The sequence below is a fragment of the Leiobunum rupestre genome, chromosome 7, assembly GCF_980474605.1.
Source record: "Leiobunum rupestre chromosome 7, qqLeiRupe1.1.hap1, whole genome shotgun sequence".
Lineage (NCBI taxonomy): Eukaryota > Metazoa > Arthropoda > Arachnida > Opiliones > Sclerosomatidae > Leiobunum > Leiobunum rupestre.
Genome location: NC_143390.1, coordinates 56,939,340 through 56,999,337, shown reverse-complemented (window position 1 = coordinate 56,999,337; position 59,998 = coordinate 56,939,340). Strand labels below are relative to the sequence as shown.

General features: G+C 34.0%; 1 protein-coding gene across 1 annotated transcript; it reads left to right on the top strand.

The window, feature by feature from the left end:
• The first annotated feature begins 5,354 nt into the window (after nucleotides 1–5,354).
• Nucleotides 5,355–56,963, top strand: LOC149937551 (uncharacterized). Its single transcript, XM_090153832.1, has 11 exons — nucleotides 5,355–5,420; nucleotides 6,562–6,745; nucleotides 6,872–7,105; nucleotides 7,581–7,703; nucleotides 7,780–8,000; nucleotides 8,116–8,206; nucleotides 10,787–10,933; nucleotides 38,273–38,368; nucleotides 52,508–52,827; nucleotides 53,751–53,931; nucleotides 55,397–56,963. The coding sequence occupies exons 1-11, from the start codon at nucleotides 5,355–5,357 to the stop codon at nucleotides 56,059–56,061; spliced, it is 2,328 nt and encodes a 775-aa protein (XP_090009958.1). The 3' UTR covers nucleotides 56,062–56,963.
• The last annotated feature ends 3,035 nt before the right edge of the window (nucleotides 56,964–59,998 follow it).

Here is a 59,998-nt window from a genome sequence, read left to right as displayed (position 1 = left end):
GGTCTTACGGTTAATCCTAGTAAAACGGTACTTGTTCCTTTTACTCGTAAAAGGCTGCAAAACTCTTTTAATGATATCTCCTTTTTTTGGGACTATTTTGAGGGAAAGCACGGAGGTGAAGTACCTTGGTGTTATTCTTGACAACAAACTAACGTGGAAGCCTCACCTTGACTGTGTAGTTAAGAAGGCCAAGATGTTACTTTGGAGGACTAGGAGTGCAGTTAGCAGGTCATAGGGGCTTAGCCCTAAAGTGGCCTTCTGGCTGTACACCATGATCATCAGACCACTGCTCTCTTATGCTGCAGTGGTCTGGTGGCCAAGAGTCCGAATTAAGACTGTGCAGAGCGATCTGCGCACCCTACAAAGGCTGGCTTGTGTCAGCATCACAGGAGCTATGAGAACAGCCCCAAGTGCTTCTCTAGAAATTCTCCTGAACATTCTTCCTCTTCATCTTTTTATAGAGGAAGCTGCTGCTATGGGAGCCTATGGGCTCAACCAGAATGGTTGGTGGAAGGCGAATACTTGGGATAATAGCCACACCAAGATCTTTCGGGAAATTTCATGTCAGTTACCTGTATATCTCATGGGTTCTGATTTGATGACTACGAAGCTGCATTTTAGTAAGTCCTTCAATACTTATTTTCCGAGCCGTACAGAGTGGGCCAATCATAGTACCCTCGGGGCCAGAGGAGAAATCGTCTGGTTTACCGATGGGTCTAAGACCCGCTCTGGCTCAGGTTCGGGGATGTATTGCCTTACTAGCAATCTCGGCTTCTTTGAAAGCCTTGGTGTCTATGCTAGTGTTTTCCAGGCGGAAATTGCCGCTATCTGCTTCTGTGTTGATTTTTGTCTTAAGAAGAAGCTTCATGGCAAGGTTATCCAAATTTATTCGGATGGTCAAGCAGCCCTCAAGGCTCTCAACCAGTTTCAGGTCTCTTCAAAACTGGTTTACAGCTGTTTGAACCTCCTCTCGGAGCTAGGCACCAATAATAAAGTTCAGCTCTATTGGGTTCCTGGCCATCGGGGGTACTATGGTAATGAGAGGGCCGATGTCTTAGCCAAGAAGGGGGCAGAGGCTGGGTTCTTTGGTCCTGAACCTGCCGTTCCTATCCCCTCTAGCATAGTTCGCGGCCTTATCTCTAACTCCATGACTGACCGTCAACTCAAGCTTTGGCTTGAGATGGATGGCCAAAGGCAGGCTAAAGAGTTTATCTCGGGCCCCTCTAGGCAGAGAGCTAAGGAGCTGCTCTCGCTTTCCAAATCTAATATCAGGTTGGTCATTGGCCTACTAACAGGTCACTGTCTCCTTAACAGACATCTTCACCTGATTGGAATCAGTGATGATCCAATCTGTAGGGCATGTCAGGCTGAGGAGGAAACCGCCTCTCATGTGCTTTGTAGGTGCGATTACTACGCGGCCCAAAGATTCGAGCATCTTGGTATGCATCAACTGGAAACTTCTGATTTCTATAATATGCCGGCCAAGAGGATTCTCCGTTTTGTGTCGGATATTGGACTTTTTAAGTCTTAAGGTTCGGGTTTTGCACAATGGACCTCTGGTCGACGTGCGCGAACGGGCATTTCCAAAGCCCTTCACCCCTTCATCAATAATAATAATAATAATAGCCCTCCCACTTACGAAAGCGATTATCTCGTTAACTGAGATGTCGCATTCGATATTAATGGTTTCGCATGACGTCGCATTGAGGTCGCATTCGAATAAGGGTGTTTCGATGCCTCGACTGATATAGGGGGGCTGGCATTAAGTTAGCCCCCCGCTTACGATAGTGATTATCTCGTTAACTAAGATGTCGCATTCGAAATTAATGGTGTCGCATGACGTCGCATTCGAATAAGGGTGTTTCGAGGCCTCGACTGATATAGGGGGGCTGGCATTAAGTTAGCCCACCCACTTACGATAGCGTTTGTCTCGTTAACTAAGATGTCGGATTCGAAAATAATGGTGTCGCATTCGAATATGGGTGTTTCGAGGCCTTGACTGATATAGGGGGGGGGGGGGTTGGCGTTAAGTTAGCCTTCCCACTTACGAGCGACTATCTCGTTAACTGAGATGGTTTCGCATGACGTCGCATTGAGGTCGCATTCGAATAAGGGTGTTTCGAGACCTCGACTGATAAAGGGGGGGCTGGCATTAAGTTTGCAAACCCACTTACGATAGCGATTATCTCGTTAACTAAGATGTCGCATTCGAAATTAATGATGTCGCATGACGTCGCATTGAGGTCGCATTATATTGGTTGTCTTTCCGCGTTGATAGTTGAAAGTGGGGGGCGGTCATTAAGTTATCCCCCCTTTGGTTTTAATTATTACAACTTAACAGTTATGTCGCAACTCATTTTGTTGGTTTCGCATATTGTCGCATCGAGGTCGCATTCGATCACAAATGAAATTTCTAAGTTTTATTAAGAGGGGGGCTAACTTAATGGAGCCGGCTAGGCTACTGGTCATTGCCGAGACAGACTATTATTAAAAATTTATCATTGGGAGAATATGAATTGTCATTCGTACAGGTATAATGTTACTTATGGTACAACTCATTGAAAATTAGTGAAGAATACTAACAGCTTAATAACGTTTTTATACGGAACTGATATTTTCCGTGAATAACCTTGAATTCAGAATTTCAAGGCTACTCACGCCATGTATATAAGCCGATAAAACCGCTCTTTAATTTGAACGGTGTTTGTTCGTTATTTCGTTCTGTGAAATTATCAGTAGTCTATTTTATATAAATTCCAGTTACGCAAATTCGAAAAAACCTAATGGAATATAAAGATTAAGATTGTTTAAGTTATGAAATCGAACTGTTTGGGAATTATTTAAAAAACCTCTGAGCCCAAAACACAAAATGAATGTTATCTTATCTATCCGTTCCTTTTTTAAACCAACAGTTAAAATTAATTTAAGGGTTATCATCTTTCAATATGTTTTTTATCGGTATCTCGAAAACTGTGTTAATGATCACGAGATGTTTGTTTTCTTTTAAAATAGAGCACTAGGTGGCATTTCACTTCTTGACTTCGGTTCTAAGATCTACGAGGGAACGGCTCTTCTCACGCTTATATCAGTGAAGGACGATCACTCTTACACGCTCGCCGTTATTTGTATAGTGATCATGCTCATTCACGGAATTATAGAGCTAGTCCAAATTAATTTCTGCTGTGATGTGAGTAATTGGTGTAAGGTGATTTTCACTCAAGCGAAGGAGTGAAACAGATACTGAAACTTCGCGAAACGCCCATCTATGAGACCCTTGATTCTTTTGAATGGAGGGATGGGGGCGGATAATTTTTGGAAATTTGTAAGACCTTATTCCTAGTTTATTAGAATAGCGTTTAGTGAATAGTAATTTACAACCTAAAAGTCTAAAAGAACTCCTATAAACCAACAAAATCGTTTTGGTGCAGTACTTAACATTGTAATATTTATTTTATTGCTTTAGTTGTTTAACATTAAATATTGAAATGAACTCACACAAGAGGCTTATAAGTAGAGAAAAAGATATTTTAGACAATATCAACTTTTCTGAAGTTATCCAGTGTTGGGCCAAATTAAAAAATCGACGCATACAAGTCAGCAACGTGTAATATTTTTTTGCATTGGACTGAAAATGTATCATGTATACACTCTCTTTTTAGGAATTTTGCTGCGCGTTCATGTTGAGTCTACCCCCCTTAACCCCCATTCTCCATATCTTGGGACCAAAGACCCGAGCCTAGACTCCCAAAAAGAGGGGTCGAAAAGACCGCGAAAAAAAGTGTATATATAACATGTAATAAAACTTTGACCTTACACTATTCACATACTTATAAACTAAGTTTAAAGTTGGCAAATTATTGGTAATGAGTTGGCTAGTTTCATAGACTTAGCCCCCCCCCCAATCCTAAGCCCTTTTCGCCAACGATCAATTTGTAACTTTTAGGTGTACCCATTGTAGGGGTATGGGGGGTCAAGGTTTCACCGATGAGTTCTGTTAGACCAACCGAATTAAACACGCCATTCACCGAAGGATTATATTATAAAAACTCTTTCTTTAGCCTGCCGATTAATACATGCACAGAGTAAACTCAGGAAATACGAGAGGTTAACATATCGTTGATCGGACTCCCGTTCCGCAATGACAATGACACTCGGCTTCCAGAGAACATCCCTTATATCATCTCAAAAGCCCGCCGTTGTCGACCCTTGAACTCGAGATAGGACACCCGCCGTAGCAATGGTGGCGCCATCTCTCCAACTATAATCATAAATAAACCCGCCGAGGCTTCACGACACAGCTCCCCGTTACACCATTTTATCTAATATCTTTTCAAACAGAACTAAGAATTCGTTTACCTTACTGCCACATCTATAGACTATAGCTATATAAACATTATCAACTTTAATTGTATGGATTTCGCATATATCGTTAGATATATTGGCCTCCGGTATAGTATCAAAAATCAAATCTTTTTTAAATAAAAACCTACACGACCGCCAATTTTTTCGTCGCGGCCTTGACCCTCAAAAGTAAGATTCGGGAAACACTGCGCAAATGAATTTTTGAACCAAATTTCTGATAAAGCAAAAATGTCCGTATTTTTATCGAGCGTTAAAGAGTGACTTAGAAGATGGGCGAAATTCGCCCTCGCACTTTGTATATTGCTAACGATAAGATAAAGCATAACTAATTGAGATTTTCAAACAAAAATAATTACAAGTCTCAAATTTGAGTTATAACATCTTTCGCAAAATCATATTTAACTGTATCAGTACCAATGGTTATCGAATTAACGGAAGTCCATTTATATTTACTCGGGAGCTTAGATTTATCGAATTGTCTCAGCCTGTATCTGGCCATTTTTTGGTTCGCAGTGAAGTCATGCTCTATATACATATTGGTTCCTTTTAATAAGGTATTTTTAGTTAGGATGGACATTTTTATGCCATATGATTTGGCCTTATATAACACTACTCTAGTTTTACCCCCACAAACGGGCCTTTACGAAATACTTAGGTAGGGGTTACTGGAACTTTAATTTGTAACTTTTGTAAGAACATATCTTGGATTGTTGTGAGTAGCCCCTACCTTCCGTGTCGGTATCCGCTACTCCCCTGATTGACAAATTATTACGTTTAATCAGTATTTCTAGATTGTCAATTATCATTCTGTTCTCCTCACTTCTTTGTTTAGCTTTCGAAAATATAAACTCTGTAATCTAGGAGACTAGATCTTTTAGTACGTCTTGAATGTCTGATATAGATTTTTCCATTTTTATCAATGACAGCTACTGTCACTAAGGCTTAGGGATACATTATCTAGCTTTTTGGAGATCACCTTCAATTCCGTGAAAATGTCAGCTATAGCTGGTCCGACAGGTACATCCGTCGTCGAGTTGGAACGTGTCGTCTTCCCCATGGTGAGTGGGTGCGCCGCGTGGTGCTGACGAGGCTCTCCGTAAGCTTATTTAACAACAGAGTATGGAGCAAAAAAATATGATACAGTTTACCAACCTATTTGAAGAGATAACGATATTAGAATCAGTCAGAACAAAGCGATACGTGCGAGCCCCGTCAACGGAGTGAGCGTAGAGTATCACTGCTGAGATTTTAGAAGATAGCGTTTTTTGGACGATGGACTGTGGACTCGGTTCGAGGCCAGCGTATCCCGTTGAGTTCTAGTTTCTTGTTTTCACGATGCAAAGTTCATTAAGTTAGCCAAAAAACGTAGTGCAGCTAGATGTCAAACATTATGAATCGTGGTAGAAAACAACATTGCACTAGAAAGTTGTAGCGGTAGAATCCTGAGTTGAATTTACACTGCGGTCTGGTGGACTAACATAAGGTTTGTCAGTCGGATCTGAACTCGATACGAGGTACGAAACAGCAGACCAACCAACCAGTGTCCTGTTATGACCTTCTCTTATTCGTTTATTCCAAATAGGATGTACCTTTTTCTCTATTTTTACGTTTCTGACCGCAAAGAATGTGGGAATACAATTTTATCAACAACACCGAACACTTCTAACCTAAAGTGTTTAGGATAAATTTAAAGGATAATAAATTTATCAAAAGATAAATATTACAGTAAAAGTAACCATTTAGGGTAATTTGCGATAAAACTGTTATTTTAAATGGAGTAGAAATTTGGTTCATGGGCCGGAACTAGGGGAAAATCTTTAAAAGAAAAATAAATAGTAAACCCTGTCAATTTTTTCACGTTTTAAAACAGTCGTTAGGGAGATAGAGAGTAGCCTGAAGAGGCTTTTAGCAAAGGTCTCTGCTACAAATTGAACTGATCGCTGCTCAGAGTGAGGACGTACAAGAAGCAGTAGCAGGAACGGTAAGTGTTCCATTCTTGAATTATGTAGCTAAATTTTGAAAGCTCAAATTGACGAATAAGTATATGTATTGAAATAGATTGATTTGCTCCAAGATAAATAAATTGCGCAGATTTTGCAATAATTTATTCAGCAACTCTAACGTTAGTAAACTTTATTTACACTCACAGCAAATAAATTAAATTATCCTTTTTGCAGAGGGTTCTACAAATGCTCTTAGCAGCGAGACGAAAGAGTTATTAGAAGAACTCCTGGATGGACAAAACCAATATCAGCAACGACATCAACCGCGGCAGCAGCAACAATAGCAACCACATCAGAAACAGCAGCAGCAACAACAGCTAATTCAAGAACTTCCGACACAGATCCAACAGATTGCCCCAAGCGTAACTCTAAAACAACAGGTAAAATGATAAATATAATTTAATGTGAAAATGTGGGCACACAATAAATATAAATTCCATATGTAAAAAAAACATGTAAAATGACTTTATTACCGTAAACGGCAAACTCAAACACACAATCAACAGGAACTGAATGTTTTTTCCATTCGGTCGCTGTTTTAATCACCAAACAGCAATCTGCAGGTCAGCAATCCGATTATGATGCTGTTCAAGGGCCCATCTACGTTCTGGGATCCGCATCACAGCTCTCCGCCCAAGTTGACCAAGAGCAAGGACAAGTTCAACAACAAAATATCCAACAAAAGCAACAGCAACTTCTACAACAACTTGGAAGCCAAGTTCAGCAACAACAAAGTCAAAGTCAATCACGCCAGACTCATTACGAACAACAGGTACTTCTGCATTATTAAATTATGTCAAAGAATTAAGAAACGATCAAGATGAAATGACGGTTGTGGTTATCTTCGAGGAGCTATTAGCTATTAGGACTCAGCAACAGTCTGGGTTGGACACCTCAAAGCCTGGATTTTCTGCTTAGCACCGTTTCTCAACTTTCTCAGCAAGTAATCCAACCACAAGATCAACAGGAACAGAACTCTCAAGGTCAACTTGCTCAGTGACTTAGTAGTTAACTACAAATCCAAATTTCTCAAAGCACTTATCTTCGAGGATAATACGCACAATTGTTAACACTCCGAAAATCTTAATCTAAAATGTGAAAACAACTAACCTTTATAAATTCTGAGTAGTTATCAGCTTTAAAAAAACAGCAGGACCTCAACAGGTAGAAAGTCAAATTTATGTTCTGGCTTCCGCTGCCCAGTTTTCACAACAGATCACCCAACAACAAGTCCAATCTCAGCACCAACTTCAACTTGTCCAACAACTCAGTGTCGAAGCTCAAAGCCTGATTCGACAGGTGCAAAAACAATTATCTCAAAGCAAGTACGCACAGCAGGTAAATATCACACCAGAACTTAAAAGTGGAGCAATTCAGACTATTACCCTCACTGAATATTCTAATCGGGAAACAGTTATCGGCATTGAGGGCTTAACAACAAGCTGCTACACAACAATCTGGAACTCCAGCCTTAAGAAGTCTTCTTTACCTTTGGGTTCAGCAAGTCAGATTTCTGCTCAAATCGCTCAACAGCAGCAGCAGCAACGTCAACAGCATCAATACTCTCAACAAATTCAACTGCAACATTTAATTATTGAACAGCTCAATTCTCAAATGGCTTTTCAGTTACCTCAAGTGCAGGCTCAAATTTATCAAAATTTGGCCCTGTAAACTCAGTATGGAGAACAAGTAGGTTATTTCAATGAGGTAAAAAAATTACTATAAAACATAATTTATCATGTCGCTATAGTTGTCAGATCTATTAGCGCAACAACAGTCGGCTGTTCAACAATCTGGAATCCAAGATGTGCAGAGTCTGATTTACCTTCAAAGCAGAGTTAGTATGCCCAAAATGTTATCTATATAAATAGTCAACAATCTAACCCAATTTTTTTAAAAAGTTCACGAAACAGCGTTGACGCAGAGATAAAAGCACCCATTTTGGGTTGATGAATTTAAATACTGATTTAAAATAAACTTTGTTTTCAATCTCACATTCCAATCAATTTTTAGCTTTTCGATCAGAAAAATGTTATATAAATAGTCAACACTCTAACCCAATTGCCTTAAAAAGTTCATGAAACAGCTTTGACGCAGAAATAAAAACACCCATTTTAGGTTGATGAATTTGTAACCGATCACTTAATTATTTATTAGCTTAACGTGATCCTCGGTTACATATATGGGTTTCACCCGAGATATCACTTAAGGCTTAATTAAAAAAAAACGACACGGATTTGGTTAACATTAACGAAATTTATTGAATAAAAAATAGATGAAAAGCACTCACAATATAGTCGAGACCATCAATCTCTAATTTGCTCAGTTCTTGGAATTCTCCCTTATTTTAAGAATAACAAAAAATAATGGAATGGCGAGAGGTCGAGATAACAAGTTACTGTCGTTCTAACCAAAGGAAAAAAACTTTGCGGAATGGTAGCTCGCACCCTGGGAAAGGTCATGAGTCTCCAGCCATACTAGTGTACACACTGGAAGCTCCATGTCCTCTCGTCGCTGATCATAATACTTCTTTTGATGTTCTTGTGCTTTTCTCATGTAAACTTTCATTATTTCAAGGTCATCAGAAAGTTGTTTGAACGAACGCTCATGGTGAATGACTTCTGGGGGATCCTCAGATTTGTCCAGGGAATTACACGGAAACCTCGGTTTACGGCCCATATTTAAATAAAAGGGTGAACGACCTGTCGTGTCTTGCGGTGCCGAATTTATGGCGAATTGCAAGAATTCCAATGTAAATAAACATTTCAATTTTTTTCAACATACATTCAGAAATCAAGATAATGAGGAACACCATTTTCATGGTGAACGCTAACCCACGAAGTCTTAGATATGGTAGCACAATTTCCCTTCGATTACAAGCACTTTGTTTGTTTAGGAGTTACCAGAAGGTTTCTCAAGACTTGGGTTTAAAAGGGAAAATTTATAGTTCGTCTAAGTACTAATCAGATAACAGAAATGTCTTCGAGGCTTATAAATTGTTCAAACCATATTCCTAGCGAATTGGCAAGAAAGCCTAGATCAATGAAGCACATAGATCGTTGGAAGGCAACTGAGTCCCGACAGTTCCTCCTCTATACCGGCCCTGTCGTGTGTAAGGGAATTGTAGCTAACGATGCTTTGGATCATTTTCGATTGCTTCAATGCTCAATCTACAAAGTCGCTTCCCCAATTTTAATCGTAACTCTTGTTGAATATGCTGAACAATTATTGGATTTATATGTTTCGCCTTGCCCAGATTTTTATGGCCAAACGTTTGTTAGCTTTAATGTTCATTCTTTAAAACATTTAGTGACAGATGTAAACGATTTGGCCCTTTAGATGTATTTGAAAAGCATCTGCAGCTTTTGAAAAAAAGTTGAGGTCTCTAAATAAACCTCTTCAACAATTGTGTAAGCGGTAAAATGAAGGTCATAGAGTCTGTGGTGAGAACAAAAAGATTACGGGTACTGTTCTTAAACAGCCATTTAAAGACCAGATTAGGATTGTACCACATGGGGCTGAGTCATTTAAGAAGCTTGAAACCCCTAAATATTGCATCTCCATTCATTCCGCCAATAACTGCGTAAAGTCAATTACAGGTGATGTTATTATAGTTAAACACATTTATCGGACAAGAGAAAAAGAAATAATGATAGCTGGGAACTTGTGTAAATATTATGACAATATTTTTAGTTATTCTCTAGATTCATCTGCTCTGTGAATGTTAATTGCCAGATTTTCAAAGACAGTTAAATCATATCCTTTAAGTCTGTTTGAACGCAATTGTGTCCTTCACTTAAACCGAAACGACTCTTTAGCTACAATAATTCCAGTTCTTCACAACTCTTAGGTTATTATTTTCATAAATATCAAATAACCATTATCTTAAAACATTTTTTTAAAAACCCACGACAAGTAAATTAACGATCTCTTTTAATTTTATACTTTTATAGATATTTTCAAATTAGATATATCCGAATACTTTCCAGAAACATATTTGAACTAAACTAATTCAATAAATAGTCAAGTGCTAATGCAAAAATATTAAACTTAATTCAGTTTACCGACATCCTTTATTCAAATTATTTAATCAAGGAGTTCAAAAAAAATAATGCTTGGCTTTTGTTTCTGGTTTTTGTGTCGTTTTGTTTATCTTTTAGATGTATGCAGTATTTTAGATGATAGTACAGTATCAGTTGTGCCTATATCTTGGTGCCTTACCGATAAAATAAATGTTATTGGCCACCAACTCGTAATGCCACAAAATAAAATAAAGACTTGACAAAATCAAAAGAAACTTTGAGTTTACACGATGGAAAAATTGTCTATAAGACAAGTATGATCAAGCTTTTATTTTGATTTAAACAATTTAAATCCGACAAAACTAGAAACTTTATTCTTTGTTTGTTTGCTTTGCTTAGCTGATTATGGTAAAGCTCGTCAGAAGCAAAACAAAGCAGAGGGCACCTCGGATTTGGCTAGCGGATTAGATGTAGGTATGGACAGGAAACGAAGGCGTTTTAAAACTAAGTGCAGTCCTTCAGCTACAATAACCAAAAGCTCCGATGGTTTATTTTCTTTTATACCAAAGAGCATTATATTTAGATTTCTAAGCTATTTTCATTAGCAAATTAGTAGAGCCGCAAGAGAAACCAAGTTACAATCCAAAAGCAAGCTATGGCAACGACTCCGAGCAGGAACGATTACTGCATCCAATTTTAAAAGCGCTTGTCATACTGACCCATCCATGCCTTCTTTATCATTACTAATTATATGCTATCCAGCCAATCATAGTTTTTCCACTTAAGCAACCAGGTGGGGTTTGGAGAATGAAGAAACGGCTAGAAAGGTTTATTTTCAGCAAATGAAAGATAACCATGTTAAATTTGTTGTGCAAGATTCAGGCCTAGTTTTGACCAAAGAATATCCATACAAAGAATATCCATTATGATGTGGCAAACGTGCCCTTGAAATTAAAGCTCCTTTAAGTTTAAAAAATAGCTCTCTAGACGAAATGTCTGCTAATTCATGTCTGGGATTAACTGAAAAAGGGTATAGATTTAATAAAATCAACTTTACTACTATCAAGTTCAAACACAAATATTTGTTACGGGAGCTGTTTATGGTGATTTTGGCGTTTGGACTCTCGTTGATTGCCATATAGAACCATAAGCCTATCAACCCTAATTTTGAATCGAAAGGCAGTGTTGGTTCAAGCTAACGACTGTTAAAAGTACAGCGCTAAATCCACCCGGTGGCGGAAAAGACAAACGTAACGCGTCTCGCAATGCATGATGCCAGCTGCTTTAGTAACAGAGAGGTGCGTAGAGAGAAAGGTTGAAGGAAGAAGCTTCAATTTATTTCTACCAGGTGCCGATACTATCACCTGATTTCTTCTTTTTCGCCCGTCCAGTGGTGATACAAAGGGCGCTATGCGCGCTTCAAACTTAGGGTTGATAGGCTTATGACAGAACGTATACTTCCTGGCATTGAATTTAAAAAAAACAACATTGCAAAGGCCGAAAAACTTTTTAAATGTGCCATACTATCTGAGTTGCTTGCCAAATTTTTCTCAAGAGAGCCTTGTCAGATTAGTATTCAAGACGACCTTCAGAGTTTACCAAAGTCACGACTTCCAAGTCTTTCCAAGAAATTTGAAATAACTAGTCAAAGTTGAATTCAAAGTCTATCATTGGCACTGGGAACAACTAGTCAAAGTAACCCGAACCCTTCGAAAACAAGTACAATTAAGTAGAGATGGATCATATTTGAACATGTAATCCAAGATAACCCCAATTTATTTTCCAAAAACCAGTTTTTGACCTTGGAAGAAGTCAACAAAATATTTTTGTTTTCAATCTCAAATTTGACCTTGAAGAACTGGCCGCCAAAATGACCACAATTTTTTTTCCAAAAACCAGTTTTTGACCCTGGAAAAAGTCAACAAAATATTTTTGTTTTCAATCTCAGATTTGACCTTGAAGATGACCTTTGACCTCGATGCTTGACCACTGTCCACAACCCCTAAGCCTCGGTCTATCACCCCAACAAGTTTGGACACGATCGAACAAGCTCGGACCGAGATATCGGGGGTAATGTTTGACTGCCCCGACTACTTCAACTTATTTACTTTTGACATCACTTTTTTTTTCGTTTTTTAGCCATTTAAAATGCTAATTAGTTAATTGCGAGAAAGGGAAACGAATTCGCGACCTTCGCTTTATAGCCTTGACAAGTTTGTCTGTCACGTGCTATCTAACATACCCCTGTCAAAATAAATTACATATTTTAAAACACAATAAATTGCAATAGGCCTGATTGGTCAATATCCGCCCAATAACTTATGTTTTACCCCTGTTGAAATGAAACTTCAATTTATTTACTTTTGGAGAAAAATAAATAATACAATAACGACATAATAAACAATCAATACATATTTTAAAATCACAACAAATTACAATGGCGCTAATTGGTCAATATCTGCCCGAGATATAGCCAATTATGTTTATAATAAATAAAATAAAATGTTTTTACTTTTGGAGATACAAAGTTTTTACATTTGCAATACAAAGGTACAATTTTACCCAAACAGGAAATTGGTTTTCAATAGTACACTAATACATTCTAAAGTAACATAATCAAATAAAACAATTTTTTTTAAATAATAAATCAATTACATAATAAACACATCAATACACAATTAATAAATATGTTTAAACCTTACAATGGGCTTGATTGGTCGATATCCGCTAAAGATTTAGTCGCTAACATATTATAAAAAATTCAGTTTATTTACTTTTAAAGATACAATGTTTTTTGTTTTAGCGATTCAAATCATACTACTTTATCAATATAAAATAATTTTTTGTTTATTTTTGAAGATACAATGTTGTTTTTATTGTTACTCTTGCTAGTGCTCGCAATTGTGTATTCATTATCCACAAATTTTCCGATTTATTTTAAAACGTTGGGAAAAAGAATATCATTTTAACTTATTTAATTATGTTTTTAAGTAACCAAGCATTTATTTGAATAAAAAGTGGTATTTATTTAAATAATTGTTTGTTTTATTTAAACATTTTACAATTTTTATTCAACTATTGGTTATTTAAATGAATATAATTTAAATTTAGCCGAGCTTATATAACTTTTGCAACCCAAAAGACTATAATTTTACCCAAACGAATGCCTGTTTGATTTTTAATAGTAAAATAATATATTCTAAAGTAGGAAAAACATTTTAAGTTACATTATCAATAAAAATTCCAAAACCATTATTTAAAATAAATAAAAAATAAAATTAACTTTTTTAAATTAAAAATAGCAATATTGTGAATATACGTAGATAGAATTTTCTCTGACTATACACAGTGAACGAACGGCCGTTAATTGGTGATTAAATTAAAACAAAATTAAGTTTATTAATTTTAATTGATATCAAATAACATATTACTTACTTTAATTGATTGATAATTTTAACTTTCTGCTGAACCTCGTTACGAGAAACACCCAAAGCAATCGTAGACGACGCGAGCTATAAAATTCTGCCAGATTGCGAGCTATATCTTTAAATTCATAAATTATAATTACTTCTGGGATAGAACTGGTTCAACATTCTATTGCATTAGCCTTGTAAAACTGATTTGATAACCACCCCCTTAATTATCTACACGCGTAGAATTTATCAACTACATTTCAACCTTGTAAAACTGGTTTGGATTTTTCAACAATTTACTAATGATATCACACTTTCAAACGCAAAAATGTTTATTAACATCTGGCATCATTGATCCTACTCTATTTTTTACTCACTTTCGCATAACCGCGCTAAAACGATAAAATTATAAACGCAGATCACGTTTCGCCAGGAGACATTCCACAGAGCCATTGAGAAGAAAAAACTGGTTTTTACAACTAAATGCCAGATATTAATAAAATATCAATTACTAAATCCTCTAATTTGAAAAAAATTGTAAATAAAAATAATTTCTTTTAAAACAAAGCTAAATAACAATTTACTTTTTGAAGATACAATCTTTTGTAATACTTAATAATAATAGTAATAATAATAATAATAATAATAATAATAATAATAATAATACTTTTTCGCAAAAAATAAATGTATTAGCTACCAGGATAGTGCAATAAATAAATAAGATTACATTTTTTACACCCATAAAATTATTTTTTCAAGAATTACAAGTTAAATTATATAAACAATAAAGATTAACAAAACAATTGCAAAAAAACTGTACAAAATATATTATACAATAAAGATAGAATTAAAAATTGAAAGGTTGTAAATATATAAATATAAAAAACAAATTAGAAGAAATACAAAGATATAATTAAAATTTATTTAATTCGCAGAATTTTTTCTTTACTACGAAATGAGGCACTAGGTTTGAAATTCGGGCTAAAAATTTGTAATAGTTAATTAGTATAATTAAATGAATATATTAATAAATATTAACCTAGCAAATTATTTGATTTTATGCTGATGTAATGTGTTTACGTAGGTAAAAGAGCAGCTTTTATCTTGAATTACCTTAAAACATTACATTTGAATAACAGCATCATTGCTAATAATGGTTTTGAATATAAACAACATGTTTTTTTTAATTTAATTAATAAAAAGGTAAAAATAAAACCAAAAGAATTGTCAATAAAACAATATCATTTCGTATTTTTATATTGTTCGCGTAGTTTCTATACATCAAATATCTGTAAAAGCTTTTATTATAATTTAATATAAGAATTATTATTAATAAATATCATTATTCGGAATGTCTCGCTAGAATAAAATTAATTTTCTCAAAAATAATTTTATCTTATATTAATAAATAATAAGTGTAACCTTGTACACTAATATCAAACGTTAATCATAAGACAATTTAATTTTATCGTATATACCCTTTTACATGGAGGGATTTATTTACATGTTTAAACAGGCTAAATCAGTTGTTTGACCTAGTGTGCTTTTTCGAACATACGCGCGCAACCGTTTTAGATTTGTTATTCTAATAAAAAGATAAAAACAAAATTTTATTTAACACAAAATTTTAATAGGTTTTCAATTCGAGGTATCAGATGAAAAACAATTTAGCTTTAATTATAATTTACTGATTATACAACATAATATTGTTTTACAACCTGTATTATATTAGCAATATTGATGGAAAATTACTCTTTCTTAAATAACACAACTTAGTGTTCTCTTCGGAAATGTGGTACCGTAGAACTAAGGATTAAACTTTTTTAAAGGTTTACACTACACTTATTTATTATTTATTTATTTATGTTTATTGCTTTAAAAAGCAAGTTTTCTAAAACCACCTCAATTTGTCTACCATTATATAAAATATTTATTTGAACCGTGTTGTATTTAATAACATTTTTACATAATTTCACCGCTAGGTTTAATTATGGATTCATATTTTACCCGATTAATGTTTTTATTGCATTTATCAGAATTACGTTAACATAACATGAAATATTTGACTTTCTTCCATATTGTCTTTACGCGTACGGATATTTTTTTAGTATAACAAATTTGTATTTGTATTATTTTTGTTTAAAACATTTGCAGTTTCACTTTCTCTTATAAAGTGAAGAATGCGAAGCGTTCGATTTCTTGGGTTGTTGGCGCTATTCAAAACCACCCCTTGAAAGTACGGTCATACGTTTTATAAATAACGTTAATTTTGAATATACGGAATCACGTGTACAATTACAATACTTGAGAAAGATACGTTTATCATACTAAAACTTGAGATATTTATTTAAACAAAATGCTTGTGATGTTGGATAAAGCACTACTTTGGTATAAAGGCACTTAATGATATTAATTGGAGTTTATAATTAATTTGATTCTCTTCAACAAAACACTTGTGACGTAGTAGAGAGAAGGGTATATCAGACGATCTAAATTTTAGCATTTCTGAACTTTTATATGAATTAGGTTTAATTACTTATAACTATATGGATTTCAATACATTTCAAGAAGCGAGTAAAATAGTGGAAGAGTATAATGTGACGTGGTTAGATTGCAAGAAATAAGAAAGCATTTGGAAGAAATGGAAAAGCATATTGAAGAGTGGAAATTTAAGCTAGAGGAAGCTAGTCAAAGAGAAATTTTACTGAGAAATAAAGTTAAAGATATAAAAACAGATTGAAAATATTGCAAGATAGTTAGAAGAGAGCAGAAAACTAGAAAGCGGGTTTACAAAAGGTTCTTTTAAACGTAACTTAGTACATTAATTAAGTATTTTTAAATATTTGTATATTGGAGTGTATTTTGATGCAATTAAAAGGGGATTTTAGTAGTATTTTTCTTTCTATATTTCCATATTTGAAATGTATTTTAAAGTATTAAAAGCAGAATAAAGTTGCATAAGAATTCATCTTACTGACAAGAGTCTTGCCAATCATACATACATCATCTAATCTGGAATTTATGTTTAACAAATGGATGAATTCGTGTTTACAAAAGGTTCTTTTAAACGTAACTTAGTGCATTAATTAAGTATTTTTTAAATTTGAATATCAGAGTTTTTTAACTTTAAAGTGTGATACCTAGAAGGATGTAAGACAATTTTTCCGAAAAAATAATAACAATTTTACATGTATATTTAATTTCAGGTTCCGAGTTGAAAATTATCTTATAACATTGTAGTATTCATTTTGAATTTTTGGTTAAAAAACAAAATTTGGAAAATAGTTATGTTATTAATTTTATTCAAATAAGCAACACTTGTTAGTTATAAACTAGATTAATTGTTAAAAACTAAATCACAAAATTTGATAGTAAACCATGATTTTCAAAAATTAACATATTAACCTCACAGAATGCAAAGCTTATCAGACAGTAAAGTGAGTCATAAAATCGATTGATTTAAAATAAATAAAAAATCAGACAAAACAACGGTGTTTCGGGTAGTGGATGTGTTCTCTTGGTATTTTGTATAATCGCTTAAATGTATCGGCTGCGTTTTTCAAATTTTAATTAATTTACTTTTGTATTGTCTTTAAAAATGTTAAGTTATATTTTAATAATTATATTTATAATATGTTGTATGGATGTATACAGGACTATAAATCGCTGGTTGACTTGGCCCTCTACCGCACTTTTATAAATTTACATAATAGTATTACATACTAAACGCTCAGATAAAACATCCCTCATCGAGGTGGAGTTTCCCCAACTGTCTTAGCCGGCGGGCTATCTTGGTGGAGGGAAAACGTTACGCGCACCAACAAAGTGCAGGGTATACCGGGAGAAGAAGCCTTACGATAAGGAAGGATGGTAAGAAACGCGCCGCGCTCTATTAAAATATTCCTGGACGTTTTTATTCGATCTAGCTAGAACTAAATTCACTGTGTTTTATAGCCGTTACGTTGAATTTCTAATTAAGTCGTAAAAAATGGTGTATTTTGATAACAAAAAAGTTGATTTTTGGTACTATTTATCTTGAAGAATTCATTAAATACACAATGGCCTTTAAAAAGGGTACGTTAAAACTTGTATTTCTTAAAATAACTTATATTGTTTTAAGCATTTATTTTTTAAATTTAGGTCAGACAGTCGACTGGTGGAAACCGTATCAATTTTTTTGTAAAGAGCCCGGAATTTACATTTCCAATGGAAACCAAAGCACTAGCATTTCCTTGCAAACATGGGACGCCCTCACAAAGGCATGGCCTTTAATCATTGAAAGTCTAAGCTCTATATCAATAAAAAAGGTTAACCTGCCAATTCCGATCGTTGAACCTTATTCCGATTGTACTTTTCATCACACTTTTGAGGTGTCTTCCGATGGCGTAAAATTTATGTGGTCATTATTACCTTTTACGCAAAAGTATCTTGAATACGAAATTAACTATTCAACCAGCATATTGCTTAGTCGAGAGCCAGTGTTAGCTTTAAACGAATTTAAAGTGTGTATAGATGGACAGTTAAATCTGTTAAGAAATAGCATGTTTGCTGTAAACCAAATGTTTTGTGTATTGGTTGATAATTTTTCGAAATTTCAAGAGATTTATAAACCATTGGAAAAGCGAGAAGCACTCTGTGATTTCGTAGTAATCTACGACGCCTTTCGTATTTCACAGGATAATCAAGTGGAAGAAGATTTTTTAAATCAATTTATAGGTTATTGCCCATTTGACGTAAGGGAATTAATTGATCATTGTTTAAACGACGTACAATATTTAAAAAGTGTTTTCAGCTTGTAAACAAATAATGTATTCTCTGTCATCATATTTATATAAATATTTATTAAACCAAAATTTGATAAATATACTATTTAACAAATTATATTATTTCGCTATAGTTTTATTAAACAGTTTACACGAAATGAGCACACTATCACGAAAACAAACTTTCCAAACTACCAAATTTGCAAAGTTTTTAGTCATTTACACCGTTCTCAATGAAAACAAGTTAGACAAATAATAATGTCGCACAAAATTAACAATCTCGATTTTTAAATGTATTTTTGTCTGTAAAAAGTACAAACATCTTCACTTCAGCCAAATTGTTTAGTGAATATGAAATAAGCCAGCTTGATAAGGTTTAAAAAAAATTATTCAAAGTAATTTCAAAAGGTTACAAATTTCTAAATAATTACAATTTTTCATTATGTTGATAGCGTTGTTTTTAGGTGTAAAAATTGTAAAATTTTTCTTTAGATGTTAATCCTGTAGAAATTAGATTCGGATGCTTTCAGTAATGTCATCCGTTTGAGTAACTTTTCAATAAATCTTTGCACATAAAGATTGAAATTATTTATATAATAGTATATTTGATTGTCAGTTTTGCCATTTATATAATTTAGCAATTTATTTGATGTTTGACGTTTTGTGTCCTATCTAAACACTTGCTTGTAGCTTGCATGGTGGTTCGTAAGGGTTATATATTCCAAACCCATTTTTTTTAAAAGTTTGAAACATTGGTTTTTTTTAACTTTGAAACATTTTTACTGTTTTAATTTTAGGAGTTTTTCGGTAGTTAACTTTTCTTTTAGACACAATTATAAATATTGAAAACATGTTCAAAAATAAGTCGTTCAAAATGATACTCCTTTTTTGTTATTCAACGTAATATTTTTAGTATAAATTACAAACAATTTAATATTTGTTTTATCCTTTGTTTTAATTTGACCATTAAATGTTAACTAAATTATATTTTTTATGGTACTCGATCGACCGGTATTTTGCTAAAAAATTCATTATAAAATGCTAGAAAATAGTTTAGATTTCTTTCGATCTAGACTGTTTATTAAATGATTAATTAAACAATAGACCAAAACCTTCTCGTTTAAGCTAGAATAGGGTTTTTGATTTGAGCGATACTCGCACGGTATATTACCACAGTTCTGCTTTAAAACTAATTTACATCTCGGGTAATATTTTGCATGTTCTTCGAAAGGAATATCGTTCTTTTTCCAGCATAACAGCTTTCCATCGCAGCAGAAACATTTGACACAATCTTTGAAATCTGTGTTGTAAAAACCAGCTTATGCCAAATCTCTTACGTCTATGTGATCAATCGGGAAATTTTTAAACCATTGTATTCGTACCAATTCAGATCGCATTGGACCTAAATTCCAAGGATTGTTCGTTATGCGTAGCACGGGAACATTTTCTGTAGATTCATCCTGAACAAATTTGCAATTCAGATACCGATGTTTATGAATTAGTAAAGGATGATCACCCTTTCTCCAACTGCCAACTCGTTTACATTTAAAAAAGGTTGCCTTAAAATTCGAGTTGAAACTCTTTATCCTTTTACTTTCAAAATGTATTTTTCACGTATTTGACTGACTGTCAGTCATCGGAAAAAATTCGTTGATAAATACTGGATGATTATAAAAATCAAGAAAAAGTTGCTGTAGTCACTCGTATCACATGATGGTTAAATGTGACTGGCGTCTTCTAGCGGTATTTCCCAAAACTAAAGTTTTACAAAGATTTGTAATATTATAGGGCTGTTTAAATCAGCTACCTGTTTTTGAGCTAGTTCTTAATTATGCCATTTGTTTTCAAAACACCTGCCACCAAATACCTTATGTTCCGATAAAATCCGTAATTATTCTACAATAATTCTGTCATTTTTTTCGTTGCAAGCACTCATCTAATTACAAAAATATTACATAAATTTACCCAATATTTATTTTAACTAGATAATAAATGTATCGATATTATTCCTATTAATAATAATAATCACCTAAGTTAATACCTGAGGCACCACCCAATGGTAAATGAACTTACACTTTGTAAATTGAACTTAGTCAAAATTAAAAGACTAAACAAAATTATATTAATTACGCAATATTATTGGAATTTACCAAATATTCAAATAAAAATAACATTTGAATTTCTTCAAATTTATATGAATGTAGACAATGTTGTTTTTACTAAATTTATTTCAATTAACCCAAGATACAAGAATTTACCAAAATGTATTCGAAAGTTTTCAATTTATTATCAAGTTAATCATAATAATTTCAGTTAATCCAATAATATAAGAACTTACCCAATTTTATTATAATAAGCCAAAATGAATTCAAATCTACCCGTTTTATATGAAACTGTCCATGGGTTTTTTCTTCAAATCACTAATAAAATAGAATTTATTGCAACAAGAGATACATTAATTTGCGCTATTTTGCAAAACGGTGCACAATTTATTTCAAAAGAAATAGGATTGATTTACTCGGATTATAAAATGTTGTCATTGTTCCATGTTATTTAATAGAACCGTAAATCTTGAAAGATAAAGACTTTATTCTAAAATAATTTAATATTATTTCACCTGGAATGACTCTAAAATTTAATAATCACATAATTGGCAACATGTTCTTAAATATCAAACTAATGGACTGTTACTTTTAAATTGACAATTGCAAACTTCATTAAAACTCATTATGAAAATGTTTCCTAATGCGATATTCTACTATAATCTTCATAAATACCACAAAAATAATGTAATTCATAGTATGTCAAATCTGTTGTAATATATTTTATATTTTAAAACTCAAAGCCCATATGATATAATATTATATTGAAAATGTTCTTTAAGCTTTGTCTATTTATCTAATAATGTTCTTTTGACATGTAAATATTTTACCTAGGACACCATTTTTAATATGTTAAATTTAATAATATAACACTTTTTTTGTATAGTATGTGGTAAATCAAACTCTCGGAATAAATAAATTAAACTTATTGTAATAATTGTAACATACAATACACATTAATCAAGGCGATGGTCAATAAATCCTATTGAATCGCAGAGAAGTAAATTGTGAACGTTCAATAACAGACCGTAAAAATAATACCTAATACCAAGGTGAACAAGCTCGGCAACATGATAACACCCCAGTTTTACCACAGGTTCGATTGACTACATATCCATCACTTTTACCCACAGGTAAAACGACTAGAAGTTAATTACCTATCCATTAATAGCGTGGCCCCCCGGCAAGAATGTGTTTTGCGATTCATATACTCTTCTCTCGGTTAAGTGGAACTTATTCTTGCCTTGTTTGAAATATTTTACAAATTCAAGCATTCAAAGTTTTAAATAACACTAAAAATCGCGATAACGACATTAATTCTTATAATATTTAATCATACGGTTATTGCATAATACATCCAAACATGATTTTGTAGAAAATATACTAAACATTTCGTATAAGTGTAAATTTTCTTGTCTTATGAGTACATTTAACAGTTTTGTAGGACTTTGACGGAAATCTTTGTCCAAAAAAATAGATTTTTAAATAGAATTATAATTTTTCCAAATGTGGATCTTGGTATTGGAAAATATATCTACAATTTCCACGTTAATTGTAGATTTTCTATATTATGGAACTAGAACATCGTAAAGATCTTGTATTCGGAACGAAAGTGGTTTTAATGTAATATAAGTTAAATCCTTGAGCCACCAATTGCTAATATTGTTTAAATCTTCAATGTTTGTAATAGAAATTGAAATAGTTGGTGGAAAATTACCGTGCACATATTATTGATTGTGCAATGTTTTTAATACATCAAAAACAACAAAAATAATAAGCAAATTAAATTGAAATCTTTAACATCCCATTTAGAACATCACATTAACATTTGTTTTAAAATATCCAACTTTTAAACTTATGTCTCAAATTAAATCTTAACTACTTCAGAACAAATACAAATATTATTTACGGATGGAGGAATTTATAACATTGTTATTTAAATTGTTATAAACTAATTAATTTTTCTTTTAATAGAGCTCAATCTTATTTTTTTAATTATTCTTTTGAATATTTTTTTATTAAATTATTATTCTTATTTTTGTTCTTTGTTTAATTTTATTTTTTATTGTTTAATTAACTCAATATTAATTTAGTATATTTGTTTGTGCTGTCTTGTTTACCAACATATATAAACATTCTTTTTTATCTGCAAAGATTGTTTTGGTAAATACATATTATAATTATTATTGAATATCTTAAATGATAGTAAATTGTTAATTTGAAAGTGTTTTTAGCAAATATTTAAAAAATAATAAATTTCTAAAATATTTTTAAATAGAATTTCTAACATATTTAATATAAGTTGAAAATAATCCAGCTTTTTACAAAGTCAGTGGAATATTTTATTAATACGTGCTCCACATTTATAATTTTTAAAGCTTTTTAAATAATTTTGTGTGGCAATATAAATTTAGTTTGAGGTCGATGCTATCAATTGTTAATAAAACTTATGCGTTCTTGAGTTTTATTACTATACTTAGAGATACTACTCTTATTTTATCAATAATTATATTCATCAAACAATCATAGTAGGGATGATCTGATTTAGAAAGAATTGATCATATATACCTAGTTAATTTTTTTATCGGGATTGTATTTATACATTGTTTTCTTGTAATAAAATTATATTAACTCTTTTTTAGCAAAGACTATGTATAATCATATATACCAATATTTGTTTATATAAAAATAAAAAAATAAAACATTTTTTAACTGTTGATTAAATATTTATTTAATTATTTTACATAAATTAAATTATAAACATTAAGTTGTGTTAGTTGGTTGAACCGAACCCATGACAACCTCTTTCCGTTTCTTTAAATTTCTGTTTAATAACAAGAAATACAATATTATGTAAAAAACTTTAGGTAAAGTCTTGGTTAAACATACTTCACACTCTACTACTGATGGATAAAATATTCTCTCACAAATCAATTGCGCTATTTTATCACCTCTTAAAATTTTATAATCAGCTTTCCCATGATTGATTAAAACAATACCAATTGGTCCAGTATAGTCAATGTCAATAACTCCGGCTAAAACATCAATTCCGTAATGAAGCGCCAAACCACTGCGTGGAGCTTTTTTAAACATAGTAAATTATGAAGTGATTTCTAAATTTTTACAACATTATCAAATTTTACCAATACGACCATGGGTGTTTTCGGGAAGTAAAATTTTTAAATCTGTTTTTATTAACAACCTTTCTCCAGAAACCAATATATAATCATATGCAGATTTTAAATCTAAGCCTGCTGAGAATTTTGTTGCGCGAACTGGATCGAAAGCATTCTTTGAAATTTTTACAAACTTTATTTCCATTTAAATCTAATTTACTTTTTATATAAGAAAAATGTTCAAACACTTGTCTTATTGGAAATACGTCCCCGAAACGAAACAAATTTGTCAGTCAGTATGCTTCCCTACCATGGAAATTTCACCTTTTTATACACAATGTGAATATATGTATAATACTATTAACCGTAATTATTTTTTTAATCTGACAACGCCCTATTTTTTTATACAAAAAGATACACATATCTAAAAAAAGATAATCAACATTTAACTATACTTAATTTTTAATATATCCAAGGTTATGTTTATAATTTAAAAAATAAGTATTGTTTATTTTGTTTAAATTTGAAATCACGCTTTTAATATGAAAAGGATACGTATTTTCTAGAATGATGTATTATAATTTACTTTTGATATTAAAAGTTAATAGTAAGATATTTTGGTTAAAACAGTTATAAGTAAATAGATATATTAAGATATGTAGTATATAAAAATACAACTTGTGTAGAAGTCAAATTAAGCTCGGTATGTAATCATCCTTGATTCAATAGAAAAAAGATTTATTTACATGTTTTAAATCATTTTACAAGTTTTTTCAAGATTTGCCGAAACTTCAACGGGTGTTTCCGCATCGTTGGGAATTAAAATTTGATTATTTTTACAATATTCTTGAAAATAGACCAGTGCTTCCAGTTGTTTATCAGTCGCCATTTTCAAATTAGGTGGAAATACAAAGTTAGACTCCATTAAAGAATTCAAAGTTTCTTCAGCCATGTTAAGAATATTCGAATCTATACTTTCTTCTTCGTTAGTAGTTGGTTCAACATTTGAGTTCGAAGGTTGAATCTTACCGTCTAATAGTTCATCTTCGAGTGTGTATTTCTGGTGTTTTGAATTTAAACAATCACACACTCTTTTATTAGTGAGTGTTTTATTCGAAAAACTACATGTTAAATGGTCCATTAAATGTTGCTTAAAAATTCTCCTGTCTAGAAATAGATCTTGACAAATCCAACTTTTTACCTTAAAGGTAAATCCCTCCATACTTTTAAACGCGTGTTTTCGACATGCCGGTACATAATAACATGGATTTTCGGGGGGAGATTTGCATTTAAGTTCTGGTTTCCCCATAAATAACTTCATTTTTTTTAACTTTTAAAAAAGCTGTATGAGGAGAGGTCTTGAGTTTTCCCATTTCGACTGTGATATAATAAAGAAATTACTCGCAATTATGTTTTACAGTGATATTTTACAACTCAATCGCGCCCCCTACCTGTTGAAAAAACAAGGTCAACAAATAACTTGTTTAAATTTTGAAAAAGATTAAATTCCTCAAGGTTAGCAGGTTTGTGTATTGATGGGGGAAAGCACATTCGAACGATACGAACACCCTTTTTAATATATAAAAGTACATGTATTTACGATAAATTTGTATTATAATTAACGTTTGATAAGGTTGAAAATAATTACAAAATATAAATTATTTTTGAGACAAATTATTTGATTAATTATTTCTAAAGGTGATTTTAAATATACTATATTATGAAAAAGATTTTACCTTGACTTATTTTTTATATAATTTATGATAATACTAATATCTACACATACAGCATGTGTATAAAACTTGATAATTTTACCTTTAATCATTAGAAATATATTCGCCGGGTAAACGCGCGAGTTGAATATTAAGAAATACAGTTTTTTCTTCAATTTTGGAGATAAAAGTATGTTATTTAGTAATTTTAATATTCTTTAATTATATTTTTTAATATAACTTCATTTTATATAGTGGATGAAACTTCTTGCAAAATTTTGTTGGAAAGAGGTTCTGTTAAAGTACAAAAAGATGGTTTTATATGTTGTCCTTATTGTTTTGGATATACTGAAACGTTAGAAACCTATGGTGGACTCCTATACTACTGTTGGAATAAACATTGTCGATTTTACTACCGACCTGTTGTTTTTAGTCAAGGCAATTGTTTATCAGTGAGAATTCCATCGGATGCATTATTAATCTTTCCTCAACATTTAATTTGTATAATATGTGGTGTAAGAGGAAATAGAAGACGTTCGAGAGATACAGATTGTATAGAATCCGAATATAGCTCGGTATGTATTTATCCTCGATCTAAAAAAAACACTGTGTATAAAGTGAAATAAATCTTTTTTTTTTATAAATATTTCTTGTATTATATAGAGAAAAGTTACATAAACAACAGAGCAATACAAAATAAAAATTTAATTTTTTGTAAAAAATCCGTTTTTTGATTCATATCAAATATAGGGCAACCAGTTTTGCTCTTTTCAACGGGGCTCTGTGGAATTTCTCCTGGCGAAACGTGATCTGCGTTTATAATTTATTGATTAATTCAATCTGGCGCGGAGATGCGAAAGTGAGTAAAAAATAGAGTAGGATCAATGATGCCAGATGATAATAAACATTTTGCGTTTGAAAGTGTGACAGTCAATTGTTGAAAATCCAAACCAGTTTTACAAGGTTGCAATGAGTGGATAAATTCTACGCGTGACGAAAATTAGGGTGTGGTTATCAAATCAGTTTTACAAGGTTACAATGTTGAACCAGTTTTATCCTAGAGGAAATTATAATTTATAAAGATATATAGACAATTACTTTGCAGGTTGTGTTTGATACAACATAGTTCATAATCCGTCAGAATTTTATAGATCGCGTCGTCTACGATTGCTTTGCGTGTTTCTGGTAACGACAGTTCACCAGAAAGTTAAAATTATAAATAAATTAAAGTAAGTAATGTTTAATTTTGAAAAAAATTAAACTTAATTTTGTTTTAATTTAGTCACCAAATAAACAACCATCCATTCACTGTGTATAATCAGAGAAAATTCTATCTACGTGTAAAGGTATTCACAAAGTTGCTATTTTAAATAAAAAAAAGAAAGTTAATTATTTATATTTATTTAAAGTAAATTGTTGTTTGGAATATTTATTGATTACGTAACTTTATAATAACCGTTTTCCATTGTATCTTCAAAAATAAATAAATGTAAGAATTATTTTATATTGCTAAAGTTACACGTTTTTCTTGTAGGTGGATCAAATTATACAGTTGAATTGCTAAAACCAAAAACATTGTATCTTTAAAAGTAAATAAATTAAATTTTTCATAATACATTAGTGATTATATCTCTGGCAGATATCGCTCGTTTAAGTCCACTGTAATTTTTTTATGTTTATTGATTGTTTATGTAATTAATTTATTATTTTAAAATAATTGTTTTTCGGAATTTTTATTGATTATGTTATTTTAGAATGTATTAGTGTACTATTGAAAACCAACAAGCTATCCTGTTTGGTTAAAATTATACCTTTGTATTGCAAATGTAAAAACATTGTATCTCCAAAAGTAAATACATTTTATTTTATTTATTATAAACATAATTGGCTATATCTCGGGCAGATATTGACCAATCAGCGCCATTGTAATTTGTTGTGTTTTTAAAATATGTATTAATTGTTTATTATGTCGTTATTGTATTATTTATTTATCTCCAAAAGTAAATAAATTGAAGTTTCATTTCAACAGGGGTAAAACATAAGTTATTGGGCGGATATTGACCAATCAGGCCTTTTACAATTTGTTGTGTTTTAAAATATGTAATTTATTTCGACAGTGGTAAGTAAGATAGCACGTGACAGACAAACTTGTCAAGGCTATAAAGCGAAGGTCACGAATTCGTTTCCCTTTCTCGCAATTAACTAATTAGCATTTTAAATGGCTAAAAAACGAAACAAAAGTGATGTCAAAAGTAAATAAGTTGAAGTAGTCGGGGAAGTCAAACATTACCCCCGATATCTCGGTCCGAGCTTGTCCGATCATGTCCAAACTTGTTGGGGTGATAGACCGAGGCTTAGGGGTTGTGTACAGTGGTCAAGCATCGAGGTCAAAGGTCATCTTCATTGTCAAATCTGAGATTGAAAACAAAAATATTTTGTTGACTTTTTCCAAGGTCAAAAACTTGTTTTTGGAAAAAAAAATTGGGTCAATTTGGCGGCCAGTTCTTCAAGGTCCAATTTGAGATTGAAAACAAAAATATTTTGTTGACTTCTTCTAAGGTCAAAAACTGGTTTTTGGAAAAAAATTTGGGGTCATTTTGGGCGGCCAGTTCTTCAAGGTCAAATTTGAGATTGAAAACAAAAATATTTTGTTGACTTTGTCCTAAGTCAAAAACTGGTTTTTGGAAAAAAATTTTGGGTCATTTTGGCGGCCATCTTGGCGGCCATCTTGGATTACATGTTCAAATATGATCCATCTCTACTCAATTACTAGTCAAAAGAACCTACCGAATACTTTGAATAAACAACCGCTAAGTATTCAAATTAAATCAAGCCCTTCTAAACCATGTCTAACTATAGTCAAAAGAACCTACCAAATATTTTGAAAAAAAACAACAGCTAAGTAGTTAAAGGAAATCAAGTCAAGAAAACGTTAGCGGCCCATCAAATAGACGTAAAGTAGTTAGTCAAGGCAATCTTCCATTAAATATTCAAGGCAACTCGAGTCCATGTAATTTTAATCTAACAACCATAATGGGAACTTTCGAACTCCATCAAAGTTGCACCCAATAAATAGTTACATCTCAAATAGTCCTGTACCAAGTTCCCCAAAAGCTATTTTAAATCAACCGAGCCATCACGCTATGCAGTTGGGAATGTTCAGTCCAACGAAAAATTTTGATAACCCCCCCCCCCCTCGTCATCAATGTCCAAAGACACTTTCAAAGTTCAAATAAAAATGAAAACCAATCTCTCTCTAATATACTCAGTTCACGTAAACTTTTTGATCAAAACCACAATAGTGATAATTCTGAAAAATGGTGTTATTGTAAAAAAAATATGATGGCTCTAAAATGGTAGCATGCGACGAGGAAAATTGCAAAATTAAATGGTTTCACACTCAGTGCTTAAAAATAGTTGTTCTAGCAAAGAAAAAAAATGGTATTGCCCAGACTGTATTAAAATCCTTCAATAAAAAAAACCTAAATTTCACTAAGGTACTTGATTTTAATTAAACATTTAAATGAACCTGAGTTTAAGCATAGATAAAATGTTTCATTCATTTTATATTGACTTTCTATTCATTTTCTAATTTATTTAAATTTCACAGCAAAAACATTTTAGTACATAAAATTTGGTTATGTCAATTAGTTCACTTTCAAGATTATTCCAATGGCACAACTGATTGACAAAGATTTACTAGGGCACATGCTACTAACGCTATTTTATCTATACTAGCTTCATTATCCTCCGGTGCACCATGTAAAAGTTGAACGGGTATTTTGTTACGTAATATAGTAAATGTTTGACGGAGATGTCCTATGACTCTTTCAACATGTATGCGAACGTTAGCAATTTTTCTGGTCTCCTCGATATCCTTTGGATCTAATTGCTTTTTATTTTTGGTAAAGGTGGGTAATTTGACAGTGGCATAGTATAGGCCAACAGAATCTTAAATATTGAAGCCTCTATCCGATAATACTACATCTCCAGGCATTTATTTATCCAACAATTTACAAATTTCCGTCAAGTAATTAGCGCTAACTCTACTACCCCATCCTTTAGATAAGAAACTGACAGTTCCTTGATGTGTAATCCCAATAAGAACCTTCACGGTATAATGGTGTTTATAATTTGACCTTGTTTCTGCTTGTCCAAGTACGCTTGATGGTTTTTCTGTAAATATCTCGAAGCAATAAATAATCACGGCGACTTTAGTATTAAAATGTTCGCGAAAGGACATGGCCATTGTGGCTTGCAAAATATGTCTTTCTGGCCAGTAAATGTATCTGGAAAGTCACATGACCAAGGCATCTTATGTGTTATAAAACATCCTACCCACTGTTCTCTCTGATATATTGAAGCGATAAGCAAGATCTCTATTTGTAAGAGCTAGCCTTAATTTCAGTAGTGTTAGAATGCATTGTTGAAAAGCTGATAGTTTTGATTTTCGAAATAGATAAGGCGTTATTTCGTCAACTATTTCCATCAAAACTTCATACATTTCAAGACCCGTGTAAATTTGTACTTTTTCGTGGTCTGCAATGAAAGAAATCTCCGAATAACTTTTCTTTTGCAACTGATTGCGTATGAACGCTAACTCTGAAAATTTTCCTTGCATTTCACTTTGATAACTCAACAGAAGCCTTTCTTTTTCTACTAATTTGGCTGATAATTCATTGATTAATGTTTTGGCTTCACTTAAATTCGTGATGGCATTTTCTAAGACAATCAAATCACAAACATTAACACAAGTTTGCGTACTAAAGTCTTGGCTTAAATGATCAGTTTGTGTAGCCATATCTGTAGAAAAAATATATTCAGTCTGAACATACACACTCTATATTATTTTCCTTATTTGGATATCCGTTGGTTCATTGAAGTCCATCACCAAATCTTCAATGATAGTACTTATTAAAATGAGGGATACATCAGTAGAGACATTTACTGATGAATCGTTGTTAATGATAGGTGGTAATTCCACATAATTATCAGTAGAAAAAGACTCTCAATCAATTAAATTCAGAGGTTCCTCATTAGCTGTTGTAATTGCTGAGAATGAGTCTTGTTAAAATGAAACGCTAGGCCGGTCAGACAATATAGTTGCCGACTCTTCTGGTAGTTTGCGATCTAACATAAAAAAAGCAAAATTAGTAAATATTATTGAATATTTATTATAAGATTAATTAATTTTACTTGTTTTAGATTTTGAACGGTTAATTTTTCTTTTATATCGCTTAAATCTGGATAAAAGTGGAGAGTTGTCGTCTGGATTTTTGCCATCACTATCATTCAAATCCATACAGGGGACCCAGTCTGGATTGGTTTCATCAAACAGAGAAGCTGGGGCTCCTAACAGAAACTCATTAAACTTTCCAATTCCACATATTTTAAAAGAGAGTAAAGGAAATACCCGAGTGAAAATGATTTGAGCATACCCTAAGATTATCACTTTCTCTACTAAGCCTTAGCTTTTAGCTTTTTCGCACTGATTGACTATCTTTTTCGGTATTCTATGAAATCTTATTAGTTCCCCACTTTCATTTAAATACCCAGTTTTGCTCTTACACCCCGTCACACAACACTTTTAAACAATTTTTATTAGAAACTCCGAAAGAATTAGGCAAACCGTTACCGTAATGGCGGATTTCAATATTACAGTTCAAGCAACTGCCACGGATGGCGCTAAATTATTAATGTATAAAACTGTGACGTAGCGCTGCCAAGTACCTATGTAGTATATTTAAGTTTAATTAGATATCGAGGTTCTTGATAATGGGATTAATAAAAAATATGGGAATTTTTACTATAGGTACTTTTGTTTTTTTTTGGTTAGTTATTTGTCAAGGATTACAGTATTGTAAAAAGTTGTAACCGCAGTTTATTATTAAGAAAGTTATCTTAAACGTAAAATTGTTACTTGCCAGAAATTTGTACCTCAGAAAATACGACATATTGCGAGAGTTTTTTACGTTTTGGATGAGGTAGGCCTGATGAAGAAATAAGTCCTGTAACCCTTCAGGTTCATTTTTACCCGCATACTTATATTTTTTTATTTTTATGTGTTATTTGCTTTTGCTGTTACATTCCCCCCTCCACTCTTGGCCATCTATAGTAATTGTTACGTATTCGTAAAGCCCCATATGTCAAATATCTTAGAATTCAAAGACCTATTTAATGAAAACTAATTCCAGTGTTAAATATAATTAAAATTAATGTTAAACTAAAAAACCTAAATAACTTTTGAACGCTACATTCAAATTAAATATAGTTTATAAATCTTATAGAACTTAATCAACCCCCGCCTTAAAATATAAAATTAAGATAATTAATTTAACAGTGTACCTAATATAAATTATAAACTAAATCCCTGCCTTCAGCAATGCTAAAATTAGAGGCCTCGCTTTGTAAAGCTAATTGGCGTATTTTCCCTCTGCGACAAGACCATAGTGCCATAAATTCCGAGCCGCCCCGACCCATGTTTTCCCAAAAAACTTTCAAAACTAGACCAATAATATCCCCTCAGCTCACAGTGATCCCATAGAAACCTTATCATGTTCGCGAGCCTCTAATCCACTACCAGGTAGCGATATTCCAAAAAAAGCGCACGTTTTCCAAGGCCAGGCCACAGAGTCGAAAGGGCGCCCAGACATTTCTGCTTGGAAACAGAAAATCAGGAACCTCGAGTTTCTCTGCAACCCCACCCCCCGCAACCCGAGCGACCTTTCGTAGGTCAGACGACGGCATACGTCCCATGAGAGGACACTAGTCTTAGGTGCACCAATGACCCACGTAAAATGGGAAGTAACCAATTACTTTTTATTTTCTACTCCGCCCTAAAATCCCCGGAGCAAAACCAAGAGACGGAGCCCCAAAGAGACAGAATCCTGCTTTTGTGAGAACTCGACAGTTAGTGTAGGGAGCTGTTGGCTCGGCCGCGTGGCATGCAGGGCTTGCCACCACCCTATTACGCATTGTAACCCGGCCCCCTGAATTAAAGGCTTCAAAAGTCGCTTGATGACTTAGGCCGAAGGTGGTGCCTTGGGTATTAGCCTAGCTGATTATTACTATGATTATTTGAACTGGACAAAAGTCTGATTTATCAAGACTGAACTCGGCCTCTCTGGCAAGAGAAGGACCATGTCGAAATAAATAAATCCGGACATCCGTACCGTAATTCGGGCATCCGCGCCGCAAGCGAGACGAATTGATAGTTTGGAACTGTCACCGCGAAACAAGAAGTCCCCCGTCGAGCCCCTCCAGGAAAACGCGTGTGCGTGTGTTTTGCGTAATTCGGAACCCCGTAATCCGGAAGCTCCCGTTAATCGAAGAGCAGTCACGAATCAAGTGATAAATAGAAATTTAGTATAATCCCCCCCTTTGTAGAATACCCAGGGTCAAACAACGAAATAGCCGGTGAAAATGTCGATAATTATTTTTGGGAAGAAGGCTCAATCCCTCGCTATTGTTCGAGAAAAGGGTTAAAGCAGGTCCCCTCAAGGTTGAGAGTTCATTCCACTTCATGTATTTATACAGTTAGGATTACCTTTTTCGTTCGCGCTGTACCCTCGTTGTAGTCATTTTTGGAGTTGATGCTTGTCGTTGTTTAATTGTTGAACCTTTAATTGTAGTAGTATAATTGTGTTTATTAATAGTGTTAGTGTATATTTATTTCTGCCCCCTACGTATTTTAAACGTGAGGTTAGGAACACCGGCACAGATCCCATTGAAAACCGTAAGAGATAGTTTAATTAAGAAATTTAAGGTCAAAGAGTGTATTTTTATGTTTAAGTCGCCCCTCGTATTCTGGAAAGTCAAATGAACCATAGTGGAGATGGCCTAAACATCATTATTGTTAAGCAGAATTATTCCTCAATCCCCCTGATTAGGTTCATGTTGTATTTTAATGTTTTATAAAATTAAGTGTTAAATAAAGATTTTGTGATTGATTAGAGGCAAAGGGTTTCCATTCTGAATTTGAATCTTCCCCACTTTTTTATTTTCTTTTCCCTTGTATGTAACCCCCTCTCTCAGATTTAATTCACTCCACGATAAGGCCACGACTCGCATTTTGTCATCATTTTTCCCCGCCTTGGTGAATTAATATCTCTGAGCAAGGGCTAGAAATATTTCCGTCAATCATACGACGATTTTCCTATAAAATGTTTGCAGTCTTTATTTATTTACATGAATGTAAAAGCAAAACTGGATTCGTAAACGAATTATTGGCACCTGACGGCGCCGCACATTCACTTCACTTGATTGTCCAGCGCCCCCCCCCCCCCCGGCGCCCCCCCCCCCCCCCAGCCCCATTCTTTATAATCCTCCTGGGTGCAGATATTAACCCCACCGTCCTACGGACATAGTATCCAGTGAAATCATACATAGTATTTAGCGAATTGAATTCGCCGTAAAAAAACACATTTTCGGTTTGCGCACCTTATAAAAATTTAGTAATGTCATTTCGTTGAATCGTCATCAGTCCTACCTCATCATAAACGTACAAAAATTTCGAAATATGTTATATTTTCCTAGGAAAAAATGGCTGGAAAAAAACAATTTTATATTTATCTTATCTTTCTAAATAATAGACCAAAAAATTGCAAAAAAAAAGTACCTATAGTGAAGAATAGCCAAACAGATCTACACATTTATTTGTGGAGCCATAATTTGAAATTTTTATGTCAATATTATTGAAAGCCCAAATATTTGGCCGTGTCTATTTTGGCCGGTTTTTCGGGTCAAATTAGCCGGCAACTATTTTGGCCTGTTTTTCGGGCAAAATTAGCTTGCCGTCAAATGCTTAGCTATTTTAGCCCTAAAAACGGTCCAAAATAGTTTTCTTCGCGCGGCCAACACTATTTTGGCCTGTTTCTCAAATCGGGTTAAAAAGTGTGTGACTGAGTTACCACTATTTTGGACTGTTTTTCGGGCTTCGACTTTTTTCAGGCGAAATTAGTCCTGATGGCGCGGAGTACACTATTTTAGCCTGTTTTTCGCGGCAACGAATTTTATGGCTTATATAATTCTTATAGAGTGGAATCACTATTTGGGCTCTGGAAAAACGGCGAAAAACAAAAAGAGGCTAAAATAGTGTTCGCCGCGCGGCTGTGACTATTTCCCCCCCCCCCCGCTACTTTTTTTTTCAAAACTGTTCTTTTGTAGCGGGTTTTCTACAAAAACGTCAAACATCTTGTTAAATAACCTAACACGAGCTGCTAATTTTCCATTAGGTTCGAACCGCTTATGTGGTGAAGTCGCTTATCTTTTTTCTTGGCTATTTTATCTCATTTTTAGTTCCACATCGATATATATCGAAGTGGGACTATTGCTATGGACGAAATGTCGTTAATTAGTTCCACATCGAAAAGGCGTTCATGGGGAAGGGGGGGGTACCTTAATTTTCATTTAGCTCAACGACTTTTCAAGTTAGAACGACCAAATTTGCCACATTTGTTCTCATTTTTCTAGCGAGTAGCACTATTACTCCAGTGGCGCACCCGGTTGGGAGGGAGGGGGAGGGAAGGGGGTATTGTGTTAAATGAATTTTATTGTTTTCAGCTCGCACCTTTCCAGTTAGAAAACCTTAATTTTCCACATTTGTTCTCATTTCACTAAGTAAGCGAATACTACAATTTCTCCAGTGGCGCACTCGGTGACGGGGGGGGGGGGGGGAATTGTGTTAATTATTATCTCATTTCCAAACTATGGTAATTCAATAAATAATTTTGGGTAAAGTTTTCAAAAAAGTACTTGGCAAAGTAGTACCTATTTTCGAACTTTGAAAGTCTCAAAAAGTAGTTTGGCTAATAAGTATCTGATTTGCAAGCTATGGTACCCGAAAACAGGAAAGTCTGAAAACACTAGTTTGCAAAAAAAGGTCTTGACAAATAAGTATGTGGTTTGCAAAGCTGTGGATATTTCAGAATATAGCAAAGAATGTATTTATTTATACTCAGGGAGAATGAATATGTCGAGATTATTTTTATCGTTTCTCCAATCCCACCCGTTGGGGCCCCCGGTATGCTCATCCCCTTTAATAAAATCAAATAATATTGCAATCTCATTGGATCTTAAAAATAACGTTTTTCGACGCGATTAGCGCTACTGCAAGGACGCAAAAAATATATTTTTTAGAATAAAAAAATGTTTAAAGGAATTGTGAATAAACTAAACCCTAAAACTTTTAAAGTGGTCGCTAGACCATCTAAATTCATCAAGTAGTCGATACCCAAAACACAAATCAAACATTTTATAAAGCAATTTGGCTAACAAAATATCTCCTAGATATTTAAGGCTACAAAAGAGAAGTAAAATCAAATTATAAAACAGATTTGTTTAACGGCGTGTCTATTTACCCCCGATTTTCCGTGGCGAATAGCCTGTGTCTATTTACCCCCGACAATCGGGGGTTAGGTTAGGTTAGGTTAGTTTAGGTTGGGTTATGTTAGGTTAGGTTAGGTTAGGTTAGGTCCTCCGAAGTGAAAGATGATAACATTGATTAAGAAGCAGCCTATTTACCACCGAAAATCGGGGCATCATTTTTTTCGGTGGTAAATAGCACTGACCACGCTAGCAAGTCTATTTACCACCGAAAACGAGGTACCCCCGAAAATCGGGGGTAAATAGTCTGAACCGCGCGGCGGATGCTAATTACCACGGAATTTTCCTAGCCCTGAAAGTAAATAGCATCCGCCACGCGGTTCAGACTATTTACCCCCGATTTTCGATACTAGCGCCATTGAAGCTCGATACTCGCGCCATTGAAGCTCGATACTCGCGCCATTGAATCTCGATACTCGCGCCATTGAAGCTCGGTACTCGCGCCATTGAAGCTCGATACTCGCGCCATTGAAGCTCGATACTCGCGCCATTGAAGCTCGATACTCGCGCCATTGAAGCTCGATACTCGCGCCATTGAAGCTCGATACTCGCGCCATTGAAGCTCGATACTCGCGCCATTGAAGCTCGATACTCGCGCTATTGAAGCTCGATACTCGCGACATTGAAGTTTGATACTCGCGACATTGAAGTTTGATACTCGCGACATTGATGCTCGATACTCGCGACTTTTAAGCTCGATACTCGCGACATTTACTTCGTAACTTCATTAACTAAACACCACTCCTAACTACAAACCCTTGAATTAAACTTAGATGCCCCCCTATTGAGCATTTTTAGAAACGTATTTAGTAAAAGTCACCCCATAGAAAGTGAGCGTGCACGGGCCTTTATTAATAACGTAGGTAGTGCTCAGTTATAGGTAAAATGTTCTAATCACAGGGGATCTTAAACTGAGAGCCTGAAATCACTTGCGTATGCAATAAAATTATTTTACTGTTTTGGTGTTTTGTCGGAGGGCACAAGCAGTAAACACACTTGTGATCGTCTTCGCTGGCTGGAGTCTGATACTCATTACAATAACATGAGGCGTAAAAACATTTGGGTAGTACCAACTTGTTATTTTTCATGAAATATTATTTCAGTGACAAATGTACGATTTTGACCATTCCTACTCCATTTAAGGTTTTCGAGTATGCTCTACAACTTACTCTCTGATATTTTTCGTCTACCACCTAGCGTTCAAAAACTACAAATTCTAAAACCGTGAAAAATTTCACGATTTTTCTGGAAATCATAAGTAAGAACGATCTTCACCGAGAGAGTACATACTGAAAATTTCTAGAAGATATAGTTTTTGAGAAAAATGCCTGGGTCGATCAAATGAAGATACCCCGCATATATTGTATTCTTGTGTAATGTCTACAGATATGATGTGATATGTGCCTGCCGTCTGGGTGGCGTTAAGTTCGATATAATTGTAAACCATAATTTATTGCGAATGTTTCGGCCCTTTGAGGTGTGCGATTTGGTGGAATGGAAAAACCAAAGCGAGAATGATGATGCTATGTTGGTGATTAGTCGGGTCGAGCTCCGAACCCGTGATTTGGTGAAAGCTCACGCCACCGAGATCCTTGAGACTTGGCCTCTGAACAAAACCAGAGGGTAGATATACATTTTTGGCAGAGTTTTGCTGGGTCCCTCTTGGACACATTTAAGGTTGCTCATAGTCTATTCTCTCCGCACTGGAATAAGTTAAACGAGACAAGCCACCATTTTGTGGTCGTGAAATGCGCAAACGGTCAGCCGCGGGAAAATGGAACGTGCCTCGACCTAGAGGAATGTATCCACGGTGAGTCCAATGTTGACGTACGCGGCCCGGCGTCGAACGAGCGAGGAGATGCTGCTTCTGTAATCCACTAGTTTGGACCTACCCGGATCCGGCCACATTATGGCTCAATTTCAGTGTTATCGGTGTTACATTTTCCACGGATTAGGATCGCTTACTTCAAAAGTAAATCGGAGTGGGACTAATGTTTCCTTTTTTAATCAAGGATGGGCTAATCTGGTATTTATGGTCGATAAAGTTAGGAGGAATTTTTTTTTAGTTCAAAGTCACGAACAGCTTTGACTGTTCTTAATTTTAAAACAATTTTTGGCCCCCGGAAATATTACAGAAGTATAAATTATCTTTACTTATTTTTGTCTAAGCCGATTGCTAGCTAAAACCCCTGTTGTTATAAGTAACTATTCACCGTTTTATGAGCGTGTTTAATAGACATTATTACAAAATGGATATAATTTGGGCAATTTTAAATTTGCGGTTTAAAACAAAAAATTATGACCTGTGCCGTCAAGTGTCGATAACACGCGGCCTTTTATAACCTAGCCTTAAGTCTTCTCGTCTCAGATTTAAATATATGATTTTTTTCCTACAGTTAAAGATGCTGTAGAATTTCAAGAAAAAGATTCTGCAAATGATTCCACGAAAATCAACATAAATGAAAACTCACCTACGCCAGAGAATCAAAAATGTAAGCCAGCGTCATGGTATTGAGTTCTTTACTTTTATACGATAGCCACTACACACTACTGGGTAAGCGGACATGGTTTGAAAAATCTGACCTGAAATAACTATATTGATCACTTTGCAGATAAATGAGACACGAATCGTTAACTGCGAACTTAGCCCGATCTCAACTAACGTAAATTATGTCCTTCCAACATACTTTTTACTAAAGCTGCCGAAATCATAAAATGACCAAAGGAATTGAAACGTTTAAAAAAATGGCTTTTTATGGACTTTTTTCCCAATTTTTTCCAAGGAACAAAAGTATACATTTCCAATTTTCCCTTGTTCCCATAGTTTGTCAAGAATCAGTGGTAAGTGATCGACCAAACTTTGTATAGTGTTTTGGTCACAAAAATAAGGTTATATTGGTTTGTATAGTCATCTCGTGCGTCGCGGATTTAGGTTGACTGACATATTACATTTTCCATATTTAAACTCCAAACTATGTAACTTATTTTTAATTCATTTTAACATAATTTTCGATTAATTTTCATATGTGGAATTATTTGTAAATATTTTCTATAAGAAATTGTTTAATATAGAAAATATAATAAATAAATCAGAATGTGTGATAAATGGATACAGATTCGGAAACCCACAGATTTACATTTATCACGCATATTCCGATTTATTGATTAAATTTTTTTACTTATCGTATTTTCAATATGAAACCATTTCTTATGGAAAATATTGACCACTAATTCCACCTACGAAAATCGCTCTAATAATAAGTTAAAATGAATGAAAAAAATAATAACGTAGCTTGGTCTTTCAAAATATGGAAATGTTAATAGTATATCAGTTAACCTGAAGTTCCTGAACCCACGACGCACGAGACTACAACGCGAACCAATGTTATGGTTTTTGTTTAACCAGAAGACTATACTAAGTTTTGTCAAACTTTGACCACTGAGATACTAGACTAACTATAGGATTTACGGAAAATTGGCAATGGAACGTTTTGCTCCTTTGACCAGGCTTAACAATATATTTATAGTTAAAATAAATCCGTTTATAGCCATTACCCACAAAAGAAGTCCGTTGTTCTTTTATTATACTTTTTGTACAACATAAGTGTTTTTGTGCGAAATGATTTGGTTCGGTTTCTTAAGTACCATGTGCAAATTTGGTTTTATATTTATTGTTGATATGCTTTTTGATTACGATTGCCCAATATACAAAATTTATTATTTTCCATGGTTGAGATATAACTTAAATAATTAATAATTTAATTGAAAATATAAAAAATTTATACATGGAAGAGTATTTATTTTAAAAACCTTTAATTATTAAGGTTGTTTAAAAACATAGGAGCTTTCGAGCTCGTGGCTCTTTATCAACTAAGGGAATTTTTAATTTTACAATTTTGGCCTCGGTTCAATTAGCACATGCGCAGGATTTTTTTTTTTATTTTTACCGTAATTTTTTCAATTTTTATTTGTATTTTTCGTTTTATATTTTTTATTTGGATTTTTTATCATTTTTATATTTTTTTTTCTATATAATTTTACGCATTTTTTCAAGTCGATATTTTGACCGTCGTCAAAATTTAAGTTACCCTGTTTTTTGATAAACGCACTTTCTTTAAATAGCCTTTTATACCAGTCGTTTTCTTTACAAACAATTTTAGAATCCACCTATTTTATTTCGTGCCCCCTAGTGTTCCCAATATTTTTGGCGATCCCATTATACATATTTCCTTCTTTTACATTTTTTGGCCAATGTTTCGCTCAAATTTAAAATAATTTATAATTAGAGTAAGACATAATTATGATGTTTTTCGGTATTTGGTTAAATCTAAGGATACTTCAGAGCAAAGTTGTAAGCATTTCTGAACAAAGTTCGTCGGTAACGTTTCAATATAGCCGTTTTAATAATTACAAAAATAGATCGATTAATTTTTGAATTAATCCATGGTAAGGTCGGCAAATCGTGTTGCCTCATTGCACTGTCGTCAGTTTGCACGGAACAATTTTTTTCAAATACTTCTAACAGTGTCTTATTTAAAAACGCTTAAAGATAAGTTCATAATATTCCTTATATATCATATATTTTCTTTTATGTTGTGTTATCTCGTATTTTTTTTCAAATTGCATTATTAAATGTTAAAAAATTGAAGAGAGTCATCCTTCCAGAAGCATAATAAATACAATGTTGAGCATATTTTCATGCTATTATTAATCTGGCGTCTATAAACGTGATTGACGCAGTTGAAACATACGACGGTGACTTTAAAAAAAAATCAACATAGTTGTTTATCTTGGTGGCTGGTATTTAAACAATGTTAAGAGAAAGGGTCAGCGAAGCTAAAAAATCTAGCAAATAAAGTTGATTGGTTGTAATTGGAAATAGATTTCTTTAACTATTGATCCTTTCGCAAGTCTGCAACTGAGATTACGATGCAGTAGAGCAAGATGTGTGTAGCCAAGAGCAGGAGCACGTGAAAAAGTCTTCTTGCTAGTGTACTTATTTTTTATCTTTGAAAAAGATAGGGATATAATTACTTTATCAATTCGGTACTTTACCGTCGAATAAAGTTTGTATACAAGTATGCTTTATACATCTATTGAAAAAGCCCTGTATGGAATTACTTTATCAATTCGGTACTTTACCGTCGAATAAAGTTGGTATACAAGTATGCTTTATACATCTATTGAAAAAGCCCTGTATGGAATTTCTTTATCAATTCGGTACTTTACCGTCGAATAAAGTTTGTATAGATGTATGCTTAATACATCTATTGCACACCAAAGTAGAAAAATTAATCTTACATTTTCAGATAGGGATTTGATATTTGTGAAAGTCAGTCAACTATCTTATCAATTGGATTAATTTTTTTAAGTAAGGTTTATAGTTTCCTTAATATATGTTTGGTTAATCAATGAGAAGCTTTATGCATTCTTAGGAATTGTTTACTATAAATGTAAGGTAATATCTGTTAATTATATTTCTCGACAAAGTTTAGAGGCTTTTGCAACTTTGCAATAAATAAGAATAAGTTTTCTATGGACACATTACTCCTTACTCTCTCGGTCTATTGCTCGGACTCCTTTGTCCAAATTCTTCGCTCTAACCCCCTTTTGAAACCTCGGTTTCGGCGTAGTGAAGCATTGTTTGTCACAAAGGATATTTATAAAACGAATAAGGGGATAACGATCTCTACTTGGGAAAAACCCCAAATACCGAAGTAGGTATACAACGGAAGCTTTTAACAGATATTGAAACCATACCCGACCCTTACACTATCTACGTCAAACACTGCCTTTACGCACTGTGAATAATCAGCGCTAGATGTAAAAACATCCTTATCTACATGTTATTCATCCAGTTTCTGTCAGCGATATTATAAATACAATCCTACACCGGTTGCGGTTCTCATTGTGGCAGAATTCCAGAACTCGAAAAACCACTCGGCAAATATTCGTTGGACCTTTATTTTTTGTATTTGGGTGAGTTAGTGGTTTTTATTTATAATATATTTTTAATTTGAACTCTGCCGAGCTGCGTGTTAGTACTAAATATTTCAATACCGCCGGAAACTAGAGACTCCATTCTATCGGGAATTCTCAAACTGAGTAGTAAAATTGACACCAAATTTAACGTCACAAATGAATCTTTATCCATGATAGCAAAGCGATAATAGTAGGTGTAAAAAATTATCAGAGTTGGATGAAGACGTTAAAGATATCCTCGTGTTAAAATTTGAAATTTCTACAATTAAAAACAATCTTGAGTCGGTAAACCAAGATTTAATAACCAAAATAGAGAAGAATATCTTTAATCTTGAAAATATGGATGTAGCCTTTCGTATAAATAAGATAGTGATTAAAGAAGCAGCCGAGAGTTGAGTTTGAAACTAGAGAAGAACTAGCAGAGAAACTTAAAGAATTTTTTCATATTTATTTAGAAGTATATCTCCCCCTGTTAGTCAGTTCGCATGTTGAAAATATCGTGCGTTTTGTGATAGAAGCTTGCAAATTTGTAACTATTATGTAACGGCCGTAAAAAGCGACTAAAACGCGCCGTAAAGTGCAATCGGCCTAATCTAACGACCCCCAAAAAACGCCTGTCCACGTTCGTATGAGCAGGAGAGGGGTTTGTTTAAGGGGACATCCATAAATGCAATCTTACATTTTCTTCACATGGTCGTTGTTTAGTATAACAAAAAGTTTTCATTCCATGATTAGTTTTAGTATTGTTTGCAAATTTAAATAAAGCGGCATTTTCGCCTTATTTTTTTAATCAAAAAGTAAAACTAAACCTCTAGACTAGTTTTAAACTGATTAACAATGCAACACTATTAATGTTTTGTAGTATGTTTGCTGTTTTTAGACCCTTAAAAAGTTATTTATGTTTCAACTTTTAATTTTTCTGATTTACGGAAAAATTTCTAAAAGTTTTTACACATTTTATTTTTCCGGAAAATTAACAACACTACGTAAAGTTAAAAGTAAATTTATAATACTGTTTTTCAAATCGGAAATAAATCAAAATTGCGAAGAATAATATATATTCTTAAATTATCGAACCTTTATACATTATTTATCGAGGTTTGAAATTTCTGAAATATAACAGTTAATACTTAATTTATCTTATATATTTGAATTCCAGGTATTTGTATATGCTACATAATAATCAAATAAAATATCCTTAGGGTGGCTCTGTTTGCTCTGACCAGGCTCTTTTTCTCAAAAACTATTTAAGATATAATTTGGAAATTTTCAGGTTATGCGTATTGGGTTGGGAACGTTAAATTTTGTAGTATTTCTCTATCTATATTTGTGTATCGGAAATGTATTTTAACGTTTCGAACGTAGAGTATAAAGTTTTTTTTTGTATTTTATCTCTATATTTGCGTATCGGAGTTGTGTTTTGCCGTATTAAAAGTTGAATAAGAAATTTTTATAGTATTATTCTACCTATTAACATATAGGAAATGTATTTTATCAAATTTAAAAAGGGATTTTAGTAGTATGTTTCTATCTATATTTTCATATTAGAAATGTATTTTACCGTATTAAAAGCAAAATAAAAGATGCATAAGAATTCATCTTTCTGACAAGAGTCTTACTAATCATACATACACCATCTAATCTGGAAATTATGTTTAACAATTGGATGAATTCGTGTTTACAAAAGGTTCTTTCAAAAGTAGCTCAGTACATAAGTATTTTTAAATACTTGAATATCAGAATTGCATTTTGTTGTATTAAAAGTAGAGTTTAGATGTTATTGTAGTATTTTTCTATGTATTTGAATATCTGAAATATATTTTATCCGATTTAAAGTAGAGTTAAGATGTATTAATAGTATCTTTCTACCTTTATTTGCGTATCGGAAAAGTATTTTAACCGAGGGGTCCGTCACTTCGAGGAATCGAGTACGAGATTCCGAATCAAGGAATCTGGAATCAAGATTCTAGATTCTGCTAAGATTCTAGATTCCAGCCAGATTCCGTTATTCCCCCATGATTCCTTAATATTTCGCGATTCCATTATTCCGCCATTATTCCTTAATATTCCGTGATTCCATTATTCCGCCATTATTCCTTAATATTCCGTGATTCCATTATTCCGCCATTATTCCTTAGTATTCCGTGATTCCATTATTCCGCCATTATTCCTTAATATTTCGTGATTCCATTATTCCGCCATTATTCCTTAATATTCCGTGATTCCATTATTCCGCCATTATTCCTTAGTATTCCGTGATTCCATTATTCCGCCATTATTCCTTAATATTCCGTGATTCCATTATTCCGCCATTATTCCTTAATATTTCGTGATTCCATTATTCCGCTATTATTCCTTAATATTCCGTGAATCCATTATTCCGTCATTATTTTTTAGTATTCCGTGATTCCATTATTGATTCTTTGATTCTTATTTGATTCGGCTACACACTTGATTCATCTATTCGCCAATCTAGCTGTTCGAATATTATAGAAAAGTCGGTATGACTAGGCAAATGACCAGTTAAAAATTGTCTATAAATAGGTCAGTTTAAAAATTAAATCGATGGTTGTCAGTTAAGGGTCAGTGGTTCACTGGACCACTAAATAAAAAGGTCCCACTGGTGTTTGAAAAATCCAGCCCGAAAATTGAGTAGCAGGTGACTTTTCATTCCCTACGTCATAATTTCGCGCGAGAAATTGTAATAATTCGAAGGCCGCTGGGGCCTTTAATTCAACTTGGTCTACGGATACCTATTATAGATCAGCGCAGGTATTTCCGGGCACGGGGTCGAAGGCTAATTAAGTCGATGGTAACTGCCATTTACTGGTTCACTTTTAAAAGTTTCTTATTTTCCAGCCTTTAAATTGGCTCACTTTATTTTCCGTCTGCTTGAGATTCAAACCTCGCCTTCGAAGTTCCAAATTCGAGCCAACCAAATTGTAATCGATTGTAATAACCCCGAGAATACGACGAGCCGATACGCTCGGTAATACGAATACGATTCAACTATAGCTACGTTCACACACCCGCGTTTCGTCTAAAATGGTTCCAAAGCTCTTCAAATCGTTTTCGACCATAAGTGTGAACCTAGTTAAATCAGAGATAATTTATAATAAAACATTCTAAATTATCTTGGTTTCAAATCACTAAAAAACCGTTTTTGGGCCTTAAAGCAAGTGTCGGCTCGACGTCAAGTAGTTCTTTTTTCAATAGATGTCGCTATCGTTGACACCAAAACCAGATAGTTAAGTTAAATTTTGACCCAAAAGGCGATAATTATAGTTACACCTGGCGTTGATTGGATCGTTTGTAAATTGGTGAATAACATAAATTACAGCAATTATAAATAATATTTTTACATGGGATATATAATTTAGGTTAAAGTCCACTAAATAGAGTAGAAGGTTGTTTAATTAAAATACTCAACAACGGCTCTCTGACGACGTTATCATTGGGGGGGGGGCAGAATAACGTGTAAAAGGTTGGTGTGTACGGCTGGAAGGCTTCACACCATGCACACCGGAGAGGGTATCATTCCCTACAATAACATCAAGTAATACAAAAAGCCGAAACAAACGTCCGAAAACTGTTATAGTCAAGCTTGAATGGTTTTACGTAAAATGTCACAGGTGACAGCAACGACGTCGGAGAATCCAGCGTGTACCTGCACTGAGGACGTCTACTAGATTGGCCGGCAGAGCCCTAGACGTAAGTGCCCGAAGAAGAAAAGCCTGAGCCGTCCGTCACGATGGGCAAAGCGAATAAGGCAAGCGTCATCCACTGCGGCTTCCCACCGAGCGCATGGAGAACCGCCCTAGTGGGAAGTCTGCCACCGCCGAGGGACGCCAGTAGCGTGTCATCACGCCGCGTTTAAGTTATCCGCATACTGGCTTGAGAACCAGGAAAAGGCTTCGCGCCCAGACGACGCCATTGTGTCCTAGTTACTGACCACTCTTGAGTCCATGTCGATGAAATTGCCCTACGGCAGGCTCCCTTTTCCTCCGCGAGGAGGAAGTCCACCTTTGCTGGGCGTAGAAGCTTAGTAACTCCCGCCAGACGCACCGCCATTTCATTGCCCGGAACTCCAACATGAGCCGGACACGACAGGAGAGTTATGGGCCACTGGTATTCATCACAAAGTTCATGAATGGTGGTGACTACCGGGTCCGTAGAACGAGAGTGAAGCTGCCTAAGACAAAGCCATTTGAATATCGAAGAGTTCGATCCTATTTATGGGATGACCGGAATCCACAAGACGCGTCGCGCCGACATTGATAGGCGGGATCGCCAAAGCCGCACCCGAGCCCTCAGCCAACGAGCCGTCGGTATAGACGTCTGTAGCGTTCTTTCAGTGAGGTTCTAGACAGTGGCGTAGCTGATGGTCCGCAGGGCCCGTGGTGCGGGGGGCCTCGAGCTTCAGGGGGGCCTCGAGCGGTATTTTTTAACAACAAGTACTTTTTTTGTGTATTTCGTGTTTTTTGGTTTGTTATTTATCAAGGATTACAGAAATGAAAAAAATTTAACCGCAATTTATTATTTAAAAAGATATGATCAATGTAAAATTGTTACTTGCCAGCAATTTTTACAAGGGAAAATACGACATATTTCGAGATTTGTGTACGTGTTGGATGAGGTAGGACGGATGACGAGGAAGATTCTTTAAATTCCTAGATTTTAATACTTTTTCGATAACGTAGAACTGATGACGAAAAAGAAAAAGGCTGAAATGCAAAACAGTAACTTTTAAGGGTTGGGAATTTTTCCCATATTTCAACGCATTTTAGGCTTTTTTAACCATACTATATGTTTTCTGTGTGATGTTGACTTAAACAACGTCGAATGTATTCTAAGTATTGGCGCCGCGCACTCACTTCGCTCGAGCACTGGGGGCGCACGGCGCCTCCCCAACCCCATACTAAAGAAAGCCATGGGCCATCTATAACGCAACCTAGATGACAGCACCAAGCCGGACACATCAAGTATCACATTAATTAATAGTTAGGTTAGCAGTGCTATATGCGTTGTTAAATTGTAGGTTAAAAACGAAGTTTTTATTTTTTAACCTACAAAGCATCAAGTATCGTCAACCAGATATTAATCCAACTAACCTAATAATATAAATAACCTAAGCCAACCTATTTTCCCCGCTAAAACCCCTAAAATGCGTTGAAATACGGCGAAAATACCTAAAATAAAAAAGTAAGTTAGTAATGTTTTGCATTTCCACATTTTTCTTTTTCGTCATCACCCCACGTTATCCAAAACGCATTAAAATCTAAGAATTTTAAGAATCGTCCTAATGAAAATTCACTGCAAAAGGCCAATGTTTAAAAATTCATATCTTTGTAAATATTAATTTCCGACAAAAAATATTAACATTAAAATAATATCATATTGACCGCTATCCAAAAACAAAAATCGGGTGGGGGGGCCGCTATTCTACACTTTACCCAAAATTTCTGGCAAGTAAAAATTTTATATTTATCATATAGTTCTAAATAATAAATTGCGGTTAAAACTGTTTGCATTATTGTAATCCTTGACAAATAATAAACCAAAAACAATAAACATATTGTTAAAAATAGCCCCTCGGGCTTCGGGGGGGGGGGGCGCTAGCCATTAAAAATTAAAAAGGGGGGCCTCATAGAGATTTTTGCGGGGGGGCCTCTGAGTTCTCAGCTACGCCACTGGTTCTAGAGCCGCGAGGAAAAGTTGTCGCAGCATATCCGAACTGTTATCCTCTTTAGCGGTAGTGGGCCAAGTTGAGAGAATCGTCGCGGCTGGCGGTGGCCAAGCGGAAAACCCTCGAAAAGGGACCACGGGCCGAAAGCTCGCCCATGTAAATAAATATATAAATTTTAGCCATGGAGTATCCAGTCTTTTTATTACGTAATTTTATTTTATTTTAAATTTCAAGCTCTTATCTAACACCAACTGTAATCTTAGATCAAGCAATTTACTAGGCTCTGTACACCGCAAAATACAAATAAGCAACTTAATTCAATATTAAATTGTGGTATCAAGCTTTATAATTTGCTTCCAACTCTTATTTCAAGTCTAACTAACATTCTTCCATTTGAAAAATAGAATAAATTTCGTTTTGGAATTTTAATTTATCTCTCGTTCTCTTTGTAAAAATAATAATGTCCTAATAACCTTTTTTCATATAAATATTTATTGATATAAACATCAAAGTGTACAATAAACTTTAATGCCAGGAATGCGGCCCAAAAATCTTTCAAGACTTGGTCAGACTGGTTTTAGTGTATAGAATTATTTAAGATAAATAAATATATTAATTGAAAATAATTAGACTGGTCTAAGAGTAGATCGTTAAACGAAAAACTAATGAAAGTTAGAAGGCGGGGTGTGGCTTAGTGGTTAGCACTTTCGCTTCGCGGCAAGAGAAGCCGGGTTCGATCCCAATTTGTGGCACTTTTGTGAAAACTCGGAACAACTCCTTCTGTGTTGAGTTTGCAAGTTTTCTTCCCGCTTGTTTAAGGAGTTTTCACCCGAGCTCTTCGGTTTCCCCTTCCATAAAAACCTGGAGGTTAACGGTAATAGTTAGTGTTAGGGATGCAACGGATAACCGGAACCACAACCGACAAGAACCGAGTAAATTCTAGGAACCGGAACCGACAAGAACCGAGTAAATTCTAGGAACCGGAACCGAAACCGGAACCGATAATAAAAAAAATTGACAACCGTATTCGGAACCGGAACCGATATTTGTAAAAAAATGATAACCGAAACCGGAACCGAGTTTTTCATTGTTTTAAACGGTTTTTAAACGGTTCTATAATTTTATTTACCAACATTTAGCGCATGTTAAAATTTAGTAATTTAACTTCCTAATTTACAATTAGTTTTTCATATAAGCTCATCTTTATCCTATCCCAGATAACTCCATGTGGGTTTCTACGTGACTGTCAACTGACACACCCTTCCGTATTATCAATTGAAAATGAGCTCGTCCTCCAAATGTTTGCATTCAAAACTGGCATAATCCGGAAATCCGCGATAGTTTTAGTTTTATTTTCAGTCGGAAAACTCTTCACAATTTCACAAATGTAGCAAAGGCCACAAAAACTATTTGTCAAACGTGAAAGTAGTAATATTTGAAATAATATCGCGCGAGACCATTTATTTAATAAATTATAATTATAAATTTTAATAAATGGTCTCGCGCGATATTATTTCAAATATTACTACTTTCACGTTTGCTTTTGTTTCACTTGAAAACCAAATTAGGGTTAATTTTCGTGTTTTACGTCGTCACTATTTCTTCAATAACGTTTCAACCACAATTTCGATTAGAAAGGTGAACCCAGATTTGGTTTTACGCGTCGAACGAGCGTAAACACGACACATTATACTAATGTTTTCGTGACGCCATTTCGGAGGGGTTTTACTATTTCCGGTATGGGTTGTGCCCTACTAGTGGTAGCGCATTATCGTAACCGGCATAATATTTTCGTGAGGGTATTATTTCCGTGAAGCCCTCACTCGGCTCTCTACCTAAATTAGAAACAAATTGACTGCCAAACAAAAACGGCCAGAACCTTTTGATCAGGACTCTACTCCCTGCCCTAAGTGTTCGTGTGGGTGTTTTTTTATTATTATTATTATAATTTTTGTACCGTATAATTTATAAAATTTAATTAAATATTGCTATATCTTTAAAAAAAACGTACATAATGAAAGTGACACACTGAAGTTCAAAAAGTATCGAGACACGTGTTTTATAGGAGATCGTTAAACCTTGTAAATTAATAACTAAGTTGTGTTTCTTAATTTAAAGTTTTTAAGGTAAGGCTATTTCGTTTGCATAATATAATCGCTGGCCTGGGTAGTTTTTGTCTAGAAAATCTAAAATTTCAACTTACGCATTTGCTTACATTTCACAAATGACAATGCTTAATGAACGAAATAATATGGACTCCATTTAGAACGATATACTCAACTGAAATCAAACCGAGTCATAGAAATCCCGTCTTTACATTTTCCAATAAAATGAGGCAGGGGCGTAGGAACCTAGGGGGGTGGGGCAATGCCCCTCCCTAGAATTTTTCTGGGAGGGGCAACTAATGTTTTGCCTCTTCAATTTTATGGTCACTTGAAATCTTTAAAAGCTAAAATTTTCAATTTAAAAGCTTATAAAGCTTATAGAAGCTCAACTGTGTCTTTTCCCGCCAATTTACATAGTAATCAAACAGTAATACATGCATTCGGTGAAGCTACACTCCTTTAAAAATTCAAAACCATTCTCATTTTATTATTGTGAATTTGTGTATCTTAAATTCATAAACGACTCTAAAGACTAAAATACACTTCGTATGATAACTGTTACTGTTAATGCCTTAATGACATTCGCGACCGATTACTCACTCTACATCGGCGGCTAAGCTCCTAGACCCCAGTTTCGTTTCTCTTTGCCCCCTCGAACTTCTAAAACGTTCCTACGCCCCTGAAATGAGGAGCGGAAGGGAAGGTAATGTCTCCCCAAAACTTGAGAGTACATCATTCCCCCACCCCCCTCCATCTTGATACGATGAAACCGTGGGAATTTTCAAACAGAAGATTTCATTTTTAGCCTACTTTGTTGAATAAACAAATAACGCGCTTAGAGGAGTTCCCTACGAGAGAATAGTAGCAATAATTTTTTTAATTATTTTACATTAAGTCATCTAGATCGTGATTCAAGTCGGACTTGGGAGTCTGAACTCCACACTTCCAAGTTCTACCAGAACCTTTTTTAGTCTTACACGAGCCTATAGTATAGGCAAGATTAAGGGTTGGTTTTCACTAGCGCAAAACCGTCGTGACGGCGGGCGTGAACGCAAAAATTTTCTATTAGGCCTAACGAGGATTTCAAAAGTTAGCGCCCGCCGTCACGGCGGTTTTGCCTTAGTGTAAACCAGCCTTAAGACTCCTGTGACCGGCACAGTTTCGCCGCCGCTGCCGTTGACGGTAACGGCATTCAACCCAATTTGTGGGAACAGTATCACCATCTATTTCGGCCCCATACCAATTCGTATTGAAAATAAATAAATAACTGGGAGGGGGGTTTCGGGGTTCCCCCTCTCGGCGCCGGGATGTCCAGTTAATGTATTATCGTCCATCGGGTGGCTTTTGGTTCCTCTGTTTATATAAAAGCGTCAGTCTCACATGTGCCTCCCGAATTCCGCGGCCGCTTCTTCCTACGGGAGCAATCTCGTCAATTGCCCACGGCGAACGTGTTTGGCTGGAATGCGAATTTCAAGGAACCAAAATAGCGCTGGTATTTCTTTACAAGTTCCCCGCTGCTAGTTTGCGAATACTTTTTGACGATTTAGAACCTTTATTGTTGGCGAAATATGTTTCCCGTATACCCACGGTTGTTATCGGGGATTTCAATATTAATTTCTTGGTCGCAAAGACGCCACTTCACGCTTTTTTTTCCCGTTTTGAGATGGAACTTATGCCGCAGCTTAAAGACAGAATTTCCACAGAACTTGGGACTCAGCTTGATTTAGCTTTTGCACGGCAGACTACCACGAGGCGTATTACTCTTTTCATCAAGCTGTTTGTTTTTCTGAATATTGATGTCACTTCTCCCACGAATAGGTTTGATAAAATAAACACATTTTCGAGTTTTTTACCTCCGCATACATGTCTCTTTGTGTGTGTTATAACTTGTAAATTGTCAAATATTTGTTATATAAGCTTGTGTGAGACTACTTTTTGGGACTGCCGGGCCCACTTGTTTTGAATGCTCCAGACGCTGATTGCCGTGATTTATCTTAATCGTTTCACTTAGAGCTTAAAGTCATTTTTAAGCGTTTTATATATTTAACAAACAAGTTCGTGTTAAATCTAATTGTAGAAGGCTATACATGTTAGCCCTAACTCTAGATGGCGATAATCGCGACTCGGCCTTAATGATTATAAGGAATCCCAAAAACGTTTCGCGGGAGGACCCCGATTCTCGAACCCATAGCTACGTCACTGAGAAAGCTACAATTTTGTAAATATAATTTATCAAAAACAAATTATAAAATTCTAAATAAATAAATGTGGGGGACTTTATTTATCTTTAACTTCATAACTTTAATTAATACTAAACACACTGGAACCGTTTAGTAACCGGAACCTATCGGTTCTAAATTTTGAGAACCGGAACCGAGATAGTCCAAAAAAGTGGAACCGTTGCATCCCTAGTTAGTGTAGGGAGCTTTTGGCTCGCGTGGCATGAAGGGCTTGCCACCACCCTCCTATGTATTTTAACCCGGTTACCAGAATTAATGTTTTTTAAAAGTCGCATGATGACTTAGGCCTAAGGTGGTGCCTTAGGTATAAACCTAGCTGATTATTATGGTATTCCATCCTAAAATCCCGTTCAATTGGGTTTTATACAACTAGGCTAAGACCTACTTTAGTAAAACCAAGATGAAGTTAATCTAAAATATTCTTTTAATATATTCTTTAATTTTCTTTAACCAGTAATATTAGCCTCGCGAAAAGCAAATTATTTAAGAATTTTTTTATTAATTTTTTAATGAATTTTTTAATGAACCTTTTATACAGGCTAAGACAAAAATATTTTAGTTCTATAAAAAATGACAGTTGGGCAGATATAATGTAATTAAAAAATTAGTAAATTTCAGGTGCACCAGCGATGGATTCTTCGGAGAAATCTTCATCAAAAAGTAGAATACCCTTCATCGGATTTAGTGGATTAATTAAAGGCGTCAAGAGTTTCCAAGTTCTACAGGGTTATAAATATGTGATCAAGTACAGCACCACGGGAACTGGATCGAGTGTAGTCAGAGTGCTCGACACTACTTTGAAAGGCAACAACAAATGGATTATTCGATTCGATAAACCGCACGGAGTTAAAGTTCCCTTTGAACATATCAACGTTAATCCGAAAGTTTCCGGTCTCGGAAAGGATCCTCACTTGTGGATGCCGCCTGGTGGCACTCAAGTTAGTTATTATACAATTTACGATGTATGTTATTAGATCAATTTAATGGTTCTGGTAATGTGATATTATATTATGAAAGGTCAGCCAATTTAAAGGAAATTTCATGTTCAGATTTGCACTGGAAAATCTGACATATGGTGCTTGAACAAAAATGAAGGCAGACCTACGTCATCAGATATCAATCTTGGAGCGCTCAGATATCTTACTAGTAAAGGGCACTTAAAAATGGCTAAAACTTGTTTTCTGACCTATTACTGTTGAATCTGAAAATATTCGACATTGCCATGCAAAATGAAAAATCCGATATAATATTTTCTAGGCAAAAATATTAATTCGTTGGGTACCTAGGTTTAATTTTTTTCTTTTCATTTGCAGATACATACAATCTTTTTAATTAAGACCTTTAAATAATTTCCCACTGCCTTTATAATGGGTTACAAGCGACATTAAAAAAGCCAATGTTTGTTCTTAATGAACCAGAAATAAGGAATTAACAAAAAAGCTCAAAGCCAGATTTCTAGCCCAAAACTGTCTAAATAAAAAACCCAATAGAAAATATATTATTACTTTTACTATTATGAATGTTTAAAATTGATTAATTTCGCAAGTGGTTCGGAACGGAATTAAGGCGAAAACAGCACTTTTTCGACGGCAACCACCTTCGTGTTAGAAAGTACAAAACGTTCCTTCTACCATCTGTGGTTCCACAAAATAAGTCTAGATATAGTATATTTTAAAATTAAAAGAAGTATTAAAACAAGTTCCAATTTAAACTAATTAGCCGCCTGTTTCGGTTACAAACTACATTTAATATTGTTTCTAAATGTAAACGACTAAATATACATATAAATGCCACATGCGCAAAGACATTGCTAAAACCTTTGGTATACTATAGTAATTTGACTCCGTTTTCAATCTTTTAGGTGGCAAAAGGTACTGCCAAGACGATCAACGTGATAAACAAAGTGGCCTTGCCCTTGGCCATTGCTGTGGAATGCGCTGTAATTGGGAAATCTGTCTACAACGATGTGCAAAACAAAACGAGCCGCAATTCCGTAGAAGCTGTGGCGCAATCAGCTGGAGGTTGGACCGGCGGATTCGGAGGTACTGTCATTCATTGTACTCTAATGATCAAAATAATGATATAATAACTGACGGGACTCTTGTTATTTTTTTAAATTGTTTGTTTTTAGAAATTATGGTTTTTTTCATTATAAATATTGAATACTTTGTTACTTTAAGCTATTTAACCTAAAATAAAATTCGTATATAATTTAATTCCCCAAAATTGTTTTGTAGAACCTGTTCTGCCATTTTATATTTTAGAAGAATAATAATTTTAAAAATAAGCAGCCGTTTCTGTTGTGCAAAAATATGGAAAACATATTTGATATGTCGCTGCATCGCTATTAGTACATTCAATCTATTCAAATCAGTTAAGCGTTGTTTTTCATAATTGAAGGAAAGTTTTATTCCCTCAAATGTAAATGAAACGTATTAAACTTCGAAGTAACCTATCTAATCATTGGTTTTCTTCATAACGGCAACTGCTAGAGATTTGATTGGAGAGTCGTCTCAGCGCAAAAGCCGGACTCGGCTTGGTAGGCCAAGTTCCTATCAGTTAAATAAATAAACAAATAGCTTTGATAGCTCTATCTAACTTTTAAGAGGCGTGTTAGTTTTCGAAACGTTTTACGCAGAAATTGCTTTTTCTTATAGATATATCATTATCAATTGATAAACTAATAGAAAAACAATTGTCTAGTTCTATACACTGCAATTTGAAACCAGAAAAAATTCTTAATTTCTATTAATTACAAAACATTTTTTAGCGTTATGGCCCCAACTACCCCGCCACATTTAACTTATGATTTTAATATTGTTTCCTGCAAAAATGTATGTGGAGAAGGCAATTTTATGGCCTGGCCCATATTGTTTTTCGAGATAATAAAATGTTTATAAGCACTTAATGCACAAAAGCATTGTTTTATTTCAAAACCTCGATGGCAGGATGATGCTCCCGAATAGGTAAAGAAACTAGTCGTCTGGTTTTTTAATTACAACGTTATTATGCACATTTAGTGTTTACTTATATTTTAGTAAATTGATTCGTATATACAATTTTAACTTATAAATTATTTCATAATCTTGTTTTTTAGTCATATTCCTTAACTCTCTATACAGAATGTTACAGAGAAGTATGTCAAAAATTAAAGTGGCCAGTTTAAGAGGTCCCAATCAGTAAAAAATGTTTAATGGAAATGATTCTTAAAGCTTTTTAAAAATGTAAGCACTTGTCATATTAGCTCACTTCTATATACACCATATTTATCTTTTGTCACAAAACAATTTAGATAATTGAATAATAAGGCTGAGTATTGTATTTGGGAAGTTTTTGAAAGCCCATTTACCTGAAACGAAGTGCTTTAGAACCCACGTTTAAATAACATTTTTCACTCATTGGGCCCATAGAACACGCTTCTGAACCTTTTACATATCTCACATATTTCACATTAACACCTGGTATATGTTTATGTGTTAAAACATTTATTGATTTCTGGAATTGCAGGGGCAGCTCTAGGCGCATCGATAGGAACAGCAATCCTACCTGGAATAGGGACTATTATCGGAGGAGTCGTCGGCTCAGTGAGCGGAGGCATCGGCGGTTCATTGGGAGTCGGGGCAGCAGTCGAGAAAATCGCCGATGTCTATGATTACGGAATGGAAGAAAAGGTTTGCGAAAATTGCCAAAAAAAGTTTAAGATTCGAAAATACAAAGGCGAAAAACGGAGATTCTGCGACGAGTGTTATTACGTGTTGGACCTAGAATGCGAATCTTGCGGAGAAAAGTTCTTAATTCAAAATTTTAAGGATGAAAAAGGTTTATATCCTGGATTTTGCCACGGTTTGTGTCCTGCTGTGAAGAAGCTCGGAGAAAATGCATTGTATGTCGTTTTGGAAGATAATTGTATCAAATGTAAAGGTGAATTTAAAACTAGAAGTTACGACTGGGATCTCAACTTGAATATTTGTCATTCGTGTTCGTCCGCTGAATACCTCCAAGTGACGCAACAAATTGACAAGAAAGCTGAGATATTAGAGATGCACCACCTTGTGTGCGAATTTTGTGGAGAAAAACTTTTTCTTAAAATTTCGAAGAATGAGAGCAGTTCTGAATTTCGTCATAAATATTGTCCAAATGCAAAGCCCAACATTTATAACGAATTATTATAACTATTCAAAATTCAAATTTAGCTTGTGTTGGCATTGTCTTGATTTTCCCCGATATAATTATTAAAAAGGTCAATAAAACATTTTACGTCAAGTTTTAAAAAATGAAATAGGTTCTGACTTTCAATCTTATTGATGTTGAAATTCGTTTTCCACCTTTAACGGAACATTTTAAGCAATCATATACACCATAAACTTAACTTTCTCTTTATATTGGCTTTAATCCCTGAAGTTATACGTAGGTGACAAAAGTTCTTCATTTTTTGTGTTATATTTTTAACTATTAATCCATTCTCATTCGGGATAGGCGTTAATTTCTCTTTAAAAATTTTAAATTGAAATAAACTATCGAAAATATTTCGCACATTAAAAGAATAAAACAAATGCAGGATAATTTTCCTCTTAACCAATTTTTTCAACAGACCACTTTGTAAAACATTTTTAATAACTTTGCCGTTTACAACAGTTATTTTATATTTCAAAGAAACGCAACATATTTTCAAAATTACGATATTTATCATTGCTTAAAATTATTGAAAACTTCTTTTGTGAAAAGTCTTTGCTGAGGACTATGAAATAAAGTTTCAATGAATGAAAATAAACCGCAATTTGTAGCAATATACTACAGTAATTAATTGTTTGTCTTTTTGAGGTGTAAATTTGTATTCGAAAAACATTTTAAACCAATAATTTCCCCATTCTAGATGTATATTTTGTTTTCCTTTTTTAAAATATATTTTATAAATCGATAACTGCGCCGATCACTGCCAACTAAGAGTTAGTATGGGTATTGTCCGTTTTAGGGTTATTATTAATTGACCACTGGCCATTGAGGTTGTGGTAAACTTATTTATCTACATCTTAAGGAAAATTGGTTTTTAAATATCTTACAGGGAAATTATTTGCCAAATATAATTCAATTTTAGAGAAAAATTATTGGTTTCTCCATTTATTTTAGAAATGTCCATTTTATTTATTATATTATGTAAAGTTAGGTTTTGGCTAAGCATATTTTTGATATGAAATTTTTTAATAGTTGGTTTATTTAAATATTTTGATATCATTTATAGAGGCATATTCGTTCGGTTTTCTCACTTCTTTACCCACAGCCCTTGCCTTTTATTTAAATGAAACTCAGCATTGCTAATTTCACCATAATTTTGACATTCTTTGTTTTAAAACTGCAAACTTTCCATTTTAGCCAAATTTTATTATTTTACCCCATTTTAGACGATATTAGTTGGTTAAACCCGATTTTATTTAATTTTATACATTGTAGGTCATTTTACCCAATTTTGGTCTTTTTACCCAATTTTGGTCAATTTAGCAAATTTTTGTCGATTTCAAAAAAAATTATTTGACATTACCCTATTTAGGTAAAATTTGCAAATATTCCTTTATTTATCAAATTCAATGAACTTTGGTTTAAGTTTACCCAAATTTGATGCATTTCACCCAAAATTGTTCAAATTTAGCATTTTAATTGAAAGGACATCGCACTTCTTCTATGGGATTTGGCTTTCGACAGATTTTTCTGAAGTTGAAACATGTTGTTAAGCTTGATCAAAGGAGCAAAATTGTTCATTGCCATTTTTGCCGAGCTCCTATAGTTTGTCCAGTATCAGCGGTCAAAAATGGACAAAACTTAGTGTAGTCTATTTGTTAAAAGAAGTCACGCCCGATCGGTTAGCGTTGTACCTTCGCTAGTCCGGGCTCACTATCAATAGAGTTTTCTTGCCAATTTTCGCGGTGTTTCCCAAAACAGAGTGTCGGATTTGGTTACTTTCTGATCGCGCGATGAACGAACTCCGTAAATAAATAATTAAATATTGAGCTTTAAAAATGTCTTTGACCGTGACTTTCGACGACTGTGTGACTAAAATCGATAAATAAGTGTTTGATATGTTGTGGTGTGACTGTTTCTTTCCTATCAGCGAGTGTTGAATGGGGGATTCAACGAAACGGTTAATCATATATATTCTGATTTCTTAAAAATTTATTTTATGTTATGTTTTCTTTATTATTGCTCATAAAATATTGACCATTAAATTATTCCACGTACGAAAATTCATCGAATAAAAAGTTTCGAGAAAATAAATAATGAAGTAGAGGTGTAAAAATCTTGACAAGAAAACTCTATTGATAGTGAGCCCGGACTAGCGACGCGCGAACGTAGAACCACGGCCGTCTCGAGATCTGCTTCGCGCTCATAGCGGCCCAGGCAAAGATTTCCTCTCCTATGTATTTCCGCGAATACCTTCTTTTAACACTAGGAGCGCTGTCTGAGCCCCCCCCCCCTTAAATGTAAAAAATTAGCGGGATATTTAATAGTTTTCTATGGCGGTAAATTCAACTAGTTAATCCTTTTTGCATTGTTTTTCAAAAACTTCTGGAAAGTTTGGGATATACATCTTATGATTTGATCTTTATCTAATAAGTTTTCATTTAAAACATTTATTTAATTAAAGTAATATGCTTATATTGAGTTTTATTAGTTAATTGCTAAGCCTAACCAAAGTTTCTTTTGTTTTTCACAATTTTCAAACCAGTATTCGCATTTTTTATCAGAATTTTAAATAAATAACCACAATATTATTCATATTATTTAATAAATACCTTTATTATTCTTTAAATTAAGTTCACATTTCTCAAACTTAAGTTTTAAAATATTGCCTATTTTTAATTTGCAAAAATGCCCACCACAAAAATTTGTTGTGTTCCATTTTGTGAATCTAAGAAGAATATCAATGTATAATTTCATCAGTTTCCAGTTGATGAAAGTTTATGCAAATTATGGACTAAGAACATATCTAGAAAAGATTTTGGGGTCAATGAAGCTTACGCATCACGCAAGATTTGTTTGTAGTGGGACATTTTAAGGAAAGTGATTACTATCAAGGTCTAAAGATCCGCAAATTAAAGAAAATATTGACAAAGGAAACATGAATCTATAATATCTATTAGAATAACTTCATTGTCTACAATATCTTGCGTGTCATACCTCCTTAAATCTGGTTTCCAGTTTGTCTTGACAAGAAATTTAACGAGCGATGCTATTGAAATGTTTTTCAGCATTCTCAGGAAAATGGCTGGAGGGAATGACATGCTTGATGCAAGAAACTATATTCAGTTTGGAATCCTACCTTAAGAGAGGCACTATATCATTAACAAAACCTAAAACATCTAACGTTCCCCAAGACAGCTTCACAGATCTATCAGCCATGATTGATACTAGACTCGATGGATTTTCAACTATTTTTAACGGCAATTAAGTTACGTTACCATCTGAAGTTATGAGTACCCAGATACACAGAGATGCACCTTACGGCTAGCAAGTATCGCATACTTGGCTGGTTATGTAGTACAAATCCTAGAGGAAAAACATTTTTGCGAATTGTGCCTTGAAAATGTATCACAGCCTAATTCTGACTCACCATTAGTTGGATTGATAAAATTGTCCGACAGAGGAAACCTTCGGTATCCGCAGCAAAGCTTTATCATGTTAATGGCTATAGTAACAACATTCATAGAGAGAGCTGTACCCTAGCTCCGGGATTCACCTGCCATTTTAAAAAAACATTGAAATCCACTTGTGGCCAAAAATTGCTCTATTCCCTTACATCCAATGTGATTTGAATAATAATCACCGAATGAAATTGCTGATTTAATTTGTTGAAAGGTCGTACTTCCAATTATCACAAATATTACCAAAACTCTGTCCGCAAAATTTGAGAAAGTGAAAGAACTTGTGCATAAGCCTCTTTTTTGAAAAGTACTAAAGTTGTAAATTTTAGTTTTCTAAATTTTTAGTCGTGTATCATTCAGTGGGAAATTCACATTGGTTTATTATATTTATCAGATTTAAATAACTTCCAAGTTTCCATCACTATTTTCATTCATAGTGATCTTCCAAGTGTCAGTTAGTTAATTAAAATTCATT

Excerpts from the sequence above, each read along its gene's own strand:
- LOC149937551 (XM_090153832.1), top strand. The coding sequence starts at position 5,355 with ATGTCAGCTATAGCTGGTCCGACAGGTACATCCGTCGTCGAGTTGGAA. Across the intron at positions 8,001-8,115 it reads TGGCTTTTCAGTTACCTCAA|TTGTCAGATCTATTAGCGCA; the intron begins GTGCAGGCTCAA and ends ATGTCGCTATAG. Across the intron at positions 52,828-53,750 it reads TGCCGCCTGGTGGCACTCAA|GTGGCAAAAGGTACTGCCAA; the intron begins GTTAGTTATTAT and ends TCAATCTTTTAG.